Source organism: Gracilinanus agilis, chromosome 1 (assembly GCF_016433145.1).
Source record: "Gracilinanus agilis isolate LMUSP501 chromosome 1, AgileGrace, whole genome shotgun sequence".
Taxonomy (NCBI): domain Eukaryota; kingdom Metazoa; phylum Chordata; class Mammalia; order Didelphimorphia; family Didelphidae; genus Gracilinanus; species Gracilinanus agilis.
This window is the reverse complement of record NC_058130.1, coordinates 633073735-633145823: the sequence shown is the minus strand read 5'-3', so window position 1 is coordinate 633145823 and position 72089 is coordinate 633073735. Positions and strand designations below refer to the sequence as shown.

Here is a 72089-nt window from a genome sequence, read left to right as displayed (position 1 = left end):
GTAAATAAACTGCCTAACCCAATGCTGACGTAGGTCTGATTTAATTACGGAATCAACTTGAATTGTTGATTCCTGGCAGCCACACTTTAAATACATATCTATAAAATACCTAAATTTCCCTCTTACAAACGTTCTCTCTACCACACCACCCAGCTGCCCTGAACATTCCCCCTAACAAGGATTTAAAAATGTTATTTCTCTCTGATGGCAGCAGTCATTTTGGGTGTCATCTCTTCCTCCCACATCAGGGGCTCCCATCGGGATCCAGTGCCTTCTGATAGCATCCGAAGCAATAGCCACTCCCTGTGTTCTCTGACCTGGCACATGTGCCAATAGCCTAGGAACTGTCTCAGCTACCTTCCTCGTAGGGGCCTGGGACTTCTCTCCTGATTCCCAACCAGCATTCTTTCTACTAAGTCATTCTATTTTTTTTAAATCTTGCCTTCTGTCTTAGAATCAGCTCTAAGTCAGAAGAGCAGTAAGGGCTCGGCCAGTGATGGCGAACCTTTTAGAGGTGGTGTGCCAGGCCCTGCCCCCACCTCACAGCCCCCAGACTTAGTGCTGTGCACCTCCCCCCACTGAGTGTCAGGCACACCCTGCCCCCCCCTTCACCCCACACAGGGGAAGGAAGAAACACTCCCACTGGGCTCCTGGGCAGAAGATCAGGTGAAGTGAGGAATGTCCTAAGCAAGTGTGGCGAGGGGAAGGGGAGCAGCCCCAGCACTCTGCTCCCCTCCAGCTCTGCCCCCATTGACTGCTGGGCAGAGGGGCGGGGGATGTGAATGGAGAGGGGGAGGGGAGCAGCTCCAACTGAGTGCCTCTGCCTTTCTAGTAACAAACTCTAGAGGGGAGGACACTCACATACCCACAAAGAACACTCTGTGCCACCTTTGGTACCTGTGCCATTAGATTGTCATCACTGGGCTAGGCAATGAGGTTTAAGTGACTTGCCCAGGGCCCCAGAGCTAAGAAATGTCTGATACCACATTTGAACCCAGGACCTCCTGCCTCCAGACGTGGCTCTCTATCCACTGAGTCACCTGGCTGCCCATAAGTTACTCTTCTTTGATCTCCAATTTAGGAATCTGTAAAATTTAAGCCATACAACTTTTTTTTCCCCATTGTAGGGAGCTGTTAAGTAAAAATAACACTTTTAGTGGGTCCAAAAGAGCACTTGAGGCTAAAACAGGTGGATGTGGAGGGAGAGAGAAGCAGAAAAAAGCAGACCTGGTTTTTCCCTCAGAGGAGGGACAGGCCAGCCCTCACCCCTAAAGGGCCTGAGGGAAAAAATGGATTCAGGAGAAAGTTAATGTCATGAGGCATGCCTAGGGGTAGGCTGGACCAGAAGAATTCTACAAGATTCAATGTGGTTCGAAGAAGTACCAAAATGTCAGCACCCATGGCAAAGCCCCCTTCACTACACAAAAGTCACAGCCCCTTAGAAAATGGAAAGGATATTGGTATTTCCCAGCTCATAGAGGAAGCGAGGAAAGCAGCAGCGAGGAAAGCATCTTAAAGTGCTTTGTCAAGGAGCATCAGCATTATCTTAACCTCTCACTCCTTCTGGGTTATAACAGGCCAAGGCTCTCAGGTCATTGAAAAACAAGTAATAAAAATAACCAAGCAGCATTTTGTAGCAAAAGAGCTATAAAAACACTTAAGGAACCCAAGGCCTCTTTAGAGAGGGGACTGTGGAGAGGCAGACCTGAAGCATTCCTGGCTGGCAGGAAGCCAGTATTCCATAACAAAGGGAGCAATAAGTTTATCCGGGAAATTGTACTGCCAAGTCATGCCACCCTCTTGGGGCCTTCCAAAGCAGGGGAGGGGCAACCACAGAGGACCGAAGTCACACTTCAGCCACCAATTGCAACCTGCCTCTTCCCCAGCCTAGACAAAGGGCCTATTGTTAATGTTACCTGCAAGTTAAACCACTCCAGCATTTGGCGTCTCAGCAAGCCTTGGACCCACCAGAATCCCAAGTTTTAATCTTTTTGGTGGCAGTGCTTCTCTCCTCCCCTATCCCAGCGACACCTGGCATTTCCTGGCCACCCACTCTATGCCTGGGCCTTCTACCTTTCACCCTCCAACAGTCCTGTGAGTCACAGGCCAAGAAAAGATGTCTTGGAAACCCCAGGGTCTTGCTCGTTCTGTGATAAGTCAAATAAAGATGTTAAGACTTGCTCCAAGGGTTAAATAAACAAGAAATGTTTTTTGTCGAGGAACAGTGAGTTAGGAAAACAGAGTAAGCTACTATTGACCACTCTTCCCCTCCACCGCACCAAAAAAAAATTGTAGCTCTAGTTACAATCTGTATATTGGTCAGTATTTTGGATCATAAAATATATTGTTTTGTATTATAATCACCTTGTTAACATGGAAAAAAAAAAGCACTGGAATGGGACTTAAGAGACCTGGGTTCTAAATCTGGATTTACTCCTAATTTACTCTGTGGGTTTGGGCAAGTTTCTCCAGGCCTCAGTTTCCTCATCTATAGATGAAGAGGACTGGATTAGATGACTTCCAAGTAAGAGTCTATAATTCTCTACCCCTAGTGGTCAATCCATCAATAAACATCTGGGGATGTAAAGATATAAAGGAAAGTTTGCCCTCATTTCTCCTGCCCTCAAGGAGCTCATGTTCTATCAGAATCCTATCTCGTCTTACTCTGTCCCACAGCCAGAATTGTCCGAAGGAAGGAAGGAAGGAAGGAAGGAAGGAAGGAAGGAAGGAAGGAAGGAAGGAAGGAAAGAAGGGGAGAGGGAGTGAGGTATGGAAAGAGAAAGACACAATGCTTTATAACTCCTTCAGAGAAGTAACTGAGACAGAATAGGAGCTTAAAAATCGCTTGGCAAGTGAATGAATGAGTTTTTAAAAATTAATCACTAATTTTGATGTCAGAGGTCCTACATTTCAATCTTGCCTTTACTGTTTATTCCCTATGTGACCTTTCTTTCTCTGGACCTCATTTTCATCACCCANACAGAGAAACAGAGAGAAAAAGAGGGAAGGAGAAAGGGAGGGAGGAAGGAAGGAAGGAGGGAGGGAGGGAGGGAAGAGAGGAAAGAAGGAGGGAGGGAGGAAACCCAGTGCTTTACCCATTGCACCATCTAGTTGGATGTCTTCCCCTATCACCATGCTTAGAATTCTCCATCCTCTGTCCCTCCTCCACCTCTACTACTTGGAATCCCTTATTTCCTTTAATATTCCATTTAAGCAACACCTACTGAAGCCTTTCCAGATCCCCTAAGCTGCTGCTCTCTTCCCACCCATAAAATTTACCTTATTTATTTGGCATATATTTGTGTATGTGCCCACCTCCCCATCAAAATATAAGCTCTTGAGGGCAAGGACTGTCTCATTTTTAACAATGTATCCATAGCACTTAGCACAGTGTCTAGCATATGTTGTGTTTATAAATGCTCACTGATTGATTCCTTCCCCAAACCACAACTACTAAGAATTTAAATTATCCTTTTGTGATTTCTTTTGCCCTCTCATATACATATTCATTTGGATTTCACCTGTACAAAAATCGTGGAAGAGGCCTTGAGTAGAGATGAAAAAGAGGACAAACAAGGACCTTTGGTCTGCCCCCAAATGGTACTGTATAAAACCTTTCACCTAGATGGGAACAAGAACCGAACTGAATTAACCAAAAATCCCCCAGAATTATTTGCATGAGTTATAAGGCGTGGATCCTTAGAGCCTCTCAAGTTTTGGCAAGCTTTGAATGTGGCATTGTGTGGTTGGTCAACTAGTGGAACGGAAGGAGCCCTGAGTTAAAAGACAGAAGACCTGGGTTTCCTCCAACTGAGGTTTGCCACTTACTCTGTGGGTGACCTCATGCAAGTCATTTCAACTTGCCAAGCTTTCCTTTTCCTCATCTGTAAAATGGGGCCATTAGGACTTGGCTTGGCTACACTGACAGGATTGTCGAGAGGATTAAATGTGACACTATGGTGAAAATTGTTTGGAAATTATAAGCTGCTATAGAAATATAATTTCCCTACTGAATACTATTCACAGGTCATGGCTCTCCCTCACTGCCATTTACTTTCCAACTACTAGGCCAAAAAGAGTCTAAAAGTCTAAGTTTCTTCTAAGAATTCCCAAACCCTGAGCACTCTCACTTATCTCTCACCTCCCACTCCCACCTACAGGGGCATTATACAGAGTATTCAAATGGGGAGTCACAGAAGATTTCACAACAATGACATATTATCTTTACCCAGCATTCTGATGGCAAAGGTTCTTCTGGAAGCCACAGGAAGGCTTTGTATAGATTTAATTCAATTCAGTATTAAGTATCTACTAGGAACAGGGTGGGAATGATGCAGCAAAGATCCTGCCTCAGTTACAGTAATTGATCAGGCAATATTGGCTGTGTGACCTTGAGCAAGTCACCCTCCGAGGGTCTCAGTGATGGGGGTTTCAATCACATGATGTCTGAAGTCTCTTGCAGACCAAGAGCCTATGATCATAGGACAAAATGTGACAGGGACCAAGAAGGCCAGGCAAGTGATATGAAAAGTCTGAGAAGGAAGAATGTCCTTTCATCTGTGCCAGGACTTCATGGATGAGGAAATAGCTAAGCTGGGTTTGGAAGGAAGGAAGGAAAAGAAGTCCATTCTAACGATGAGGTGTGTGGCAAAGGCCCTGAGGTTGGGGGCTGAGGGGTGGATAGGTAAAGAATAGATAAGCCCCTACAGCATGTTATTGATTTGCTAGGGCTGTGATGGTCAACCTGTGGCACCCGTGCCAGAGGAGGCACTCAGAGCCCTCTCTGTGGGCACATTCACCATCACCCCAGCACAGAGTTTGCCTGAATTCATTACTAGAATGCCAGAGGGATGCAGGGTCAGGCTGCCCCCCTCTCACTTGCCTAAGGACATTTCTCACACCGCCCGCCCCTTTAGAAGGTTCTCCATCACTGTGCTAGGTCATCTTCCCCAGTGGAACTATGCTGGTTAAATGGACAAAACCAATAAAGCAGCCAGCTTGGGTACTGGCTTTTTCAGTGCTTTCTGCAAAGGAAAGCCTATTCAAACAACTGAACATATATATGTGATGGACCAGTTGCAGGAGGCATGACCTCTCATTCTCCCAGTTCTAACCCAGGAATCACCTACAGTGTAGAGAGGTTTGCCCATCAATCCAGGTATGCACAAAGCAAACAATTCACCAAAAGGGGGAGAACTAAAATCTAAGAACCACAGTCCTGGTTACTGATAAAAGGAATTTCCATGCAGGGAGTTCCATATGTGGAAAGTTCATATTAATCTGAACCCCTTTTTGGCACCCTAAACCAATCATTGGATTTTAAAGGGAAAAAAAGTTAGATCTTAAGGTTGAAGCCAAGAACTTGCTTCTCCTTCTTCTCCCCTTGCTAAAGTCATTAGAGATACGTTCTTTGTTTTTCTGTAAGCAAGCCTCCAGTGGAGAAGCAATTAAACGAGTTAGGCAGAGCCTGGGGAAGAGTGCCCATGTGGCTGAGAGGCCATTCTAAATGTGCATGGTGGTGGCGGTGCTGACTTCTAGAAGACCCACCTCTTGTCCAGACTGAGATCAGAGTCCTCCAGTCAAAGAGGCTTGGGAAAAGAAGATCATGAAGGGCATAAATTGTCAAAAGGGAGAGGAAACTGGGTTTTTTCCTTAGAATCTCTACCTGAGGAGGTATACAGTCTGACTCAGGGCTGGCACAACCGGCTTGGAAAGAAGGGAAGACAGCGGCTGGCCACACGTGGCTGGTGCTTTTTATTTCTCTGCCACTTATTATTTAGCAAATAATTATAAATTATGGTCTCCAGAGAATTTTAATGATACATATACTAATTAAATAACAGATCTTATAAAAAAAAATACTTTCTTAGCAGGAAGGTTAATCTCCCCTGCTTCCAGGCACAGATTCCACTATCAGAACAATTGAACGTGAACTAATAAAAGAGGTTATACTCCTTACTCTACTGAATCCCTAAAGTTTAGCATCACCAACAACATGTAAGCAAGAAAACTGCTGATTTCATTCCTGACCTCTCTGCCATCTTTTTAAATTGCTCAGAAGAAATCAATGGGATGCATAGATTCTATCCATTTAAGTCTATGCTGCCCTCCAATTGCTCTATCATTGTTCAGCCTTTGTCTCCAGAGGACTAATGGCACCTCTGGGTGATATCTTAACTTGCCTGCGAATTGGATTCAAGTGAGGCAGAGTTGCACCAAGTTATCAGCCTCATTTTCTCTTCCAGGCATCCAAGTCCAGTGGCCAGACTAAAGTCAGTACGACTGGTGATGGCTCAGGATGTGGGATGACTTTGGCATTTTCCATTTCCAACCCAGCTATAAGTGTTCCACTTTACCTGATTCAATTCCTTTTGTGGATGTTGGAATTATTCTCATCCAGCCATTCTGCCAGAGGAAGTCTTCACTTACTTGGGGTAGGCATTGCCCCTAACTCACCAACAAGTCCCTTTGGTTACTCTCAACATGGTTTAGCCTATTTGCTGAGATGGTTTACTGGGGAATGCATGCTTCTTGGAGCAACAGGTGAGAGACAGGGGGGACAGGTAGAAACCAAAGATGGATGGGAAGCCCTAAAAAGAGCTGGGAAAATCCTCATCTCAGAGGTGTTAGTCCTCCTTGAACAGCTATAGAACTCAATTAAGAGAGTTTTAAAACACTAGTTTAAAAGCTGGGTTTTTAAACTGTTTTTTCTTTTAAATTTTACCTGAGAACATAGAATCCCAGAAAGTTAGAACGGCAAAGGACCTTTTAGATGATCTCATCCAATTCCTTCATTTTGTAGAGGAGGAAACTTAAGGGGCAGAAAGATGAAAGATCTTGTCAGTCTTTCTAACTAATGAGTGTCCTCATTTTAACTCTGTTGGGAGAGTTTATAAGGGAAAAGGGAAAAGGAGCCAAGAAAACTGAAAACTTACAAGGGTTACCCTAGAAAAGTTTATAACTAACTGGTCCCTGGAACTTGACCTAAAAAAAGAACAGTCATGCCTTACTTAGCCCAGAACAGAGAAAGCATAGTGTGTCATGGTGAAAAGCATACTTCCTTTAGAGTCGGGATCCCTGGGTTCAAATACTGGCTCTGCCCCTTGTTGGCTGCGTGGCCCACTTATTCTCTATTGGTCTCAGTGTTTTCCCCAGTAAAATGAGGGAGCTGGGCCAGATGATATCTAAGATTTCTTTCAGCTTTTAATCTAAGATCCTATGATATTCTGAAACAATCATGATTGTTCTCCTCAGGTTTTTTAAAGGACTGTCTTGAGAAAGAGGAATTGGACTTACTCTGTTTTCCCCTGCTAAACACTGAGAATACAAAGAAAGACAAAAAATATGGAGCTTACAATCTAATGAAGAGGCAACAAGCAAACAAATATATGAAAAGCTATCTCCATGAAATAATTAATAGAGGAAGGCACTAGAAAGAGGGGTTGAGGAAGGTTTCCAGTAAAATACAGGATTTTAGTTGGGAATTAAAGGAAGCCAGGGAAATAAGTAGTTGGGATGGAGGAGGAATGACGTTCCAGGTGTGAGGAACAGGCAAGAGAAAATGCCAGGAGCCAAGAGAGATGGGGTCTCTTATTCATGGACTACTGGTATTCCATGGAATATTCATGGCAAGGAGGCCAGTGTCACTGGATCAAAGTGTAAGGTGGCAGGGAGTAAGGTGAAGAAGCCTGGAAAGGTAGGAAGTGGTTTCATTATGAAGGGCTCTGAATGCCAAACGTAGCATTTTCTGTATGATCCCCAAAGTGATAGGGAGCCACTGGAATTTATTTAGTATGAGGGGGTTTGGAGGAAGGACAGTGACATGGATGGTCCTGAGCTTTAGGAAATAACTAATAACCACTGGTTATTGCTTAAAATCTTTGTGGAGATTAGCTGAGAATATAAAAAAGCAACAAATTCTAGTTTTTAAAAAGTAAAATCGAGTTCAGTTTCTTTTTAGCTGAGGAATAAAATCAAGGTATAATATGTATTCTTCTTATTCTAGAATTCCCACAGATTACTGCATTCACTTTAGGGGTAATAGACAGGTTAAAGTCCCATAAAACATGTTTCACTAACAAGACCTGGGAGGAAGTATAAGTCAAAAAGCAAAATATTTAAATAGAGAATATAGTAAGCAATTGGAAAAAGTCAAGTAATCCAATCCTTTTTATCTTTCCATGTGTCTAAAAATTAGCATAATATCCTAAAGACTCAAACACTGATGAGAAAGGATGGAGGGCATTCTCTTGAAGCAAACTGCAGGGAAACTCAAACAAGAAAGGGTTAAGTTTTAGGGCTATCTGCAGCTGCACTGTGACTAGAAAACTTCTCCTGCCAGATGATTCTGCTTCACTGCTACTCACTTTTGTCTCCCACAGTTCCCTCACCACTGGTTCTCTGTCTCATACCTCTTCCTGTTGAGCCTCAAAGGCTTGTAACTCAGGTCACCACTCATTTCAGCCATGTCCTGAAGTTCCATCATCCTGCTGCTATTGCTGCTGCTTCTCTCTGTAGCATTTATCCACAGAAACTCTACCATCTGGGGCTGCCATTTGTTAAGGGGAAATTCTGAGAAGAAAATAAGGTGCCACTCTGCATTTCTGCTCTGTCATCTTTTCTTCTCAGAATTTCCCCTTAACACATTGAGGCTTTAGGGAAATGGTATGGCTTTTTCAGAGTAAAATTGACCAGACCAATATGCCTTAGGGCTAGTGAACCCACTCTGCTCTGATTTGTTCATCAAACTCATAGGCTGACATTAAGCTTGGTCATTTGGGCAGCTTTAAGACTTTATTAGCTTGGGGCAGTTGGGTAGCTCAGTGGATTGAGAGCCAGGCCTAGAGATGGGAGGTCCTAGGTTCAAATCTGACCTCAGACACTTCCCAGCTATGTGACCCTGGGCAAGTCACTTGACCCCCATTGCCCACTCTTACCATTCTTCCACCAAGGAGCCAATACATAGCAGCTAAGGGTTTTAAAAAAAAAAAGACTTTATTGGTTTGCTGATCCTAATAGATAATCCCTCAGCACTTTCTCCTAGCTGTTAGGATAACTGAATTCCATCTACCTCTTTCCCATATCAGGGTGGGAGCAATGTTCCTCCCAAATAGTTACCAACATTCACAGAGTCTTTCTGAAACAGAAGATAAACACTTGTACCCATTTCCATTTGACTTTCCAACTCCTATCAGTGCCCTGTTGGAGAAGCAGCATGTACTATGAAGAGCAATGGATTTTGAAGACACAAATTACCTTGAAAAATCTCTCTTAGCCTCAGTTTTCTTATCTGTAAGATGAAGGAATGGGACTACATCAAAAGAGTCAAACACTCAGCCACCTGCTTATACTGGGTAGGGTTCTTAATAGATTAAGAGGCAATTGGAAAATATTTAACAAAATAAATAAAAATAAAATACAACAGCTAATATTATGTGACTTTCTAAGTCAATATATGGCACAGAGAGATTCTTATATATGGTTTAATGGCCCCAGTTCTACTTGACCTTGACACCATTGGACAAGATGACCTCTAAGGCCGCTCATGACTCTAGAGCTATGAACCACTGCTAAGCTCAGTAAATTGCCTTGGAGTTCCAATGAGCTCCAAAAAGGCACTAATAACATTCAAAGAGAAGGGGCAAAAACTGGTGGCCTTTGCCAATATTCTGGCTATCTTGATAATTTCTCTTAAATAACTGGCAACTGAATGTTCATGATTGGTTTGTGCCCACATGATCAAAAATTATATTACCTCAATTAATTTACTGATTTAGTGCCATGTCAATCAAACTACCTAGCTGTTACTTTTTATAGAACTAGACAGAAGCATAACAAAATGTACCCAGAAGATTCAAGAATCTCACTTTAAATAATTGGTTCCCAACACTCAAGTCTTTTGTTCGTCTTCTTTGCTTTCCTATCCTCCCACTCCTCATTCAGAGGACCCAGAGCAAGGGTTGTGCATGCCTGGTGTAAAGAGGTACAATGCTGCAGCCCGGATAGCGAAAACACTGATGGAGACAGGAGGCAGACGTCTTGCTCAAACCATCTCAGTTCCTGTTTTTCCTCCTACTTTGAATAGCAATGGATTTTAAAGACACAAATTACCTTGAAAAATGTCTCTTATCCTCAGTTTTCTTATCTGCAAGATGAAGGAATGGGACTACATCAAAAGAGTCAAACACTCAGCCATCTGCTTATACTGAACCACACTCCAAAGTCCAAACATGGCAGACTGATGAGCCTGAACAGGTTGGGGAGCCAAAGCATCGTTGATCAGGAGGTCTTAAAATCTTTGATAACTCAGAGGCAGCTGGGTAGCGAAGTGGATAGAGACAGGGCTGGAGTCTAGAAGTCATGGCTTCAAATCTAGCCTCCAATAATTCCTCACCGTGCGCCCCTGGGTGAGTCATTTAACCCTAATAGCCCCTTGTGTTTCTGCCTCAGAGTTGTTTCTGAGACCAAAGCTAAAGATTAAAAAAAGTATAAAAATAAATAAAATTGATCTTTGGCAACTCTGAAACAGGCTCTCCTGAGTATAGACTTGCCCAGGAGGAGATCCCTTCACACACATTCTTTATTCAGTAGTTCAAGAATTTTTTGGTTTCATCCAGAGAAAGAACTATGGGAACAGAAACACAGAAGAAAAACATGATCAATCACGTAGTTCAATGGGGATATGATTGGGGATTTGGACTTTAAATGATCATTCTATTGCAAATATTAATAATATGGAAATAAATTTTGAACAATGATACATGTAAAATCCAGTAGAACTGCTTGTCAACTCTGGGAGAGGGGTAAGGAAGAGAGGAGGGAAAGATCATGAAAGTAATTCCCATGTAATGAAGGGAAAATATTTTAAATAAATAAACATATAAAATGTTTTAAGTTTTTTCAGAGAATTTGTTGGTTTGAGATTTCCAGGCACAATTGAGGAAGCAGAGACATACATTCCAGACAGACATTGATATTAAAAGACAGTCATTTTGAAAGAGGAAGCATCTTTGAAGAATGGAACCACCATCAGAGAAGAGACACAGCAATGGCCTCAAGAGAGCTAGTCCTAGCATGTAAGGGTCAATCTACTGAATGACGTGTCCCTCTCTGGGCAAGATGTACACCTATAGGTTTTAAGTGAGATTCTCAGAGTTGCACTAGAAAATAATCACCTGATGGAAAGACAAAAGTATATCAACATATACTTATAGAGGGACTCTCTTTGGATCAAAGTCATCCTTTTCCCCAAGGAAAGTATTGTGGGAATCTTAGATGACTCCTATGACCTACTCACTCACTGAAGAATTTGCCCACCTCTGACCTAGAAAGGAGGAATACATTGATGGAATGTTCTAGTAGAAAAACATGCATACTGGTTCAGGGTCTGATGAAGCCAAAAATGTGTGCAATGCTTAGAAATCCAATTTGGTGATGGGAAGACTCCAAAGGAAGGATATGCTATCTTCACTCATTTTTCTTCTTCTTCTTCTTTTTTTTAAATAAAATCCTTACCTTCCATCTCAAAGTCAATACTGTGTTTTGTTCCCAAGGCAGAATAATACTAAAGGCTAGGCAATGGAGATTAAGCAATTTGTTCAGGGTCACACAACTAGGAAATGTTTGAGGCCAGATTTGAACACAGAATCTCCCATCTCTAGTTCTAGTTCTCAATCCACCTAACTGCTTCCTTTCACGCATTTTTTTCTTTAGAGAGAAGAAAAGCCTGCTGAGATTTTCCTCCTCCTCCTGTGTGACTCTGAGCAAGTCACTTAACCCCCATTGCCTAGCCCTTACCACTCTTCTGCCTTAGAATCAATATACATAGTAGGAGGAGGAGGAGGAGGAGGAGGAGGAGGAGGAGGAGGAGGAGGAGGAGGAGGAGGAGGAGGAGGAGGAGGAGGAGAAATAGAAACATAAACATGTTTCGGGAAATGGCCAATGGGTGGATATTTTTCCTGATTCTATGTATTTGTTAAAAGTTTTCTTCTGAGAGGAGACAAGGGGGAAGAAAGGGGAATGGCATGGAAGGGAGCTGAAAAGGAGCAGGGAAAAAAAAGCTTAGTAAATAAAGAAATGAAATTCTACTTAGGAAAAAATAAAAGAAAAAAGTCAAGTTCCATTATACCCCAAGGGTTAGACCAAACCTAGACCCCAGAAGACTTCCTCTAGCCCACATTTAAATTAGCCTGTGAGCCAAACCTTTGCCAGCATGCTTGAATCAGCTAGTAGGCTAGGCCACAAAAGTTAAGAGAAAAGTGGTTTTGATAATCCTACAAAAGAACATATAATTTGTCTAAGTACATAAGCAGACAATCACTCAGGGATAGGCATCAGCATGAGCTAAGAGTCCAATTCTAGGCCTTGCAGCACCACTAAGGAAGGGAAAGATGCTCACCACGGACATTATAGGACTCTTCAATTTCTTCATCAAGAATTTAAAATCACAGAATGTTATTTCTGAAAACTAAAGAAATTAAAACAGTCACGTTACTGTGGGACCATTTTTCTGCAAAATGACATTTAGCAGTAGATACCAAAGATGAATAAGTTTGGAATAGTATCATGAATCAGGAACATCGAGATTTCATATTTGTATATGTATTTTGTGGATAGATATATAGATACACATGTAGATACACAGATATATATCTATGTGTCTGTGTGTGCATTCATGTACAGATATGTGCAGACACAGGTGTTGTATCCATGAAATGTTTTTTTATTAAATTTGTGAAAGGACCAATTGGCACTCTCTCAATCCACACTAATCAAAAATCATCCATGCCTTAGCAGATAACTTCACAAGCTAATAAAGCCAAAAATAATTTCATTGTCATTTTACTAGCTCTGCTGCTTACTGCCTGTATGACCTTGAACAAGTCACTTAACCCTTCTAGGCCTCAGTTTTTCCACTGGTTAAATAAGGGAGTAAAACATAGGGGTCTTTAAGCTCTTTTACAACTACAAATAGTATGATTTCTTATGAACTTATGATTCTATGAGCCCCCTGGTAAGGAATTTCTCTCAACTCGGACTGATTTAGACAATAAAGTCTATCACAAAACCTACACCTGAAGCCTTTCTACCCTGGTAGGCCCTGCTAGAGTTTGCACTGGATGGAAGGAAGGAAGGAAGGAAGGAAGGAAGGAAGGAAGGAAGGAAGGAAGGAAGGAAGGAAGGAAGGAAGGAAGGAAGGAACCAAGACAATCCTCAAGGACTCATAATGAAAAACTCAATCTGCCTCTAAAGAAAGAACTGATTATCTGAATGCATTCTATGAGACAATGTGTTTCACTTTATTTCTTCACTTTACTTTTAATTGAGTTCTCTTTTATAAAATGACTAATATGGAAAGATGTTTTACATTATTACAGATATAAAATTTATATAAGATTGATTGCTGTCTCAGAAAAGGGGAGGGTAAGAATTTGACTCAAACATAAAAACAAGGCTAAAAAAAGTGTTTTTTCATATAATTGAGGAAAAATAAAATATTAATTTAAAAAAAGAAATAAAAATTTCAAAAGAAAAGAAAGATTGCAAATTTGTTACAAGGATTTTGTTTGCCTTTTTTTCTCCAATGGGGATAGAGGAGGTAGGAGGGAAAAAGGGACAGTTTTAAGGCTGCCCCACTACAAAAAAAAAAAAAAAGACTCTCAAAGCATTTTTTAAATGTCCAGAAGAAAAGAGAAAAGGAATTTATATACTTAATAGAAATTTACAGTTTTGTAGACAGTCTTTTTCTGTTTAACTTTGTGCATGGAAATGCTCATTTTATTTAGTGTTAAATTCAAAATAAAATGGTTTTTAATTTAAAAAAAAAATTAGGACCTTGAGCAGGATCCTTCACTTTTCTAAACCTCATATTCCACATCTATAAAGAATAATAACAATAATATTCACACTACCTACTTCAGTAAGGCTTTGTAAGTCTCAATATAATAAGCACTTAGTAAGTCTAAAGCACTGTGTGTGTAGGAGGAATCAGCATCACTAGTGATATTAGTATACAAAAAAGGTGTTAAATCAACTTTTCCTACCAACCTTTAGTTCTTGTGCTCTTCAGCAAATAATGACATAATTGAGAAGGCAGACATAGGTGCCATGGGGGGTTTTTGGTGACATTTTAAAATCCACCCTAGCAGACTTAACAAGTCAGAAGACTTATGAAGTCCTGGACCAAAAAGCCCCCGGCCTGCGTCACACGTTCGCCTCTCCTCCTCCTTTAACTACGTCAGAATTTAAATCCGGGGGGCAGCTGGGTAGCTCAGTGGATTGAGAGCCAGGCCTAGAGACGGGAGGTCCTAAGTTCAAATCCGGCCTCAGACACTTCCCGGCTGTGTGACCCTGGGCAAGTCACTTGACCCCCATTGCCTACCCTTACCACTCTTCTGCCTTGGAGCCAATACACAGTACTGACTCCAAGCCAAAAGGTAAGGGTTTAAAAAAAAAAAAAAAAAAGAATTTAAATCCGTCTCTCCCTCATCAAACTCACAGGCCCACATTTTCATGCCTAATTTTAAAAACTTGAGCCTACAGACTTGGTGAGGGGTCACCAGTCCTGGAGGCAACGTATTCCAGGAAACATAACTGGCGCTTCCTCGCCAACGCTGCCACCCCCCCAATTAGAGGGTGTTTTCTGGAAGAACGAAGAGAGTTCTGTCCAGGGAGCCAAGAGTTATTCATTCACAACTCCCACCACTGAACTTTGGACTCTGGGTTTGTTGTTTGTCTGGAGGTTCCGCCAGGCCTTTGTTGGGACCCCTGTTTTTCCAGCACATAGGCCGGCATTCCTGAAGCTCGTTTTGTCTCTGCAATTGTTTTTCCAGATGCTAGGCTAGGCCTATGTTTTCCTGTTTTAGAGACTCAGAATGGTTTCAAGTACAATGCATGAATGACTTGTGTGTGTCTACCTCCAGAGAAAGAACTGGTAAGCAGAAATAAGCAGGACACCGTTTTAGGTGGATGTGTATCTTTTTATCAAATGATGCCTTCTCTAATGGGGTGAGGGAAGGGACAGGGGGGGTTACCTAGGAATTTTAATGTAACAAATCAATCAATAAATAAAATGCATGAGAAAGGAGCATGTCAGCGTGGTGTGAAGTAGTAATTGTTGTTGTTATAATTCAGTGTGAGCCCATGGACCATACTATCCATAGGGTTTTTGTGACAGGGTTATTGGAGTGGTTTTGTCATTTCCTTCTTCATCTCATTTTACAAATGAGGAAACTGAGGCAAACAGGGTTAAGTGACTTTCCTAGGGTCATATATAAATGGAGATTTTGAATCTTGGACTTCATCCCCCAGAAGTCCCTTAGTATTTCCCCAAATTCCCTTTAATCTTTCCTGCGCCTCCACGTTTGTGTGGTCACATTATTGTTTTATAAGTTCTGTAGCTCCTTCCTTTCTTTTGCTCTTGCAATTGGGCTAAATAGATAGGCCTCTTACTTTAATTATCATTAACAAACTTTTTAAATATAATACTTGGAATATTGGATGTTAATTTTAAAATCCACAGTCACATAGCTAATAAATGAGATCATATTTGAACACAAGTCTTCCTGACTCCTGGCCCAGCACTCCATCAACAAGCATCAAGTGCCTTTGTGCCAGGTACTGCAGTAGGCACTAGGGATATAAAGATGAAAATCACGATATAGTACTGGCTCATGAAAGCAGAAAGCCCTGGACCCACTCTCATTGTGTGAAGCCGGAACTACGACTAAATTATCCATACTGGTATACACAATAGATTATCCCCATTTGTAGTCTAAAAATCAGTCTGGATTCCATATTGAAGGAAGGGCATTGACAGGAAAAGGGCACTTGTCTAGTGGAAGGTGAGTAAGCTGGTGAATAGTTTCAGAATCATTTCATCCTTGGATCAATGGAAGGAACTAGGAATATTTTCTTTAGAGAAGAGAAAAAATACTTAGGGAAAGACACAATAGCTTTCTTCAAATATTTGAAAAATTGTCCTATGAGAGATGATGGCGTGGTGAGTAGAGTGCTGAATTCTGGGTTCACACTAGTACTCTAGTAAGTCCTAGCAGGGTGGTCATGGAAAAATCAACTAATCTCTCTGAGACTCAGTTTCCTCACTTGTGAAGTAAAGATGCTAATGTTGAAGAGAGTTTATCAGGGGACCCCAATGGCTTAAATTCTTCAGCATCATTTGATGAAATTACAGGATGGTGGGGACAGGTCACAAAGATAATAAAGTGTTAAGATTTTTCCCAGTTCAGATTTGGAAATGCATTTGCACCTTGAAAAGACAACAAAACTGGCAGGGATCCTTTCACAGGCTGTAAAGGAAGTTTGAAGATATGCTTCTTTAGAAGATGTGAAGAAATTTCTCAATCCAACTTGAAAGAATTATATAGTGGCTTCATTAACTGGTCTGAGTGAATATTAACTATGCTCCTGAGAACCTTTAAAAAGTAACCTAGCCAGATCTAGAATATCAAAGGAAATGTGTAATGAAAAAAAGTAGAGATGAAAGAAATTGCATTTTGAGACCTCCAACTATAGCATAAAAAGCAGCAATCATAAGAACTATTTGATATTGATTTTAAAATAGAGAAGTAGATTCATGGAACCAACTAAAGAAAGGCCAGTCAAAAAAATTGGAACTTAATAGCAATGCCTGATTAACTTAAAATCAAATTACTTAAGAAAGATTCCCTATTTGATTAAAAAAATATTAGGAAAACTACAAGGTAGTTTGGTAGATACTAGGCTTAGACTAACATTTTAGACAATATTCCAAAAGAAATTCAAAATGCACATCTGGCCTTAATAGTAAAGATCATACCACGAGAGAGAGAGAGAGAGACAGAGAGAGACAGAGAAAGACAGAGAGAGACAGAGAGACAGAGAGACAGAGAGAGAAGATAAACAGATCATTTGCCTATCATAGTTATAGGTAGGAGATATATTCTTAACCAAACAAGGTTTGGTATATCAAGTACCAAAAGATAAAAGCATTGTTTGTAAAAGCTCTGTAAGCTTAAAAATCAATATACAATATCTCCAAGTATTATATTTTACAAGATTTATTAATAATAAAAAGCTAGAGTAAAGAGGGAACTCACCCAGCCACAGCTGTGAGAGAAGAGAGGGAGAGGGTGGGCTTGCAGCAAACTTATTTATAACATGTAAGGACGCTATGTGGACAAAGGGAAAAGGATTCTGGGAGATGAAGTCCAAGAGTTCAAGATTTCTAATTACACCACTCTCTGCGAGAGAGCAGCACGATGAGAAATTTAAAGCCAAGTATGCTGGCCGCTGCTACAATCAGCTCCCTGTGATGGTGTGGAAGAAATCAGCTCAAAAGTGGCAGCTATGGAAGAAGAGCCCGACTCCTGAAAGGGAATCATTATTTATAATTTCTCTTCCTTTGAGAATTGGGGGAGAGAAGCCAAAGGGAGAAGAGGGATGGCAAATCACAGATGCACACCATGATCTTCTGATCACTGATCATGGGAAATGGCATCCGACGTGCCCTGTGGAAGATGTCCCACCCAAGAGGCAGCAGACCCCGAAAGGTGGTTATGGAGTCAGGCTGCCAAGTTAGGGAGTCTGGGGCTCGGAGTAGGGGTTTTGTCTGGGAAGTGGCAGGGCTCAGAGATAAGACTGCAGGAAAATAGAACCAGTGAGAATCAGGGCCAAGGGGGCCGGGGCAATAACTGTACCAGCAGAGACAACACTGCCTGTGAGTGTGAGCATTTCTCAAAAAGGCTACAGGGAAAGGGGACCTACAGTGCCAGAGTAAAAGGGACATATGTTCCTTTATCAATGTGCCTATGTTGTATGTCTTCATTTTCCACTGATGTGTATTTTTTAAAAAAAAAAAAAACTCTTCTCCTCTTTCTTAGACTCTATACTGAGTATCAGTTGTAAGGCAGAAGAGCGGTAAGAGCTAGGCAATGGGGGTTAAGTGACTTGCCCAGGGTCACACAGCTAGGTAGTGTCTGAGGCCAGATTTGAACACAAGACCTCTTGTCCCTAGACCTGGCCCTCAATCCATTGAACCACCTAATAGCCCCTTGTTTGATATCTTTTAATGATTTCTTTCAGGTATGGGTTGGCTAGGTTAGGCCAAGGTAATTTCCATTTCCCAAACTTGTTCTATGCCTGGATTCTGCCTACTGTTTTACCATGCAAGGAATGAAAGAATACATCCACTGGAGACATTTCTGGGATAAGGAACAAAGGAAAAATCCTTAGAAACTAGAGGGTTGGTTTGTTTTTTTAATCTTGCTATCTAAAAAACCAAATTGTCCACCACACACACACAAAAAAAACAGATTATAAAATGGTGAAATAGCAGAGTAGTTGAAATCACTATTAAAAAGCTATACTAATGTGATTTAACTGCCATTATTTGCTAAAAAGGAGAGTTCCAATGAGAGGTGAGGACAAGAGAGGAGAAGATGGTCACTAAGAGGAGACAATTTTTTTTAAGGACAAATATTTTAAAAGAAACAAATAAGGCTTTTTCTTCTAACACTTCTTTTTTAAGACAAGCAAAGCCATCTTTTCCATAGAATTACCAAACTGTTGAACAAGGACAGGTTGGACAGCATTCCCTGGTCAATGCTCAGTAGACAAATTAAAACTTCTACCAACATTGTGAAATATATCATCTAAACTTCAAGTAACTGCTAAAAAAAGAAAACTTTATTTGTGTGTGTAATCTTAGAAGCAATTTCTTATTCTTTGGGGAAGAGTAGAGTAAATTTAACAAGTTCCCAGTAGTCTTTTGGCTTTCTCAGTTTCAAACTATAAATTCAATCCCAGAAAGCACTCTGCTTTCAAAGTTCAGTTGTCCTGGAAAGAAATAAGCCTTTGCAAATACCTACATCCTTTAAGTACAAAAATACTAATTCTCTGTTGTGTTTTGTTGCCAAACACAACAATGTAATAGCACTATAAATCCATCCTTCAAAACTTTTTCTTTATTAGAGTAGGACAGAACACAAAGATTTTAAATTAGAGAGAGCCTTATTTAAGGGGAATCTAGCTAGGTGATGCAGTGGACAGAATGCTGGGCTTGGAGTCAGGAAGATTCTTCTTTCTGAGTTCAAATCTGGCCTCGGACACTTACTGGTTGTGTGATTTTAGGCAAATCACTTAACCTTGTTTGCCTCACTTGTTTCCTCATTTTCCTCAGTCATAGAATAAACTAGAGGACGTGGCAAATCACTCTAGTATGTTTGCCGAGATAATCCCAAATGGGGTCATAAAGAGTCAGACATGACTCAACTAAACAAAAGTTCTAGTTAAGTCACTTTTTTGGTTGACAATCCAACTACCATGATTTTTGAATTGCCTTAATGCTTTTAAGTCTATTTTATAAAATGATCTCATGATAAAAATAAATCTGTCTTCAGTTGTTATGAACTAGAACTATGTGCAAATTCGTTAATTAGAGGAAACATACAATCCTACAGTCAACTACAACTCTTTGTTTAAACTGAGAAATTAATTTAATTTTGCCTTCTAGCAAGAGATAACATATTTGAAGTCTGCCATTTCTTGGCAGAGCCTAGAGCCTAGTCTCTTGCACAGATCTCAAAGAAAGAAATTGGTTGTCATACATAAGCTAACAAATGACTATGTTTTGAAACAAAACAGAACCATGATTAATATAGTTACGAATAGCTGTTCTACCTTAGGACATTTGCTCACATTTCTATTTTAAAAGTTTTAATATCTATATATACATAAAACATTTCCCCAAATTGTAAAACATTGAAGCTAAGTGTAATCCTTTCTGCCAAGAGAGTAATAAAAAACAACAGCATCAACTATGAAAATTATCATTCTAGAAACACAATAAAAGATGAGTCTGTTGAAAGCTATATTTCCCAGTATCATCAAGTTACAATCTACATTGGTTAAAAAGAAGTCTGCTCAAGAAAAAAAACATATGATTTATCACTTGTTTATATGAATATAGGATGTGGGGTTTTGGTTTTTAGAAGATTATTACAAAAATGAATAATATGGAAATAGGTTTTGAGTGATACATGTATAATCCAATGGAATTGCTTGTTGGCTCCAGAAGGGGGGAGGGAAAGGGAGAGAGAAAGAACATGAATTATGTGAACGTAGGAAAATACTTAAAAATAAATAATTTTTAAAAATCTTTTCAGTTGAATTACCAAAAATCAGGTACTCCATCAAATTGGGTAACATGACAGAAAAGGAAAAATGATCAGTGCTAGAGGGAATATGGAAAAATAGGAACCCTATCAGTGGAGGAGTGAATGGATCCAACCATTATGGGACTATCAAACTGTGCATCTGCCTTGACTTGATATCACTCCTGGGCCTCTACCCCAAAGAGATCAAAGAAGACTCATTTAGAAAAATATTGAGAACAGCTCTCTGGGGATGCCCATCCACTGGGGAATGAATGGCTAATTGACTTGTGGCATATAACTGTGATGGAATGCTCCTGTGCTCTTAAGAAATGATGAAGAGGATAGCTTCAGAAAAACCTGGGAAGACTGATATGAACTCATATAAAATGAAGTGAGAAACAGTAACAGCAATAGTTCATAATTACCATCTGAAAAAGACTTTGTTACTCTGATTAGTACACTGATTCACAACAATTCCACAGGACCAATAATGAAAAATGCTATCCACCTCCAGATAAGAGAACTAATGATAAGGGCAGACTGAAGAATTTTTTTCTTTATGTTTTTCTTGCTTTTTCTTCCCTCACAAGAAGGCTCCTGTAGAAAGATATTATGTATTCTGTAGAAGCTACCTTACTACTTCAGAATAACCATTTTCTTTTAAGTCCCCTCTATAAGATGAGAGGAGCTCAATTCTAATGGATGGATCCTAAATTAAAACTTTCAAGAACGATAAATACATAATTCTTAGGAAAGACATTAACACACAAAACACCAAAGACAAAATGCAAAGCGACGCTAGGTGATAAAACACTTCAGAGTACAATCTTATCTTAGCTTTGGATTATACTTTGGAATAAGCTAATTGTTTTGGCGGAGTACAGGTAGCAATCCAGCTGACCTCTCCCAACATTCCCCTCCAAACTACTTTAAAATAACTTCTCAAATCAAATTTTGGAGTAGTTGAGCCAACAAAAGGTCAGATAGTTTTCTATCCTCTGGTCAGAAAGAGAGATCTAGGACACTGAGGATTGGGCCAACATGTAGTGCCACACACAGCAGCAACAGCAACAGCTGGCTGATCTCGCAGCCCGGAGATGGTAAATCTGCTCAGAACTGCTCAGACTGCTCAGAAAGAGGATAGGGGAGTCTTTGCAAGCGCTTTGCAGTGGAGAGTTGATTAGTCCATACTCAGTTTGAGTTGTACTATGGCAGAGGAGCATTAGTGCTTTGTTGATGCAAAAGGGCAGGTAATCTGGTCATAGATCCAGGACTAAAAGGGGCTCTAACAATGGGGGATCTAGGGGAGAAGGGAGGGGCCCTTCTGGAACCAGGAGGGCAATGACCATACCTCTTCTTAAGTCACTGAGAAGCACAGAAAACTTGCAAGACCCCCAGAACGAGCTCTGAAAAGAGCAGCACAAAAAAAGCCTAAAGCTTGGGCACAGTGGCTCCCCAGCCCTAGGTGAGCAGAATCCAACTTTAACATAAAGTTCAAAGTAAAGTAATAGGCTGAAAAAAATGAGTACAAAAAAAAAAGAACTTGACCATAAAAAGCTACTATAGTGGCAGGTAAAAAAAAGATATAAAGGAGAGGGAGACAGTTGATAAGACCCAGAGTGGATAGTGGTAGTTTCCACTTAGAGATCTCCCTGAATACTCAGCCTTGACCTTCAGGTATTCTAACCTTCAGCTAGTGAGAGTGAAGCAGAATCACTTTCTTTCACTGAGCTAATTGCACAAATACCTTGGAAACAACTGATTTATAAAATCCGTTATCTCTTTTATTATAAGAGGGGATACAAACTGAGGATAAGAACAAGGGGTCCTTAACTCTAAGGGATCTAGCTATTCACCTAACAACCCTCTATGTCCCTCGCAAGAGGGAGACTTTGGGTCTTCCAGTTAACTTATCAGCTTCCTATTTCTGTCTACGTGTTCCCCAAAAGCTGACTAAGCTATCTATTTATGACCTGCAGTAGTTAATCTGATTTAGTTCAGAAGCTATCTCCAAAACCCTTTATGATTGCTCTCAAATGGCTAAGACCACCCGAAGGGTCTGACCCCTAAAGTAAAACCTCAAAGCCTATCTGACAGGATTTTTTGGACAAAAACCTTCTGGAAAGCACAGCAGGTATGATCAGATCCTTTTCTAGATAGTCCCAGTCAAATAAAAGTACCTCCAAAGATGATTTAAGGGTTTCTCCTTCTCCACAGTCAGGTTGAGGTAGCTAAGCTCCAACAAGTCACCTTTCCTCCTCCTTTCCATACAGGAAGAGAGCAACCTCCTCTTACAGGAAGTCACTCACTCCAGCAGTTGTCACTTCCAAAGTGTTCCTCCTCTGCCTTCTGCCTGCTAAAATCCTTTCTCTTGAGTTCCTAGCACGTGCCTTAAAGTCAGCCTTCCACTTCTCTTAAATCTTATCCTATCTCTATCCTTTTCCCATTACACAGGGAAGATCAAGACATAAACTTAGAAGATGACAATAGGAAAACAAATACAAGCAAAGTTTCAAAGAAAATGCTAATTGGACTCAAGGCCACCAAGAATTCCTGGAAGGCTTAAGAAAGCAATAAGAATGGTAGAAGAAAAATTGGGAAAAGAAATGAATGATGCAAGAAAATTATGAAAAGAACATTAACAGCTTGATAAAAAAAGCATCAAAAAAAATACTGAAGAAAATAACACCTTATAAACCAGAAGCCAGGAGCAGCTGGGTAGCTTGGTGGATTGAGTCAGGCCTAGAGATGGAAGGGGTCCTGGATTCAAATCTGGCCTACTTCTTTGATGTGTGACCCTGGGCAAGTCACTTGACCCCACTGCCTATCCCTTATCACTCTTCTTCCTTGGAACCAATACACAGTATTAATTCTAAGCCAGACGTAAAAGTTTAAAAAGAAAACAACAACAAACAGAAGTGACTTAATGGTAAGAGAGGAACAAAAATACACTGAAGAAAAAAACTTCTGAAAAAGGAGAATTGACCACATGGAAAAAAGAGGTACAAAAGTTCAGTGAAGAAAATAATTTCTTAAAAATTAGAATTAAGCAAATGGAAGTTAATGACTCCACTAGACTTTAAGAAACAACAAAACAGAGGGCAGCTGGGCAGCTGAGTGTATTGAAAGCCAGGCCTAGAGATTGGAGGTCCTAGGTTCAAATCTGACCTCAGACACTTCCAAGCTGTGTCACCCTGGGCAAGTCACTTGACCCCCATTGCCTACCCTTACCACTCTTCTGCCTTGGAGTCAATACACATATTGATTCCAAGATGGAAGGTAAGGGTTTAAAAAAAAAAAAAGAAACAACAAAAAAAAGTCAAGCATATAAAAAAATAGAAGAAAATTTGTCATATTTCATTGGGAAAACAATTGACCTGGAAAATAGGTCAAGAAGAAATAATTTAAGACCACCTGAAAACCATGATCAAAAAAAGAACCTATACATCATAGTTCAAGAAACTATAAAGGAAAACTTCCCCAATAACAGACCCAGAAGACAAAATAAAAATTAAAAGTTTCCACCAATCATCTCCTGAGATTCTAGGATGAAAATTCCCAGAAAAAAATATAGTCAAATTCCACAGCTCCCAAGTCAAGAAAATATTGCAAGCAGCCAGAAATAATTCAAACATCATCAAGTCTCATAGTCTGGATCACATAAGATTTAGCAATTTCCACATTAAAGGAGCAGAAGGCTTGGAATAAATTCCAGAAGGCAAAGAAGACAGGATCACCAATCAAGAACAACTCACCCAGCAAAACTGGGTATAATCCTTTAAGGAAAAAAACAGAAATTTAATGAATTGAGGATTTTCATGCATTCCTCATGAAAAAATCAGAGATGAACAGAAAAATTTGATATTCAAACACAAGATTTAAGAGAAGCATAAAAAGGTAAACAAAAAAGAATAACTATAAAGGACTCAATAAGGTTAAACTGGAGAAGATTTAACTTGTAACTCCTAAGAACTTTATCATTTTTAGAGCAGTTCAAAGTCTGCATAGACAGAGGGCATGTGTATGAGTTGATTTTATTAGTATGAAATCAAAAGGGGGGTGGGGCAGCTGGGTAACTCAGTGGATTGAGAGCCAGGCCTAGAGACAGGAGGTCCTAGGTTCAAATCTGGCCTCAAACACTTCCCAGCTGTGTGACTCTGGGCAAGTCACTTGACCCCCATTGCCCACCCTTACCACTCTTCCACCAAGGAGCCAATACACAGAAGTTAAGGGTTAAAAAAATAAAAAAGGGGGGGTAAGAAAGAGGGATGTACTGGGAGAAGGGGTAAGGGAGGGGTAAAATAAGGAAAAGTTTTGTCAACTAAAGGAGGCATCTAAGAAAGAATTTTTATAATGGAGAAATGGGAAGAGGGGTGGCAGGCAACACCTGAAACTCATTTCCATTGTAATTGGTTCATAAAAAATATATATATGCATACTCAGTCGAGTACAGAAATCTAAGTTATCCAGTTAAGGAAATAAAGGAGAAGGGAATAAGAAACACAGAGAAATAGGACAAATGGGAAGTTAGATTAGGGGAGGCAGTGGTCAGAAGCAAAACAGACTTCTGAGGAAGGACAGGATAAAAAGGATAAAAACAGGAAAAGGACAGATGGAAAACTATAAGTGTAAATGGGATGAGCTCAGCAGAACACACAATCCAACAATATGTTATTTGTAAGAGACACACTTGAAACAGATACAAAATAAAGTTGAGAGGCTGGAATTAAATTAATATTTTAGCTGAAGTTAAAAAGATGGACACCTGGCACATCTAGGTGGATCAACAGCCAGACCTAGTGATAAAACCTCCTGGGTTCAAATTTGGCCTCAGACACTTCCTAGCTGTGTGACCTTGAGCAAGTCACTTAACCCCAACTGACTAGCTCTTACCACTCTTCTTCTTTGGAACCAATACTTAATATTGATTCTAAAACACAAGGTAAGAGTTAAAAAAAGATAGGTAGCAATCGAGATCTCAAAGGAAAAGCAAAAAGAGACATAATTAAAGATTTTAAAAAGAAAGTTATATTTTGCTAAAAGGTACTATAGACAATGAAATAACAGGAAAATTTTACATTAAGGCCAAAATAAGGGCCTCATTTTTCAAATATATAAGGAACCGAGTCAAATGTATAAAAATGAGCAGCATTCCCCATGTCAGAGAATATGAACAGGTAGTTTTCAGAAGAAATAAAAGCTACCAAGTCATATGAAAAAATGTTCCAAATCATTGATTAGAGGAAGAGTAAATTAAAACAACTCTGAGGTTACCACCTCACACCTATCTGAAATGCCAAATATGAGAGTGAAGTAGCAAACTGGTTCAACTATTCTGAAGAACAATCTGGAACCATATCCAAAGGTCTAGAAAGCTATGCATACTCTTTGACCCACTAATACCACTACTAAGTGTACTCCAGAGAGATCAATGAAAAAGGAAAAGGACTTATATGTGCAACTCTTTGTGGTGACAAAGAATTAAAAATTGATGGGATGCTCATAAATTGGGGAATGTTTGAACAAACTGTAGCATATTATAGTAAATTGTGATGGAGTACTACTGTGTTATAAGAAAAAAAAGGCAAAGTTTCAGAAAAAAACATGGCAAGACCTCTATGAACTAATGCAAAACAAAGTGAGAAAAAACCAGATCACTGTGCACAGTAATAATAATGTTGCAAAGATGATCAAATGTGAAAGATTTTTTACTCTGATCAATAGTGATCCAATAAAATTGCAAAAAAAAGGATGAAAAAATACTATCCATCTCCAGGGAGAAAACTGATGAACTTTTGAGTGCAAAGTGAAGTATAATTTTCTTACTTTATTTTTAAAGTGATTTTTTATGGCTAATATGGAAATCTTTTGCATGATTTCACATGTATAACTGATTTCACTTAGCTTGCCTTCTCAATGATTAGGGGAAGGATAGGAGGGAAGTAGAGAATTTGGGATTCAAAATTTAAAAAGAAAATGGTTTAAATAATTTTTTTCTTTAAAGAATACAGTGGATAGAGTGCTGCACGTGGAATTAGAGAGTCCCAAGTTCAAAATCATCCTCTGCCACTTACTAGCTATGTGTGCCTGAGCAAGATATTTAATCCTGTTTGCCTCAAAATAAATAAAAATGCAAAAAAAAAAAGTTAAAATGCAAAAAAAAGTCTCTGATATTTCTCAGAAGAAAATCAAATTTTACTTTTTTCTTGATACTTTTTACTCTCCTCTTTTCCCTTGCAACCTGAAGTTATATATTTCTATTCAACTTTTAAACTTTCAGACTTAAAATGAGAAGCTATCACTTTAAAGAGTAACATCAAATTAACTCTTCTGAATTTGGTATTATCTTAAAGGAAGTAGCAATAAATTCTGGCTATAATTTCTGTTTGTGTTTAAAGATAAAACACACTTTCATCCATACAATGAAACTGAAAAAGCCTTGCCTTTATTTTCATATACTTCACAAATTAACTTTTAGAGATTGTGGGTATCTCTAAAAATATCATTTTTTCCCTGAAAAAATAGAAACATACACTCCTGCTTCGACCAACATCATTTCATAATAACTTCCTTTTTTACCAGTTGAATAAGCCCATTTTAAAGACAAAAATGACTGACATGTTCTATCCTCATGATAATGCTGCTTTCATTGTTTTAATGGAACATGCTATTTCCCCTAAGTTTTGTTGTGGCTTTCTTCCCTACTCAGAACCAAAAATGTTAGGTGAACTATACCTGGTATTTGGATGAAACAATACACAGAAGTTAAGGGTTTAAACAACAACAACAACAACAAAAAAAAAAAGTGAAATGTTTTTGGGAAGGAAAAAAACCTCTAAAAATGGGTATTAGACCAAAATAACCAATGTGTATAGTGCTTAACCAAAATAGATTTGTGTGATAAATCATTAATCTCATCCCTGTAGAACAGATTAGGAAAAGTGTTATCCCATCTTTTTGCTGGAGAAATGTGTAACAATGGGTGTGGTATGTCACCAATGGCATTAGACCTACTTGTGTCAATTGATTTTGCTTAACTATTTTTCTTCATTAAAAGAGAAGGCTTAGCTGATTGCAAAATGGGAGACGGGTGGAATAAAATATTAGGAAATGACTGCAATATGAAAACAGAAGCCAGCAGTAAAGCTTTTAAAAAATAAATCAAACTCAGTGAATTGAGAGCCAGGCCTAGAGATGGGAGGTCCTAGGTTCAAATCTGGCCTCAGACACTTCCAAGCTGTGTGACCCTGGGCAAGTCACTTGACCCCCATTGCCTACCCTTACCACTCTTCTGCCTTGGAGCCAATACACAGTATTGACTCCAAGACGGAAGGTAAGGGTTTAAAACTAAAGAAACAAACAAACAAAAACAAACAAATAAATAAGACTGCAATGGACAAGGCCTTCAAAAATAAAACATTTACAATGCAATATAAGTTTACAAAATCAATGTAGCATCCCTTTAAACTTTAATAAGGCATTATAAATATGAAACTATAAATATACAGAAGTTATTTCTCAAACTGATTTAAGATAGCAAAATTGTCTTTCCCTCGTCCTTACGTCCTTACCAAAGCTAAGTGCCTCTCCCTATATTTTAATAGTGTAAGGGTTTGGGAAAAGGGTTTTTTTCTGGTAGAATATATTAAAAGGTGGTCTCCAGAGGATTGAACAATTATCAATCCTCAATTAAGAATAATCTCAAGTCAAAATTGACTTTATGGAAGTTTATTTACAATTGAGAAGAGGTAGAAGAAATAAGGAAATAAGACTAACACAGTAGGTAAATTACTACGATCCTCTAATTGATCCAGGTAGATCTAATTAACCCTCAGCCTAGTCAGAGGGCCAGAGGCCCAAACTTAAAAAGAGTCTCTATTTAAGGGAAGTTCCTTAAGAGAGTTCAGGAAGATTCAGTTTTTAAACTCACCACATGGACTTCTAAAGAAGATATTGAGAGCAGTCTCACCAAGGTTTGTGTTCCAGCCAGCACTCCTCCACGAACCAGGAAAGTTCGAAGACTCCGAGGAGCTCCTTCACCAGCAGCCTTCACCAGAAGACCTTCTCCTTTTAAAGGGGTCTCTTATGCATCACTTCCTGTGCCTCCTCCCTAATTTGTGTGTCCATTCACAATAGACCCTTCTCATAGGACTGCCTAGGGGGACAGTCAGTTGATTCTGATTCTTCACCCACTCTAGCACACGTGGGTTACAAACCTCCCAAAATTGGAAGTGCTCTCACCTTTGATGATTAAATCTAAAGATGGGCCTGTAGACTTAATCTAATTATCACAATAGGTCGGTACAGCACAAAGTTATGGATTGGGGGGGGGGGGTTTGGGGAAGTTTTTTCCTCAGTTGTTTTTCTCATGTTAAAAAAAAAAAAAGCCTTCTCTAGGTACATGGAGTACATAGAATAGGAAGGATCTGAGTTCAAAGCTTATCTCAGACCCTTCTAGCTGGGTGACCCTAGGCAAGTCATTCAACCTCAAATGCCTCTTCTGCCTTGGAGCTGACACTCAGTATCAACTCTAAGGTGTTTTTAAAAAAAGGAGGGGGGCCCTTCCTTAGATTTAAACATTTATCTAAACATTCTTTCTTTGGGGTACCCAAATTCCCAGTCCTACTTGGTGTGGAGTCCAAAGAACATCACGCCTCACTAAGGTCACCCCCAAAACTCCCCATCCCACCTTCCTCCAGTGTTCTCTTCCCATCTGACAGTGTAAACTCCTGGAAAGCAGGATCTTTTTATTTCTATCCCGAGTGTTTGGCCTGGTACATACTAGGCACTTAATGTTTATTTAATTGAATAATCAACTAGCATTTTTTATGTCTACTATGTGCCAGATATTGTTCTAAGTGTTAGGGCAACAAAGAGAGATAAAAACAGGCCCTCCAACTCGAGGAGCTCACAGTTCAACAGAGGAGATAACATCCAAATGCTGATGTGCAAATAAGACACCTACAAGATGAAGCTCAGGAAAGGTTTCTTGCAGGGACTTTAGCAGAGATGTGAAGGAAGGGAAGTTTGGAGGAAATGATGGAGAGTTCCCAGCATGTGAGACAGTCAATAAAAACCCTCAGTCAGAAAATTATCTGTTTCAACACATTTGAAGTTGGGAGATGGGAATGTCCTCTTCAGGAAACAACAAACCTTTAGAGATAGAGTGCCGGGCCCCACCCCCAGGCCACATGCCATGCCCCTTCCCCACAACCGAGTACCAGGCGTGCCCTGCCCACCCCCTTACCAACACAGGGGAGGGAGAAAGTGCTCCCATTGGGCTGCTGGGCAGAGGGGTGGGGGATGTGAAAAAACATCATCAGGCAGGAGAGTAGCTCCACCTGAAGCCCTCTGTCTTTCTAGTAGCAAACACTGGGGGGGCCAGCACATGACACATGTCCATAGAGAGCACTCTGTGTGCCATCTTTGGCACCCATGCCATAAAAGTTTGCCATCACTGTTATAGAGGAATAGTGTGTAAGGCTGGAAAGGCAGAAGAGGCCAGTTTACAAAGAGCTTTAAAAGCCAAACAGAGAATTTTATATTTTATTCTGGAAGCAACAGAGCTCCTAGAGTTCACTGAATAGAAGAGTGATAGGGTCAGATTTGCATTTAGGAAAATCGATTTAATGTGGAGACCAATCCACAGGGTGCTGCAATATACCAGGTATGAGGTAATAAAGACCAGCACAAATGTGTTGCTGTATCAGGAGAAAAGAGGTCCAAAAGATGTTTCACAGAAACAGTTTGACAACTGAAGCATCATAAAATATAAAAAATTTGAAAGACTCATTTAACTTAAGTGTTAACTCAAAAGGGATCTCCAGAATAAAACACAGTCCTCTACCTGGCATTTACACTCTTCATAGATGGACCCCTTTGTATTCTTATTTGTCTATTTTATCATGCGAGTTAAGGGCAGGGAGTTTGTGCCTTAACATAGTGACTGGCACATAGTAAAAACTTAATAAATTCTTGGTGACTGATGTAGCCTTTCAGATAGCAAGTTTAGTAGTGAACTTTTAGTTCCTTTCTAGTAGTGGAGGTGAGTCTATATGGATCTATATGAACATTTGTCCAAATGTTTTCTCTCATGATCAGTCGCATGTATTTGTGGCATGAAAGATATAGTTTCTGACGATGGAGCAGATGAAAGCTAATTGATCCACTCGGGGATCAAATCTATGACCTTGGTTGGGCTCATAAGCAAAATTAATGTAACCATTCAGTCAAGATGTCCTAAAGTTCATTAGTATTATGGTTATTTCATAACCATATGAGGTCATCCTCAGGGGCATGCTCATTTCTATTCATCAATTCCATTCCCACTGAAAATATAACTGTTTTATGCTTTTTAAAAAATATATCCCTCACAATACCCAAGGGTTTTGTTACAATAAAATTGCTTTTTATCATGACAAATTTCAAATCTCTCAATGTGAATTTCTGCAGCTAACCTATTGGAGAAATATTTAATTCTGATCCTTCTATTAGTTAAACTAGTTAACCCCCAGTATCTCTTCTAGTTCTAAATCCATGATTCTATAAATCTAAGAAATGAGGACAAAGAATTACTAAAACACTGATTAAAAGCTACATCATATATTTGAGCACAAAAACTAGTAAGTCTGACAGAAAACAGATTACAAGTATTGAGCCCTTTCAAAAAATTTAAGTTACACAAACACAGTTCACACCCATTATGAAAAGTTCAAAATAATGGGAATAAGTATTCTTATTCAATGTATACATCAACAAGCAATTGTAATATTAACCTGTAACATTACCTTATCACAAATTTTATATAGGGCCCCGATGGCTTTAAGTTTCTATATATTAGGTACTTTCCACTTAAATCATATTTTCCCCCTCCATAGAAAATTGTTTGTATTTTTCCTCCAACTACAATTGCCAGCAATTTGGTTATAGCTTCAAGGATCTGTGCAGCACAGTACAAATGTAATTTATGGGGAAAGTTCATAAAAAATGAGATATCTCTGTTTTACTTTACAACTCAATTTCCAAAAAGTGCAGAAAAAGGCATTTAAGGGAAAAGCATAGCATCTCAGAAGACATTTTTAAAAGAAGGAAGAAAACAAGAAAGTAAATTATATTCAATTATGTATTTGTACTAGAAGAAAAAATATCAGGATCACATTCTATAAAACAGTAACTGAGGATGTTTAATTATAAAAATATATAATCAATAGGTTAAAAATGAAAATGCTTTCTTAGAACACTTCCACTTGTCTCCTAAAACAGGTTAGTTTCCTATGTACCAGGATATGAACAAAACAACTATCTCAGTTCTCAGGTTTTATCATACTTCTCAGGCAATTATATCAATATAAGTATGAAGCATCAAGGGTGTCTGTGTGTGTGTGTGGATATACACACATATATATATATAAATACAGACACCCAAATACATATTTGAAATATACAAGCACATGAGGATAGCACATGTCAGTCATGTACATATATACCTGAAGGTATCTGTATGCACCCTTGCTGGCTTTTGCTTCATACTACAAACAGGTAAGATAGATCTAATCATCTCTGGAGTTAAAAAAATTAAAACAAAATCAATCAAAATAGTGCTTCAATCTAATATTAAGACACTGTAACAATTCTCAGTTACATAAATTAATGAATCAAGTCTCTCATGATATCTGCACCATGTATTCAAATTTTAAGACAAAACAAAAGAGCCCAGAATTATAGTCAATACATTTCAAATTGATTATTTTTATACACAAAAAACCACTATAGTTATCTTCTCCAGCATATGAACAGGAAAACTAGTGCAATACACATACAGCTTTATTTAATAAATATACTTTTGACCTAATGGTTACTTCAGAGTTTGCCAACAGTGCAGAAATGTTCACGTCTCAAAAATAACCTACATTGAGCAAAGCTCACAATTTTGAAAGATCATTTGCCACACTCTTATTTTCATGGATTTCAAAAAAGACATAAGAAACAAATTAAACATACTATCATTTTACAAAAATAGAAATATTTGGGGGGATTTTATAAAACTTTACAAAACCTAGCATACTAATAATTATAAGCTCAAGTTTTATTTTATCCTGAGCTAAGACCTCTGAAGATACAAATCTGTTCAAATTTAAGTATGTTAAAGACATTTTCTGCACTGATTATTTATGCAAATGATTTAATTACAACTTTTCAGGCCCAGGTTTCTTTTCCATTTTTTAACTTTTCATTCATTTATTACTGAACATTGGAGAGACTGCTTATTTTTGAGGGGATGGCAAATTTTCACTTTCACTTCAATTTTTAAAGCCATTAAATTTACATTTTGAAATAATTCTTATTAAAATTAGAGATCAACATAGTATTGAAAAGGTTCAAAATAAACTTGATAAGCTGGAAATTCTTAAACATGACAGCCTTATTAATAAAAAATTCTGGCTTGTCAAATACAATTTGGTGCCTATAAAAATGTAAGAATATAATCACTCTTATTTTATAGGAAAAACATGCCCACGTGGAAATGACCACCTCTAAATTCATAGCCATGGTTAGAAAAACATCATACCCTTTCATAAGCACTAATTTTATCATTTTTTATCTCAAATAGCACCAATGGGTTTTTCTCTTATCTATAATTGAAAAGAAGAGAACATAGGGGCTTATTTATCCTGTAACTATGCTATCAGTATAAGGCACTACATGGCATACAAAAGCAAAAGCAAAATAAGGTCATGCCAAATAAATGACACCTATTTTTATTAGGGGCCTTAATCACTATACATTATGGTTAGAAAAACTACTAATTTTGTGTAAATAACTTACTAATTCAAAAGTACATTCAGTTTTCCATAATTTTATGATCCTTTAATTTTCTTTTATACCAAAATACAGAACTGGTGAAAATACCAATGTCGCATATTATCTATTAAATAAAAAAGCTCTAACTGAATTTTTCCAACCTTATATGAAAAGGATAGTCTAGAAAAACTCAAGTATAAGAAGGTGGAAAATTATGTGATACATTTGCAATAGTTTATCCCTGCAGAAGAGTGAAACTACTCTATAGGATATATGAGGCACATAGGTTGGAAGTTTCTCAGGTAAATTTATGGCTAGAATGAAATTTTTGGAGGCCACAATAATAAATTTCCCCCAAAGCAAATATCTCTGATCACACTCAATTCTGTTTCTGAAAATACTTTTATATCTTTAGTCACTACTATCTTCATCATCTTCATCATCAGATACATTATTCAAAGACTTAGGTGACTGGCTGTAAGAGTCTGATCTAGTAGGCTGACATGTAGCCAAGTCCCCAGTAGAAAGCAGATCAAAGCAGAAATCACAAATCCTCACAGGCTTGGAAGATTGGCTAGGTAGAAGAAATCGTTTTTCAGAGCAGGGCCCACAAACAACAAAGCCACATTTGCGGCAGTGGTGGCGACGATTAACAGGGGTAAATTTTGCTTTCTGACAACGCATACACACAGTCGCCTCAGAATCAGGTACCCAAACGGCAGCATGTTCATTACTGGGAGTCTTCCCACTTTTGGACAGTAAATCTGTAACGCATTTATTTATGTGATTCATCCATTCTGATTTTTCAGTAGCCGTGGCAGCATAAACAGCAAATGATTTAGTTGGTGTCTTGATAAGCCATCCATTCCGTAGATCCCCCTCATCCTTTATGGAATCAATAGTGACATTTTCCAGGGGAATTATATGCTGTTTATTATATTTTTTCTTCTGAATGACAATATTGCCATAGACAAGAATATCATTAAATAGGAAAAACTGCCTTGCTTTTGGCTTCTTTCTACACAATTTAGTCAATACTCCTTCTCCAATAAGAACTCGTCCAGGAATAGTCAAAGGTTGTCCAGCTGCTCCAAAACAGTTTTCCACTATACTTATACGTCTAGTATTTGCTTCACTATTTGCCAGACGATCCACCATCTTCTGCTAGTAGTCTAAAAAAAAGAAAGAAAAGAAAAATAGTTGGCATAAAGGAGAAAAAAGTTCACAGAAGCTAGGAATATAACTTAACCTGAAACTGAATACGCTGAATGACAGTTTTTATAAAATGATCAACTATTCCAAAATTCCCAGTAGAACAGTAAATAAGAACACCAAGACAATCCTCTAATGACCCCCAAAATGCTGTTTATCTATTATCAAAGGATATATAGGTTCTGACCATATCACACTCTCTTTACTGTACGAACTTGTACCCAAATAGTACAAGGTATGACATCAAATAATGAGGTTGGCTTAACAAGCCAAGCACAAAAAGCTTCATAATTTCAATGCCATACATACTCTCATAAAACTAATTGCCAAGCAATAAAGAGCTGCCTATTTGGCTAGGATCTGCAAGAAGTTACTCTTTTTTCTAATTTATCATGAGAAGAAAAGAGATTTGAGGAGCTGCTTGAAGGATGTTAATTACCAAGCTTAATGTTATTACCATTGAGATTACAGATTTATAGAAGAGGTTAATTTAGTCATCTCTAAAATGAGGACATACTATTTATACAACTGACCTGATGGTGCTGTAGTGAAGAAAGCACTGTAAACCAGAAAGTGTCATATGTCATTACAACTCTGCATAACCACAGAAGAGAATACACAACTATTCACAGATTGGTATTTTCTACCAACACCAGAGCAATCTTTGCACTTTAAAAACTTCAGACACATACAAACTCTAAAAGGATTGAAAGAACTGGCAAAAATGAAAACTCATTTTAAACAATAGATATCCATTAAAAAGTCTTATTACTCTAATGCTTCACCATATTATAGAGAGGAACCTGGGTTCTGGAAGGTTATGCAACAAGTTGCATCTTCTGGAAAGCAAATACCTAAACAAACATTATCTAGCTTAATTTGGAGAGATTCATGAATAAGATAGTCACAACTTAAAGGACTTTTCAGATACGGCAATTTTTGAAGACCATCAACCTAAGAGGTTGTGATATGTTAAAGTAGAAGAACTGTCTATAATAAAATCATTAAATATTTAGAAATAAAACTAAGGCAGCTGGGTGGCTCAGTGGAGTGCAAATTAGACCTAGAGATGGGAGGTTCTGGGTTCAAATTTGACCTCAGACACTTCTTAGTTATGTGTCCCTGGGCAAGTCACCTAACCACAATTGCCTGGCCATTACTGTTCTTCTGTCTTGGAACCAATACACAGTAGGTGACAGAAGGCAAGGGTTTAAAAAAAAAAAAAAGAAAGAAAGAAAGAAAACTAATAGTCTTGCACAATTACACAATTTAAACATTAGGGAACTTGACAAAGCAAACAATACAGAGCACAGAATTACCAAATTCTGAGCTATCTACTTTACAATAAGTTCTGAAATTCTGCAAGTCAGTCTCAAGATTCTCTATAAGATCTCTCATGTCACTCTGTTGCTTATGTCCTGAGTCTATATGAGTTGAAGCAAAATAGAACATAAGAGCTGGAATGGACTCACTCTTTTCAAGCAGAACCTGGAGAACACTGTACACAATAACAACAATATTGTATGTACGATGATCAACTGTGAAAACTGCACTATTCTCTGCAATACAATGATCTGGGACAATTCTGAAAGACTTATGACAGGGAATGCTGTCCATTTCCAGAGAAAGAATTGAGTCAGATGGATGCAGAAAGCATACTATCTTCCACATCAGTGTAGTTATGGTTTTATTTTGGAGTTTTGGCTTTGTAAAAGTGTGCTCTTAAAACAATGGCCAATAGGGAAGTGTGTTTTTGCATGATAATACATGTATGGTCCAGATCAAATTGCTTGCCATCTCCATGTCTGGGGAAACAAGGGAGGGAAGGAGATGGTTTGGATCTTATAATTTTGGAAAACATATGTTGAAAATTATTATTACATGTAACTTGGAAAACAAAATATCTTTGGGGAAAAAAGATGTAGCAAATATTCAGCTGCAATTTAAATTATCCAACCTAAGGGATATCCAAATATATGGGAAATTAGTCAGAGATAGCAAAGATTGTACTCTTATGAAATCTTAATTATCTAAGCCTGGTCTTTTCTTCAGACCTGTTGGGACAACATTATTCTTAAAAGAAAATCAATGGGATCATCTAGAGGTATAGATTTTTCTCAGTAAGCTAACCTCAAAATATAACCATTGAGTTTGGGAATGACTGTACCAACAATGACTGAGGTCCTTTCTAATCCTATGAGTATTTGATTAACCCATGAGGTTCCTAAATCAGATTTTGGGATTTGCAGCAAGCAATCTGGCATTACTATGTCCAAGATAGTACAAGTTGTAACTCTTTAAGAATTATGTTGTTTTGAAAATTTTTTATTACTATAGAGACAATATGTGCTCAAACTTAGCATTTATATGAACACAATTACAAAACACTTTTTACACAACTGAAGACAAATCTAAACACCAAGAAATGGGGGCAGCTGGGTGGCTCAGTGGATTGAGAGCCCCATCTAGAGATGGGAAGTCCTAGGTTCAAATCTGGCCTCAGACACTTCCTAGCTGTGTGACTCTGGGCAAGTCACTTACCCCACTGCCTAGCCCTTATCACTCTTCTGCCTTGGAACCAATACACAGTATTGACTCCAAGATGGAAGGTAAGAGTTTAATTTTTTAAAATAAAAAATAAACAAAATAAACATCAAGAAATATTCATTGTTCATGGGCAGGCAGGCTAAGCCAAAATAAAACTGACAATTCTGTCTAAATTATTTATTCAGTGCCATACTAATCCAACTACCAAAAATTCTTTTTTAAGACTAGAAAAAAACAATAACAATATTTATCTGGAAGAATAAAAGGTTAAAAATAACACAGTTTAATTAAAAAAAAATGTGAAGGAGGTAGGTCTACCAGTACCAGATTTCCAACTATATGATAAAGCAGCAAACCTCAAAACAATCTGATACTGGCAAAGAAATAGAGCGGTAGATCAAATGGAATAGATCAGGTACACAACACTCAGTGGTAAACCAGAGAATAAACCCAGAGATCCAAGTTTTGGAATAAGAGCTTACCATTTGATAAAAATAGCTTGGAAAACTATGAAGCAGTTTAGAAGAAACTAGGCATAGAACAATATCTCATACCATAAGCCAAGGGAAAGTCAAAATGTATAAATGATTTAGCATAAGCAAATTAGAGAGCAGAGGAAAATATACATGTCATATCTACGGATAAAGAAAGGAGTTTATGACCAAAGAGATTGAGAGGATCACATAAAGCAAAATAATTTTAATTAAGTAAATTAAAAGGTTTTTGCACAAACAAAATTAATGCAGCTAAAATTAGAAGAAAAACAGAAAATGGGGAGGGTAGATAGCAAATGTCTCTTTGAAAGGCCTCATTTATCAAATATAAAGAACTAAGTCAAATGCTCTAAATTACTATTGATTAGAAAAATGTACATTAAAACAACTCTAAGGGGGCAGCTGGGTAGCTCAGTGGATTGAGAGCCAGGCCTAGAGACAGGAGGTCCTAGGTTCAAATCCGGCCTCAGACACTTCCCAGCTGTGTGACCCTGGGCAAGTCACTTGACCCCCATTGCCTACCCTTACCAATCTTCCACCTATAAGTCAATACACAGAAGTTAAGGGTTTAAAATAAAAACAAAAAAAAACTCTAAGGTATCACCTCATACCTATCATATTAGCTAATATGGCAGAAAAGGAAAAGGACAAATGGAGGGGATGTTGGAAAATTGGGATATTAATGCACTGTTGGAGTTGTGAATGATCAAATCATTCTGGAAAGCAGTTTAGAACTGAACCCAAAAAAAAGTGTACATCCTTTGAGCTACCAATACCACTACTATGCCTATATCTCAAAGAGATCAAAGAAAAGGAAAATGTTTAAAATATATATTTATATCAGCTCTTTTTGTGGCAACAAAGAATTAGAAATAGAGAAGATGTCTATCAACAGGAATGGCTGAACAAGTTGTAGTATATGATTATATTGGAATATTGCGTTAGAAGAAATGACAAGCAAAATGGTCTCAGAAAAATCTGAGAATACTTATGTGAACTCATGCAATGTAAGCAAAATCAGAAGAACATTATACACAGTAAATATATTGTGATCCATTGCAAGTGACATTTACTTCTCAGCAATACAAAGATCCAAGACAAGACTCATGAAAAAAAAATTTTTTTAATGTTATCCAGGGGGCAGCTGGGTGGCTCAGTGGATTGAGAGCTAGGCTTAGAGATGGGAGGTCCTAGGTTCAAATCTGGCCTCAGATACTTCCCAGCTGTGTGACCCTGGGAAAGTCACTTGACCCTCATTGCCTAGCCCTTACCACTCTTCTGCCTTAGAAGCAATACATAGTATTGATTCTAAGATGGAAGGTAAGAGCTTAAAAAAAAATGCTATCCACCTTCAGGGAATGATCTTGAAGGAGTTCAGACACAATGAGTATTCAAAAGCTGATTCCAATGAGCAAGAAGTTCTTGGGTCAGTCTTAATAATTCACATGATTGATTTATACTGAATCCTTCTATGAGAAATTGGTTTGGGGTTAAAATTATCTGGCTAAGGAATTGAACTTCTATTAACCTTTGACATCATGCAGTGAGAATGGCGACAGCCAGACTGCAAAGTTCCTAAAGATCAGAAAAATTTATCTCTCTTATCAATTAGAAATCCTGAATCAGGAAGAAAATCTGATAGAGATCAGAGACAGTTCCAAGAAGTTCCAGAGGTATTTTCAATCACCTTCCTAGATGCTTTTGAGAAAGAACTTGTAAGCCTACATTAAAAACATTGGCTGTACTGTTGTTTTGCGAATTGACTGAGCTCTCTTTGATTCATTTACATTTAAATAATCCTGTGGGTCACTGGTATATATATATATATATATATATATATATATATATATATATTTTGAATCAGGTTGGCTTTTCACTGATTCCTGTGTGCCCATGCATGCGTATTATGTGCATGTGTGTGTCTGTGGTCTGTCTGTCTGTCTGTCTCTCTCTCTGCAACTTTAATTTTAATTAAGTTTTTCACCCATCACTTTCCAGTCCCCAGCTTCCCTTCTAGGTCAGTAGAATCCACACATGACTTGTTATGTATGGCTGGACCCCATCAGGTCTGATAAAGACTGAGTACAGATTGAAGGTGAATTTTTTCATTTTTAAATTTTTTCTTGGGGTTTGGTTTTTTGTGAGTTGTTTGGTTTTTTTGGCAACGTGGCTGACACAGAAATGTTTAGTATGATTTCAAATGTATAGTTTATATCACATTTCTTGCCNCTGGTGTATATATATATATATATATATATATATATATATATATATATATATTTTGAATCAGGTTGGCTTTTCACTGATTCCTGTGTGCCCATGCATGCGTATTATGTGCATGTGTGTGTCTGTGGTCTGTCTGTCTGTCTGTCTCTCTCTCTGCAACTTTAATTTTAATTAAGTTTTTCACCCATCACTTTCCAGTCCCCAGCTTCCCTTCTAGGTCAGTAGAATCCACACATGACTTGTTATGTATGGCTGGACCCCATCAGGTCTGATAAAGACTGAGTACAGATTGAAGGTGAATTTTTTCATTTTTAAATTTTTTCTTGGGGTTTGGTTTTTTGTGAGTTGTTTGGTTTTTTTGGCAACGTGGCTGACACAGAAATGTTTAGTATGATTTCAAATGTATAGTTTTTATCACATTTCTTGCCTTCTCAATGTGATGAGGAAAGTGAGAGAGAATTCAGAACTCAAAAAATGTTTTAAAGAATATTAAAAATAAAATAATTTAAAAAAATTTTTCTAAATTAAAGATAGTTACTCTTTATTAACTAGAGATGATAACCACTGCTAATGTTAAATGCTTTATCTTTTTGTAGTGGCCTGTTGTTCAGTCTTTTGCAGTCCTGTCATGACCCCACTTAGTGTTTTCTTGACAAAAACAATGGAATGATTTGCCTCTTCCTTCTCCAGGTCATTTTACAGATGAGGAAACTGAAGCAAATCAGGTTAACTGACTGTCCAGGGTCACATAGCTAGTATTTGAGGCTGCATTTTTACTCAGGTCTTCCTGACTCTAGGCCCAATGCTCTATCCACTGTACCACCTAGCCTAACCATTGATAGGGGAATGGCTCAACACAGGTTATGTTACGTAAGCATATTATTGCTTTGAACCAGCAATACCTTAAAGGGGTCTATGTACCCAAAGAGTTGGAAAAAAAAGGATCAAAAGTACCAAAAATCATCAAACGGGGAAGGGCTAAATATATTACGACATGAATATGAAGAAATGGTGATATGGACAATTTCAGAAAAACCTGGAAAGAGTTGTATGAACTGCAGAAAACAAGTTACAAAATAATATTGTAAAGACAACTTTTTGAATGACTTTTTAAAACTCTGATCAATATAATGAGCAACCATAATTTCATAATTTCAGAGAGTTCATGATGAAACATGCTACTCAACTTCATGTGATATGGGCTAAGGGTGCAAATGGGAATTTTTTTGGTCATAGAAAATGAAGGAACTTGTTTTGCTTCACTAAGCATATTTGTTACTTTAGATAATTTACTGCAAAAATATCAGATTGGCAGCAGATTTTTTTAATTTGAAAATCATTGTGTTATGGTGCCCAGAATCAATACATACTGGTTTACACATCACCCATGAAATGCTTGCTTTCAACTAGTGAAAATATAAATATTTTAAATTATTAGCAAGTCTAAATTCTAATTTATCCATTTTTTGCTTTTTATAAATTTTAAGTTTATAATGAGAATACTACATACATATTATGCTCATCAAAACTGAAAGTGGACTTAAGAGTCTTGATAAGAGAACTGAAGCTGAGCTACTGATCCTCTTCTTAAATATTCTGTCACTGGCAGACTAACATCCCAATGGCTATCAAAGTATGCCACTTATACCACATACCTCAGCTTTCAACCATCCTCCCTGGACATCTTCTAGACCTTGTTCTGTGGGACTTAAACCATTACATTTTAGAGCTCCTGCCCTGAAGCAGAGATGTCCTAATTGATGAGTCAGTAAATACAAACTCAAACTTAGGTCACTACTATATCTAGCTGTCCCCAGACAACGAAACCAGAAAGTCATCCTGTTGTGAAAAGGTGTATCTGTGCCTCTAGTTCAAGGAACTGTTAACACTACCAGAGCTTCTATAGAGAGTATGCCAAATGGATTCCCTATGGCTCAACTCAGCATCTCTGTGACTTCCCAAACCTATATACTCTTTCCTGGCCACCACTCCCATCTATGCTTTGTCTCAGCCTATTAGTGTATAAGCTTCCTGAGATCAAGGATCATCTCACTTCTGCATTTGTATGCCTAGTTTTTACATGGGGTTTAACACAACTTAGTAAGCATTAATGAACATTTTCCATTGATTGATTCATTTATCAAAATAAGAAATATCCAAAAAGATCCTGGGTCTTAAGAGGAAGAAAGAAGTAAGGAAAGTGATACCTCCCCCTACTTTTCCCTAACACACATAATTTTTTCTTGTACTCAACTTTTTCTTTCGGGTGCTTATATCAGTAACAAACTTCATAACAAAACTCCACTTCAAAAAAATATGGCTATTCACATGAGTTGTAATGCAATTTTAGTACCTAAACTGAGTATTAGTATATTTAAATAAACATGATAACATAAATAGGATCTAAGTCTGCACCTAGAAGTTTACCACAGTGGCCTTCTAGGATAATCCATTCATTTTACAGATGAGGAAACTGAGGTCCAAGAAAGGTAAGAAATTGATTAAGGTTACACAGTAATAAGCATCAGAGGTAGGACTTGAATCCAAGTCCTCTGACTCTAGAATGAGTGCTCTTTCCACAGTACCTATTTAGCAAACCAACCAAATTAAAGTACCATGTTGAACAAGTAGGAACCTAATTCCACATTAGATAAAAACAAAGTAGAAAAAGGTAAAGCCTAAAAAATACAAAAAGTAGCAGTCATTTCCAAGATAATATATTGGAAGGACATTTTCCCTTATCACATAAGATAATAAAAGAATGAAACCTATATGAGTTATTAAATTTTACTTAGGCTTACCCAGAAAATTAAATAATAGGAATGAAAGAAAACTGATTATCACAGAATCAAATCTGGAAAAAGCTTCTGGATGTTTTCTTTAGTATTTCCAAACCATTAGTGCATATCATATAGCCGTTTGTACTATTTGAAGTTAATTTTTTCCAGTCTAAAAAGACTTTGCTCCAGTGTGTAGCTTGATTCTTACTAGTTCAACTGCTTTTCCTATCCTGTTCCAAACTTAAATTAGTCTTTATGTATGTTTTAGAAGCACAATCTCTTTAAAAATATTTGAAAAAACAATTTTAAAATTTTTGTCTTTGAGGGACTTATATTTTATATTTAATAGGTACATAAGATGTAAAATCACAGCTCTTAAAACAGTATCTTGGATAATCCCTCACTCTTCAAACAAAATGTATAATTTGAGGAAAGAGGGAAATGGACAAGCCAAAGGTGACAATTAACAATCAGATTTTCTCACCTTGAATATATCTCACTCAGTTAAGTACTCTGGTGCAGTAAGCTGAACTGCTACTTGGGTTCTGAAATGATGTTAGGAATCAATGCCCTAAAGCAGTTTATTGAGTTTTTCCCTATTGCTATTCTGTCTTTGAAAGCTTATAAGTACACCTGGTTTCTAAAATGTTAAGTTGTCTCTTAAATTTGCTAAATCGTGGCTGGAAAATATTGACAAGTCACCTTTAACAAGCTAAATAAAAATGCTAACAATCATTCCTCATAACTGCTACTTTCTCAATTGTACATATATGTGTACATTCAACTCAGTGTTCTTACATTCCCTCTACTCTCTAACATATCCACATGCTCAACACATTCACAGAGAATTTCAGTTGTAAGAGATATCAAAAGAAATCTACCCAAATAAAAATTACCACTACTATGCCCACCCCCACTATCATAATTACCTTCTTGAACTTTATTTCTTCCTATATAAGGGAGTAGGACTAGATCAGTGATGGCGAACCTTTTAGAGATGGAGTGCCAGACCCCACCCTTATGCCCCTTCTAAGAGACTAAGTGCCATGCCCCTTCCCCCCCACTGAGTGCCCAGCATGCCCTATCCCCCCTTTATCCGACACAGGGGAGGAAGAAAGTACTCCCATTGGGCTGCTGGACAGAGGGGCAAGTAAAATGAAAAAAATGTCATCAGGTCCGGTGGAAAGAAGAGGAGCAGCTCCACCCAAGTCCCTCTGCCTTTCTAGTAATTAACCGGGGGAGGGGGGCAGTGGGGAGGACATGGCCATATGCCCACAAAGAGGGCTCTGTGTGCCATCTTTGCCACTTGTGCCACAGGTTCACCATCATTGGACTAGATGGTCACTCAAGTCCATGCTAATTATTAATCTATATAACCTCCAACTCTTAAATTTTATTATCTTTGAGTAGATCCTTTCTACTCTTAAGCTCATTTAATTTCCATTTCAACTAATAAACTAATACTATTTCATTTATCTTAAATTCACCTAACTGGCAATCCTGTAACTATTCAGGACAAGAAACTAGAAGCAAGCAATCAAGAATGGGTTACTAAGTATCCCAAAGAGATATCAATTCTGCTCAAAAGAAAACACTTTAGATATCACCCAGAAGTTTTTTGCTGTCAATATACAGAATAATTCTAACAAGTTTTATAATCTAATATCATGGTTCATAAAGAAGCAGCAAACTGGAGGATAGGGAAGAATCAGACATGACGGAAACAATTGAATGGCAAATACTTTCCTGCACACTAGAGTCTAAACAATTAGCAGTCTTCATCTATTTGGTATTTTGGTTAGGCCAAATTTAATTATAAATCTCTTATTTAGGGGATTCTGCAATGTTCCACTGCTTAAAAAAAACCAACACAATATCATTTGCAAATAGGAACATATAAAGCGTTTACTACTTAAAGAAAATCCCTCTTCACATGTATACTCTGTGCTGGACACCCTCCATGGAAGAGACAAACACATTTAGGAAACATATGTCTCAAGATCTTGTGCTTTATACCTTGCATAAGAATAACCAGAAGATCAACTAAATTTCTTTTTTGCAAAATTTTTCAAAGAATCTTGAAGGATTTTTAACATAAACAGAGGAGACACCTTGCTAGAAAAGAGTCTGAAGATACAGCTTTATAACAAATAATTTTTTCCCCTCTGAATCAGTTTCACATCCATGGCTCATTCTTACATTGCTGATATATAAAACAGATCCAAGCAGAGAATGAAAGAATTTTATATAAACATAGAATATTATTCTCTTTTTGAAACATGAGCCCAAGATAATGTCAAGAGCATTTGATTTTTAAAAATATGGCATCTTTGCCTGCCCTTTGATCCAGCCATACCATTGTTGGGTTTGTACCCCAAAGAGATCATAGATAAACAGACTTGTATGAAAATATTTATAGCTGCGCTTTTTGTGGTGGCAAAAAACTGGAAAAGGAGAGTATGTCCTTCAATTGGGGAATGGCTGAACAAAGTGTGGTATATGCTGGTGATGGAATACTATTGTCTTCAAAGGAATAATAAACTGGAGAAGTTCCAGGTGAACTGGAAAGACCTCCAGGAATTGATGCAGAGCGAAAGGAGCAGAGCTAGAAGAACACTGTACACAGAGACTGATATACTATGGTAAAATCGAATGTAATGGACTTCTGTACCAGCAGCACTGCAATGATACAGGACAGCTCTGAGGGATTTATGGAAAAGAACGCTACCCACATTCAGAGGAAGGACTGCAGGAGAGGAAACACAGAAGAAAAACAACTGCTTGAACACATGGGTTGAGGCGGACATGATTGGGGATGTAGACTCGAAACTACCACACCAATGCAGCTATCAACAATTTGGAAATAGGTCTTGATCAATGACACATGATAAAACCAGTGGAAATGTGCATCAGCATGGGGGGTGGGGGGATGCAGGGGGCGAAGGGGAAAGTAGGAGCATGAATCATGTAACCATGTTAAAAATGAATATTAATAAATGTTAAAAAAAAATATGGCATCTTTCAGGGAGATAATGAGTCCCTACTATTTTTGTCTCTGCTTAAACCCACTATGATCTCTAAATAGAATTGAGTATGGCTTCCAAGTTAAATAGAGTACTGTACCAAAAAAAAAATCTTACTAATCACTTGGTATCTGTGGATAAAATAAAATGATATGGCTCTACCCAAAAAAAAAAAAAAAAAAGTGCTTTCTCCATCTCATAGACTCTTTCTCCAATGATATTAAAATGCCATTTGGACTTGATAAGTATAAGATTTTTAATGTACACCAAAGGCAGATTAAAGACAAAGACTTCAAAGCTTAAATCCAAAGATTAAATTTATCTGTTTGGTTTGTCTATGGAAAAGTACACAACACCTATAATGGCCCCTAGCTTCTTTCTAAAAATGAATCAATGGATGAATGGCAGTACTTGGTCTTCTCCAGAGAAGACAGTAAGTACAAAGCTAACAAGAAAGTTGTGAATATATTACATCAAGAGATTTACTGGTTTTCTGAAATAAAAACTCAATGGATAGAACACATTTAAAGCAAAAAAATATCTATGCAATATTACTCAACATAAACTTTCAGAACTATAAAATGAGGCATAAAAGATTTTTTTAAGTATTCTAATAAAAGCTCATGTAATATTAACAAAATATAGTGCTTATCAATCACCCAAAGGCAAAGATAGAAATATTAATAGTGAAGAAGATTGATGGGCATTCTAAGAACACATAAGCAGACTGAAAACTTTCAGAAATACTTTTGGAAAAAGAAGAAAACTTCAATAATCAATGGTAAAGAGGCAGCTAGGTGGCTCAGTGGATAAAAAGCCAGACTTGAAGACTAGAGGTCCTGAGTTCAAATCTGGCCTCATATACTTTCTAGCTGTATGACCCATTGATCCATAAAAATTTAAGAACAATATTTTTAATAGATGTAAATATGCCAAATATTAAATGATCAAGCTAAACATAAGGAAAAGTTTCCAAAATACTTATCAGACTGAAGAAATTAAAATCAGATACAAACAAGATAAGGTACAGATATCATACAAATGGTCCTATCTGCTACTATAGTTGACACAAAGATGCTTTCAAGTGAGCTTAAAAAAATTAGCTTATGTCAATGTTATCATTTAGTTACAAAAAGCAGTTATGCTTTCCACCTGTGTAATAAGTCAGCAAAAAAAAAAATTAAATATAGCTAGACAGACTTGTCCTAAGGATATTTCTAACTGAACTCCATCAAAAAAAAGGAAACAAGATGAATACAAACAGCTGAAACATATAACAATTTTTAAATATCATTTATTCTACTAAATCAAATGCTTTTTCTAATCAAATAAGTATGATGGGATCTTATATTTTCTGCATCTTTGTCAACTATGTGATTGATTGTAAAGCTGTTATCTGCTATAGAAAGGTATTTGTGAAAGCCTGTTTCCTTCTCATACTTTAGGATGCCCTTGATACACACACAGACTACTCACCTTAAGAATTTAAGATGGAAAAATTTATATTTTATCCATTGCTTTTTTAACAGAACAGTCTGATTTTTTTCCCTGAGTATTCAGTATCTTCTTCCTCTTCTAAATTTTGAGATTCAATGCTTAAATGTCTACAAAACTGTTTCCTCCAACACAGATGTCACTTGTATGTATTTGGTCTAGTCCCATGGTGGTGAACCTATGACACTCAGAGCCCTCTCTGTGGGCATAGGTGCCGTTGCCCCAGCACAAATTGCCAAAGTCCAATTGCCAAAGTTTGTTACTAGAAAGCCAGAGGGATGTGTAGCTGGGCTGCTCCCCTCCCCATCTCCATGAGTGCTTAAGGACATTTCTCACATTTCTCGCCTCCCTAAAAGGTGCCTGGGGGCAGCTGGATAGCTCAGTCTGACCTCAGACACTTCCTAGCTGTGTGACCCTGGGCAAGTCACTTGGCCCCCATTGCCTACCCTTACCACTTTCTGCCTTGGAGCCAATATACAGTATTGACTCCAAGACAGAAGGCACTTAAATGAATAAACAAACAAACAAACAAACAAATAAATGGAATAAAATAAAAGGTGCCTCATCACTGGTCTAATCTAATTACTCTCCATATGTCCTATAAGCATCCTTTTAAATTATTTTTTTTCTGAATTTACTATCTAATGAATATTTCCATACACAAAGTAGAACAGAAAGAATTTGGACATAAAATGACATCTTTATCATGTTATATATATATAAATAATTCAACAAGCTACTTTCAAAGCTATTCTATTTTTCTGTTTTTCCTTCAGTCCTTCTTTTTGTACATTTTTTAAATGTTTCAATGTCCTTTTTTTAAGGGGAAACAACAATCTAATCACTAATCACTCTTCCCAACCAATCTCCCCAAATAATTTAAAAAGGGAATGAAAACAAAACCATTGTCACAAATATTCCTAATTGAAAGAAATAAATTTCTACATTATCCTGGGGTTCCCCATGCTCCTCCTTTTTAAATGTTTGTTTAAAAGCCCACACAATTATCCTAGGTACAAATCTCTATATAAGAATAAATATCTTGATACAAAATTGACCAGATTCAACCACTTAATCAACAAAACTTACCAAGCACTCATTAAAGAAGTACTGATAAGAATGCCACTTTGTTGGAGATATAAATTTAAACTGTGATCCTCTTGAGCTTAGAATGTTTTGTGCCTTTCTTTGTAATCCCTGGCACTTAAGCAAAATTGTCTGGCACATAGAAGACATTTAATAAATGGACCAAATTATTTCCTTTTCGAAGTTCTTTCCAACTCAATTATATGATCTACCATGTCAGTAAATTTTATTAATATAAGAATAACTACTGAGAGGCAGTGAGAAATAAATGGAAAGGGTAGCCAATTATAATCCAAAGCTATAGGTTCTGGCCCCAACACTATCACTAACTTACCTCCCATATGACATTCCTCAAGTCTCTTATCCTCTCTGCACCTCAAACTCTTCCCCTGCATATTAAGCTACTACACTAAAATACCTTTAAGGTCTTTTTCAGTTTTCAAGTCTTGTGGCCCATCAATTTATTTTAAGCCTATACTAATTTGTAGTTGCATTAACAATACTATACCAAAACCTGAAAGAAACATTTAAAAAGAAAGAGGAACAAGATGAAGGGTGGGGGAGAAGATTTATATACCCCTTAGGGTAAATTTACTATTTTGAGGCAGACTGCTTCCTCTTTTCTTTAGACAAGTCAACTAATAAAGGATGAAAAGCCATTTTACAAATTACATTTTTCTTTTGGTATAATAGCTAATAAAGTTTAGCTCTAGGGTTAACAATACTACAATGAATGAAATCAAAAGAGCAAACTTTTTCTTAGAGCAGTCATATCCTTTATTTAATAACCAGGACTCTGAAAAATCATTTGTTTTGAAGGTTTTAAACCTTCTAAAGCTCTGGATAACCGTATATGAACCTACATAAACCTGCCTTGCTGCCGACATACCTGCCTATTCCTTATAACAGAAGAACAGGAATTCATCAAGTTATCTCAAAGGTATTCCCAAAATAAGGACTAGTCTTTCAAATTAATTACAAGGGTTTGGATTTATCAAATGCCAACAATACAAAGAAGTGCCTTTAAAAAATAGCTCTTAGAGGCAGTAAGGTGGCTCAATGGACTGAAAAGTCAGGCCTAGAAAAGGGAGGTCCTGGGTTCAAATATCACCTGAGACACTTCTTAGCTCGGTGACCTTAGACAAGTGACTTAATCCCTGTGTCTAGCCCTTACCCTCTCTCTTTTGCCTTGGAACCACATATTATTAATTCTGAGAGAAAGGTAAGAGTGTTTTTAAATAGCTTTTTAATATATAATGTGACCTTTTGAAATACACATTTGAGTTGGTATTGTTTAAAATCATTTTTAGTTCATTTTAATTAAAAAATTGTTCAAATTAACTTGTTTGTGGAGATCATTACAAATCTCATTTTTATTGCTCAAATATAATTCAAGTTAACAAAGTGCAATCTACCAAACTTAAGGGGGAAAAAAAGAGTCCCTTGCTCACCTATTGAAAAGACTGAACTTATTACATTTAAAGTCCTAAAGTGAGAACAATATAAATTGTGAGACATACTCTACAACTGGAGACTATCACGTGAAAGATGATTACTAAATCATAATGAATGAAAATTTTTAAAATGCCAAAACACACAAAGAAAACAAGACTAGAACATCCACCCATTATGATTACATAGGTAATTTTTTTCTGGGGGCTTGGCTGTTTCATTATTATTGGGAACCCCTACAGAAGAAATTCACTCTACCAGGGAGGGAGAACTAGATATAGCACAAGTGGACAGAGCACTGGGCCTAAAGTCAGGAAGGTCTGAGATCAAAGCCAGCCTTAGGCACTAGTTGTGTGGCCCTGAGCAAATCATTTAACCTCTTTTTGCCCTCAGTTTCCTCATTTGTAAAATGAAGATAATATTAGCTCCTACTTACTGTTATAGGAAATTAGATTAGCAGAGTGAAGGTGATTGACAGGAAAAAAAAGGTTCCAGAACTTTGAGTGGATGGCTGGCAAAGTGTCAGTTACTCCCTGAACTTCCCTTGTATGGGGAGAGCTGGATTTTCTCTGTGTATCCTGCTTTGGGTGAAAATAACAACTATCAAGAGATCCGTGACTGGAGTTTGGTTGAGTTTTAGGTGAAACACTCAGTGGTGGACACTGGTATCAAAATCCTTACTCCATCTCCAAAATTGGATTATACTGGCAGTAACAACTGGATTCCTGTGGACCTGCTTTGAGGACACGTATGTGAGACCCCACCCAATTCAACTGGACCTGTTCACCTTCCAGTTTCCTTCATTTTAATATCTAAATAGGAACTCTGGTTAGGTTTGATTTAGGCAGCAATGGGATTTTTAGTATGTTAGTGTAGTGTCACCCTTTTGGACCTTGAGGGGAGGGAATCCAAGTTGTAAATAAGATAGTTCATCCCACACTCCCTTCCCTTCCTGTCCCAGTTTGTTAATAAGCCTTGTTATATTACCTACCAAACTCTCCTTGACAATCCTTACCCAGATCTGGTGACTTGGCACATTACCAACAGTTAAGAACCCACTGTGTTACCCCAGCTAGATACCCTGGTGATACTTCATTTACCATCATTTATACCTATTCTACCCAATCCCTTATATTTATTTTTTTCATTACCAAGATTGCTTTGAGGAGCAAATGAAATAAAAAGCTTAGCAGAGGACCTAGCACTATATAAATGTTAATTACTATTAGCTATAACCAGTATAGGAAACTAACTATTCTGCAACTAAAAAGTTCAGTGACTTGCTCAAAAATCACACAATAGGTGCCATAGTTAAAGGCCTATTTGTACATTCTCTAATAAACTATAATTGTTAGTGTTATCAACATTAAGAAATTTAATACCAACAATACATTACACTTTGTCTCTGTGTCTGAGCTTCCTTCATACATGAAATGAGGGGACTGAATTGAATGACCTCTATGTTTCATCTTATTTCTAAAATTCTATAACTCTATGAAATAATTTTCACCTGTCTTTCTCCTCACCCTTCCCTTCTCAACTCTGAGCCTCTCACCCTTCCTATCAAGATCCTTCAAGTTCCATTTCAAGTGCTCTATCTCTACAACAAGTGTCCACATATTTTATTTGCTCCTCATAGCAACACTGTTCTTCATTACCTTATTTGAAGTTTTCTTGGCAAAGGTACTGTAGTCGTTTGCCATTTCCTTCTCCAGCTCTTCTTACAGATAAGGAAACTGAGGCAAACAGAGTTAAATTATTTGCCCAGGGGGGGCAGCTGGGTAGCTCAGTGGATTGAGAGCCAGGCCTAGAGACAGGAGGTCCTAGGTTCAAATCCGGCCTCAGACACTTCCCAGCTGTGTGACCCTGGGCAAGTCACTTGACCCCCATTGCCTACCCTTACCAATCTTCCACCTATAAGTCAATACACAGAAGTTAAGGGTTTAAAATTTTAAAAAAAAAAAATTATTTGCCCAGGGTCATACAACCATTAAGTGTCTAAGATTTGAACTCAGGAAGATGAGACTGAATGAATTCCGGACCAATGTTCTACCTGCTATACTACCTAACCTGCCCTAGTTTCTATTACTATCCCCATTTTAAAGATGAGGAAAATTGATTCTGAGAGGCCAAAGTGTCTTGCTGAGAGGGTCACAGATGTGTAAGTAAATGTGGGATTTGAACGTAAATCTTTTTTTTCCCCCTGATCATCACCTTGGCGAGAAATGTCTTTTTTAAATCAGATTTCCTAACACTTAATATGTCCTTAGCAAAATCTAATTTTATTACATTTATCTGTGTATACATATAATCATCTCAACTGGCACCTGAACTCCTTGAGGGCTGGTATAAAATCTTAACATCTCCCCACACATACCTAGCATACATAGCATGTTTCACATGGAACCTGATTAATAATGATCTAATGAAAGAAGGACATTTATACTAATAACTAATGCAACACAAGACTTTGAGAAATACAAAATGCTAACTGTGCAGGACTTAGCAGAGAGAGAGATTACTGTCATATGGGCTATCCCAGCAGGCCTAGCACAGTACATATAGTAAATGACACTTGGCTTCATTGCTGTTCCTCAAACAAGATGCTTCATTTTCACTGGTTGTCTCCCACTGAATTTCTTTCCCTCCTAATCTCTGCCTCCATGTCTTCCTTTAGTCCCAGCTAAAATCCCAACTCCAATTTATCCACAACATAAGTTGTATATACTTGTTTGCATGTTAACTTCACATTGGACTTTGAGCTCTATGAAAGCAAAAAAATTGTCTTTTGCCTTTTTTTGTGTCCAGAGCTTTGCACATACAAGGCATTTAATTTAGTATTTATTGACTAAATTTAGTGCTGGATGTGAAATGAGAAAGATCTACATCCAAATTCCATTTTTTTTTTAATTTTAAACCCTTAACTTCTGTGTATTGACTTATAGGTGGAAGAGTGGTAAGGGTAGGCAATGGGGGTCAAGTGACTTGCCCAGGGTCACACAGCTGGGAAGTGTCTGAGGCCGGATTTGAACCTAGGACCTCCTGTCTCTAGGCCTGGCTCTCAATCCACTGAGCTACCCAGCTGCCCCGCCAAATTCCATTTTTTACTGTATCTATCCTCTGTGACCAAGTCTCAGAACCTGTTTTCCTATCCTTAAAAGTGGGATGGCAGTAGAAACTAACAATGCTGTCATGAGGATCAAATCCCAATCATCATTATTAACCCTCTGCAATGCTGGTTGCTCTTTCTACTCTTATTATAAAATTACTGACATTTATATATCATTTTACCTACACTGCTTCATTTGGACCTCCCACCAACTCTATGAAATGAAACACTACAGGTATGATTTTACAGACCAGACCAGGACACTGAAGTCCAAAAAGGTTAAGTGACTTGTCCAGGGTCACACAGATATCAAAAGTGTCAGAATCTGAATCTGGAAAATTCTCATTCCAATTCTTTTCATTAGGTCATCTATTCTATTCATTAGGTCATCATCATTATTTTTTTATGTAAGAGAAACATCCAGATTCTGTTGACTTGAAAGATATTGCTAATAAAAATTTAAAACTGTGCTTTTGCAACTGCAAGCACACATGTAGACATTGCCCTCTGGATCATTACTTGGAACTAGCCTTATAAAGCAAAATGAAATTTATGCCTGGAGCCAAATTTGGCCCAAAGATCATTTGCTTCACCACTCACAGGCTACACTAAACACAAAGTCAGATATCAATTCGACATTTACATATCTGCTTCAGATTACCAGTGATCTGTGTTATGACAAAGGATTACTCATAACCAGAAAAGGCCTATCATCTACTCCCTGAGAAATGTTTGCAATATTTATTTTATTCCAACGTGCTATTCCTTCTACCACCTATATACAGGTCGTCATTCCTCAGTAGCAAGATTTAGAAACATGTAGTCACATATAATTAAAACCAACTTTTAATACTCAGTAGTAAATTCTTAAAGTGCCCTTTTGAAAAATAAAATAACAAAGTGTATATCTTGAGTGGGCTCTGACTTTAAAAGTCTTTAAACTCTCTTGTGAAATCACTACTCCCCCAAAGCAAACATCATGTTGTTTTGCCAACCTGAGAGCAAATGTAAATGTAGATTCATTCATTTTATGTCAGAAATTCAAATTTATTATTATTATTATTTCTCTAGATTTTGGGTTTAGGGATAAGTCCCAAGTAAATCAAATTCTTTTCCATTTTAAATGATATTTTTACCAACTGAATTCTTCTTACTGCCTTCAAGGAATTTATAAATAAGTAGTATGGGGAGGATACAATATCCATACAGAAAAGTAAATACAAGATAATCTGAAGAATAGAGTAACAACTGGAAGCACAAGGAAAAGTTTTACATAAGAATTAAACTTGAAATAAACCTTATGGGAAGTTAAAACCCTTAAGAGACTGAGGTAAAGAGGGAGTACACTAAAATATAAGCAGCAGGAAGTTGTGTAGGAAATAATAAGGGATATAGAATGGAGTATAGGAACAGAAAATAGATCCATTTGGCTAAAGGACTGTGAAGGGGAGTTATATATGAAATGAAATTGTAGTGGGTAGACTAAAGCCAGATTGTAAAAAGTTCTAAATGCCAATCTGTAGAATTATCATAGAAGCTATAGGAGGTCAATGAAGATTTTTGAGCAAAAGAGTGATAGTCATCATATACTATATCAAACAAAACACAAAGTCAGATATATACCTGTGCTTTAAAATGATCTTGGTAATTGTTTTTTAAGCTGATAGAAATCCTCCATTTGGCATTCTTAAGACCTTCATAACTTGCCTTCCCGAACCTTTCATCTCCCAGCATTCTGAGATCCAGTTAACACTGTCCTCTTTGCTGTTTCTTGAACAAAATGCTACTATTCTCAGTTTTAGGCATTTTCTCTGGCTATCTTCCATAAATGAATGGAATGCTCTCCCTCTTCATCTCCAACTCCTAGGTTCCTTCAAGTCCCAGGTAAAATCCCATCTTCTTACCTAAAAAGTATTTCCCCAAACCCTCTAATTCTAGCACCTTCCCACTGTTGAATTCATCTTGTAACTTGGTATACAGTTATTTGCACGTTGTTTTCTCCATTAGACTGAGCTCCTTGAGAGAAAGAACTATGTTTTGCCTTTCTTTGTATTGTGAAGTGTGAATCAACTTTTATCTTATCAATCAGCAATTTTTAATTTAATCAGTCAAAAACTTAAACACCCCTTACTTAACACTAATTAAGAGAGTTCACAAGTCACTTACTAAAGTGGGTGACAACTCCAGAGGCCACTGCCCCACCCCTTGGGCAGTACTAGGGGTATTTAAAGACTGCAATTGATTCCTGTAAAGTGGAGGAAGGGACAGGAAGTGACATGAAAAAAGAACTATAAAAAGTCCTGAACTTCCTATCCAGGGGACCTTCAGCTTAGATCTTCTACTTGAACTTTGGCTCTTGGACTGCTTCTTGGAGGACTGCTCCTGGAACTTCTCCTTTGGACTTTGGTGTTGGAGAACTTCACCTTGGGACTTGGCCTTCAGTCTTCTCCTTTGGAGTTTGTCTTGGGTGGGTGAGTAGCTGGCCTTCCTTTCCTGGCTTCTGGAGAGATTGGTTCCAGAGATTCCTGTTTTGGGTTTGGAGGAAGTTGCATTGGTAGAACTCTAGCTGAAGATATCACTGGACATGGGGAAGCCCCTGCAGGGCTGAGTCTCACTTACCAGAGAAAGGCTAGTAGGTTTGTCTCTTTAACTACCTTTTTCCATTTTCACTCCTTCTACCTCTTTGTAAATAAAACTACTAAAAGTAAGTTATAATATCTTTAAATCAGTGACCACAATATTACAATAGAATTCTCGTATTTAACATAAAACCTAAATTTAATTTCTGAAAGAATACTGAAAGTATCCCTCACATTTAGCACAGTGCCTACAGGAGGAGCTTAATGTTTATTGACTGGCTGATATATAATTAAATTCTATGATCAGTAAATATTCGGTCTAATTCTGTCTGCTGAGGGGAGAGGGGGTGTGTGCAGAGGCAATGACCTCATTTATACTCCTAGCATTCTATGATCATGGGACGGCTAGGTGGCTCCTAGGAGCCAGACCTGGAGATGGGAAGTCCTGGGTTCAGTTCTGATCTCAGACATCTCCTAGCTGTGTGACCCCTACGCAAGTCATTTTACCCCCGTTACCTAGCCCTTACCATTCATTCTTCGGCCTTGGAACCAATACTTAGTATCAATTCTAAAACAGAAGCAAAGGGTTTTTTTATTTTAAAAATTATCCTTATTCTACTGGCCCCCCTGCAGTTTTTCCAGGCCTTCCTTCTGCTACCATCATATTGCAACAACTTCAACTTTAAAGATTACTCTCAGAAACATGGAAGAAAAAATATATGATTTATCACTTGTTTATATGGCTATAGGATTGGGGGTTTTAGTTTTTTTTAATTTCTCTATTACAAAAATGAATATGGAAATAGGTATTGAGTGATAATACATGTATAACCCAGTGGACTTACTTGTCAGCTCTGGGAGTGGGGAGGGAAAAAAGGAGAGAGAGAACATGAATCATGTAACCATAGAAAAATACTTTACAATAAATTAAATTTTAAAAAATAATAACAAAGATTACTTTCTCTCATCCTGTCAAGATTCCTACTATTATCATCTACCCCTCCCTCCAAAAAAGAGTTGACAATTGTATTCCTCTCCACTCCATCTCCTGATTCAGTCAAGTCCCCTAGAATACCAGTTCAAACTCATCTCCCATGATCTGTATTTCATTCTATTTCAGCTATCCATAGAGGTGATAATGCCTTCACTCCAAATTATTTGCTTTCCATGATCACAAACTATGAAATTCCTCCGAGGTAGAAGGTAAGAATTTAAAAAAAAAGACACTCCATCTCTCAGTTCTTGGCATTTTCTTTGGCTGTTCCCCATCTCTGGAATGTTCCCTTCTCATCTCTGCCTCCTGGCTTCCCTGAAGTCATAGATAAAATTCCACCTATAAAAAGCTTTTCCCAATCCCTCCAATTCTAGTATCTTCCCTCTGTTGATTACTTCCTATTTATATTGTATATAGCTTTTTTATACATAGTTGTATGTTGTCTCTCCTATTAGACTGTGAGGTCCTAGAGGTAAGAGACTGTCTTTTGACTTTCTTTGTATATCCAACACTTAACACAGTTCCTGAAACATAGAAGGTATTTAATAAAAGCTTATTAATGGTTGATAGTTTACTTGTGTACCAGCACTATAATGAACACTTAGAACACAAAGATAAAAACAAAACCATCCCTGCCATCAAAGAACTTACATTGGGGGAGGGGAGGGGGGGAAGGAATAAATGTACACAGAAAAGTAAATACAAAAAATAATTTGAGGGAGAAGTAGTACTAATAGAGGAATCAGAACAGATTTCCTAAAGGAGGTGACTAGAGCTGAACTATGAAGAAAATAGATAATAAAAGATAAAAATGATGTATCAAGCATACAGAATAGCCAGAACAAAAGCATGGTGACACAGAACTTTAATGCCATGTATGGGGAAACAGCAAGTATGCAGAGTACATGAAGGAAAGCAATGAGCAATAAGCCTACAAAGGTAAAGTAGGACCAAATTGTGAAGGATTTTAAAAATAAACAAAGATTTTTATTTCTTCCTGGAGGCAAAAGAGAAGCACTGGAATTTCCTGAGTAGGGAAAGAGAGACATAGAGCTGTGCTTTAGGAAGATCAATTTAACAGGTGTTTGGAGGATAGAATGAAGAAGGGAAAGAGTGGAAGTAGGGAAACTAAATAGGAGTCACTGCAATAGTGTGGTAGTCATGAGTGGAAAAGGGTTCAGATGTGGATGGGATATATATTACGGAGATAGAAAAACACCTACCACTATCCTTCGTAGCCTTATTCAGAATTGCTCAAACAGCAACCACAATACTAATATACCTCTCATCAGTACTCATTCTGCCTCTGACTGGAAAACTTTCAAAGGAGGAAAATGTACTACTTTCCTGGCACTCATGGTACAAAGGAAAAGCAAAAGATTTGGAAGAGGGCATCAGTTTAAAATCATCTGCTATTATTGTTTCTGTGATCTTGGACAAGACACAACTTCTCTGGACCTAAGTTCCTTATCTACAAAATGATTTGGGCTAGATGGAATTTAAGGCCTCTTTTTTCTGACATCAAGCCTAAATTTTCCTCTTTGCAACTTCTACCCATTGCTCCTAGTTCTGACCTCTACCAAAGAAAGCAAGTGTAATCCCTGGGGATCCACATGACAATCCTTCAACTATAGGAAAAATTATTATGACTTCCAAAGTTTTCTCTTCTCCATAAATTGCTGTCTCTAGTTATAGATGAACTGAAGGATCAGCATCCAGGCAAGAATGTTTCCCTGTGCCACATCATTAAATCTAGTCCCCTTAAGGTCAGAATATTTATGATATTCAAACTGCACAAGCATCACTCTTGTCCCTTCTACAATGACCTGTAATTTAGCTTGCTTTTTCATTAAGAATTATTTCAATGGATTTATATAACCTATCATTGTAACCTGTCCTACTTTGGTAACTATATTTTTAGTTATTCTATCATTGAATAGAATGCCAGAATCCATTACTTTGCATTGTTGAAGACTGTAACTTTACACACCTTCCAAAACATTTCTTCTGTTTAGCTTGCAATACAATTGTATTCCTTCCAGCTCATCATACAAAACAAGTGCTTTAGTGAAATATCTACTATCTTTCACATACGTAAACATCTAAAATATTAATTCATCCAACCAGCATTTTCACTAAGTATATACTACATACTACTGTTGTAGGTATTGAGTAAGGGTGAGAGTGAACTGTGCCATACATGCCTCTCTGTTGTCTCTGCCACCTAGGACAGGGAGCCTTTTTCTCTAGTAGCCCAAGAGGGTATACCCCTGAGATTTGAGAAGCAACCACTTGTGATTAAGCCTTAGTATCAAAGGCTCCGAACAAGTACTTCAGAGGTACAGAGGAACTTGTCTCCACGTTGGCAACATTTTGTTAGGTTTACTATTTCCTAGGTATGTTATTATGAAACAAAGTTGGGAAGGGGTCATCTTGGTGAGGGATGTCTATATATAATGATTATATTATGTAGATCAACTACATACTTCCCTTTTGTTATTGGTAGAGAGTTGAATTCAAGTAACTGCACCCTCCTCCATATCTATAAAACTTCTACAAATATTTAAGCAACTTAAGTATGTAACACTGAGTCACCAAATAATCCAAAGAAATTCAAAGTCAGTCTTTTGAAGTTTCCAAATAGACTGCAGAGTACCTCCATGCAATTAAAATGACCTCAGGAGAATCAAACTGTATTACCTGAGTTCATGACACAGAATTAAGGACACAGCATACAGATAAAATATTCCTCCTAGGCTTAAGGTGTTTAGGAATAATAAGCAATCCAAAATAGACATTTAGGAAGAAATTTCAAGTCAGGAAAGACTTCCTGGGAAGATAGATTTTTCAGTAAGGCTATGAAGGACTGAAATAATATGGCAAAAAATGGAAGAACATTCCATAGGATGAAAAGTCTATAAAACCCTAGAGCAGGGATGTTTCCAGTTTTTTCAACAGTGGACCACATGATGAGAAAACTATGTATACATACAATGTTACAACTATAAATACAAATATTCATTTCCAATAATAGTAAAGAGACAGCAAGGCAGAGAGAACAAAGACCCAGCCTTGAAGCAGGAATATTTCAATATAATTCAGCTTCTGGTGGCCTGGGCAAACTATTTACTAACTTTGTGGCCCGGGCAAGCCATTTCACCTCTCAATTGCCCAAGGAAACTCAATCCTACTCTTATGTTGCAAAGAAGGTTACTACTTGACTTCATAGAGGACACTTTCTCACCCAGGAATACACTATACCAATGAAATCAAAAGTCCAGTCTAGTCACCAATCATAATAATAGTGAATTACTGCCTCTTATCTATATAAAAATACAAATTTATAGCACTATTACAAGAGCAGTCGAGAGTTCAATCCTATTCATTAAAGTGTACCATTAAAGGCCTAGTGTCAGACATTATCCAGTTGTTTTTTCAAAATGATGTGAATATTGGTATTTAATAGATAATAACTATTCTTGGGAACTGTTCATTGTATTTAGTGAGGATACATCACAATTCCAACTATATCACTTATGGTTCTCTTCAGCTTTGATTTCATGAAAAAAATGGATGGACCCAAATGCTATCAGGACTTAATCTAGAAATGCTATGTCAGCATGCCCTACTAACATACTAATTCATGTAATTAGAATTTATAAAAAGTTCTCAACCATTTTATATGGATCACCCTTCAGGATCCAACTGTCTACCTTTGATCTTTCAGCTAGAATCTAGGAAAAAGGTTTGAATTTAAAGAAGGAGCTCTATACTTGGAGGCTGATTTTTAAGACTAGAGAAGAGCACATAAATTATGAAGAACTATTAGATGTATTTAATATACAGTGACAAGAGCGTAAAAAGTCAACTGCTTCATTCCACAAGTTTCTTACATGACTACTCTAAAATATTAAGATTCAGTTAAAACTAATAAAAAAAAGAGTAAATAATTTTATTCTCATTACTCAGGTGAACCGCAACATATCGCTGATCAAAAAGATGCTTTGAAAAAAATTATTCAGTACACTAGGCTATGTAGAAAAATAGAAATAAAATGGTTCTGACGTTAGAATACCTAGATTCAAATTTTGTCTTCTATTTTTGTGTTTCTGGGCAAACTGTACCTCCCCGGGTCAGTTTCTTCACTGTAAAATGAGGAGGTTGGAGCAGACCCAGGTGGCCTCTTCACATACCTTCCAGGTCTCTGTCTATGATCAATTGTTTCTAAAGGATTAATTCTGAGTATTCTTAAAGCTTTAAATGCATTATCCTATTTAAATATCCTATTTTAGTTTTTAAACAAGATGGTTATTGATATCACCAAATATTATGTTTAATATGTGTAATGTTTAATGTAGTTCAAACTCCATCATCAGAACTTGAGCAAAAAAAAATTGTTTGGTGTTTCATAATGCTAAATAACCTCAACTCCCTATTAGCTACCAGAGGTCACAAAAGAAATATACCGAACTAGGAATCTAGTACACACGAAGATCTCAGAAACTAGTGAAAAATTAACTGTAACTGTTTAGTTCATTTCACCTTATTTCTAGGACAACAGTCTAATAATAAGCACGTTAATTTTTTTGGCCTAAATCTCTTTAAGCAATCTTCTTCAACTGTATAAGAAAAAAAAGTCAACTACCAGAAAGGGGAAAAAAAGCCAACTAACATTTTAATGTAACTTGCAATGTAGCATACAGGTAAGGTCTCTGGTAAATCGCATTCTGTACACTCTTTTCTATACCCAAATATACCCAAAGCCTGAGAGGAACGTTAGACACAGCAACAGATAATAAGACAGAGAGCCTGCTTAAATAACATCCTAGGTTTTAAAAGCCTCCGAAGAAATAATGTCCAAGGAACAATTGTTCGCATCTGAGAAAATCCGGGGACGCAGACAAACCGCATAAGACAAGGTCCTTCACTGAGGCAGCACCCACCCTTGTAGTGGATTCCCCTCGTCCTGGGCACACTTCGGGGACCCAAAGCTACGGCAGTGATGTTGCTGCCATTTCTTTCTCTAACCGACTGAGATTGTTCCTTGTCCCCAGCTCCCCGGGATACCCGACCGCTGGGCCAGGGACTTGATCCCGGGTCGCGCGCCGGGCCTCCGGCAGTCCTGGGCCGAGCAAGGGGCGGCACGGAAACATCAGCGACTGCTTTGACCCCAGCCCCTGGCCCCTGAGAGGGCAGGGATCCAGCGCGTCCAACCTGAGGCGGGAGGGGACAGCCGGGCGCCCCGTTTTTCCCCAGACCCCAACATGGCGTCGACCGCCGCCGCCGCCACTGCCGCCGCCACCGCCCGGGAGGGGGAGGATGACGACTCCTCGCGCCGGAGGAAGCGCTTGGAAAGTTTTCCCTTCGGAGCTGTGGCATAGTACCTACCCGGCCAGACGCCCGGCAGCAATCCGCGAGGATGGAGAGCTTCTCGGTGGCAGGGGATGAGAAGCCGCCGGCGGCAGGCGGCGTCCCCGCTCGCCGCCCTCCCCCGGGGGCTGCACAAGCCCCTCCCCGAGGGTGCAAGGGGCCGCCACAGAGGAGGAGGCGCCGCCGCCACTGATGCTACCGCTACTGCCGCCCGGGTCTAGCACGAAGCCGATCCCGATTCGGACCCGCCGAGCCGGGAGCGCGGCAGGCGGCCGTACGTATGCAGGTGACTCCCAACTGCCGCTCCAGAGACTCCTCCGCCCCCTCCGCCAACACCAACACCTCCTCCTCCTCTAGTCAACTGCGGACTCAACCGCCCCCTCCGCGGCGGCGCGTGCGCGACCTCTTGCGCGCGCACGGACCCAACTGCACACCCACCCAGCCTCTGAGGCGCGCGGAAGGCGGAGCCATCCGTGTAGAACACGCCCACTCTAGGGTCTGGAAAGGGTGGGGTTGGACAACACTAGGAAGGGAGGATACCGACGCCATTTTGGGCAGGGCTTGAGAACTTCGTTCTATTCTGCCCATCTTCCTGACCTGGGAGGTGTCAGAGTCCTTCATTATCACTTCCACCCTTTTCTGGAAGAACCTGATTAACTTTTAACGAAGTCAGATGGAATGAAAGAAAGCCTAGTACCACACTTCATATGTAGAATGTAAAAAGGATGGAAGCCCAATTGGTAGAATGCCACCCCGCTCCTTTGTGCTGAAGAGTGCCTGGCACATTGCAGGCACTTAGCTGAGCAGCGCTGCACTTGGACTCAGGCGGACTTGAAATCAAATCCTGCCTCTGTCATTTACTAGCTGTGTAATTCTGGGCACTTAACTCTACCCCAATTTCCTCATCTGAAAAAAAAAAACCCTGAAAATAATAGCTCCTACCTTCCAAGGTTGATGGGAGGACAAAATGAGGCATTAAAAGTGTTATATAAATGATAGCTATTCGTAGTATAAATATTTTTTGAATTGGGGAGAAAAGAAAGCCTGAGCTCGAGGTAATGTGCTGGGGCCGGGGCTGGGGGGACTGAGGAGGAAGGGGTGAGTGCCTGGCACAGAGTAGATGCTTTATCAATGTTTACTGGTTGACTGGTGTTGGAAGAACCAAGTTATATTTCTATAACCTGAGTGCAAGCCTTAACCTGAACTCTTGCTTCTGGCACTAGGGCTTGCCAAGTCCTTTTCAGGGCTGCTTGCCTGCCTTTGGTGCCCACCTGCCATCCAATCTCACCTGTAGGCACAGTAAGCCACGCGGTAAATCCATCCTAGCTAATGGGCTAAACCTAGCTAGAAAGCTTCCCAGGAAGATGAGGAGTGAAGCAAGGATGCCCATTATCACCACTACCATTCACTAGTGACCAGAACTTCTAGGTATAACAACAGAAGACATTAAAGGAATTAGAATAGGCAATGAGGAAATAAGTTATCACTTTTTGCAGATCATACAAAGGTACACTCAAATGGACCAAACCAGGTTGAGGGTAACCAACAAGCCACTAAGCTGTGGGTGAATTAGATGCACCGTCTATGCCAAGAATGTAAGGACTTCCCCCAGCACAATGGGTAGATGAGAACAACTTGTTTCCATTGCCATAAGCAGGCACTGTGGAGCCCTTGGAACTTGGTCATCCACTGGATTCAGGGTCATCACCAGGAACCTTGGCTTTTGTCTTGCCTAGACTTAGATGACTGGAAGAGAGAGGGAGGCCGATGACTTTGTGTAACTCTGCCTTATTTAAACCCAACTTATGGGGGCAGCTGGGTAGCTCAGTGGATTAAGAGCCAGGCCTAGAGACGGGAGGTCCTAGGTTCAAATCTGACCTCAGACACTTCCCAGTTGTGTGACCCTGGGCAAGTCACTTGACCCCCATTGCCTAGCCCTTACCACTCTTCTGCCTTGGAGCCAATACACAGTATTGACTCCAAAAAGGAAAGTAAGGCTTATTATAAACAAACAAATAAGTCCAACATATATACAAGTCAAGATATCATCCCTATGATATCATTCATCCTCTTTGAAAATGAAGGACAAATAACAACAATCTGAGTTCTAAGACAAAGGTGTCAGACAGTCCTTAGTGCTGTCCCAAAACAGATTAATATGTAATTAGAAACTATTTCACAGGTAAAAGTTGAACATACATATTAGGAGCAGCTGGGTAGATCAGTGGATTGAGAACCAGGCCTAGAAACTATTGGTTCTGAATTCAAATCCAGCCTCAAATACTTCCTAGCTGTCTGACCCTGGGCAAGTCACTTAACCCCGCCCTTACTCTCTCCTGCCTTGGAACAGTATTGATTCTAAGACAAAAGGTAAAGGTTTTTTTTTTTTTTAAGTACATATACATATTAGAATATACAATTGGATCATATAATAGAACTACACATTAATAAGAATTAATGGTTTTCTAAGCCAACATGCAGCAACAGATTCTTATGTACAGGCTGATGGGATGGCCCCATTTCTATTTAAGTTGGATACCACTGCTTTGAGACCCTTCCAGGTCCAGACTTTCTCAATAAATGAAAAATGTTGGCCAGCAAAAAGAAAGGAGGGGCAGCTGGGTAGCTCAGTGGATTGAGAGCCAGGCTGAGAGACTGGAGGTCCTAGGTTCAAATCCGGCCTCAGACACTTCCCAGCTGTGTGACCCTGGGCAAGTCATGTGTAAATAGAATTAGCTCGAGCCCATTAATAGTCAAAAATCTACTCAACCTAGGCATGCTAATGATGTCACCCTAACCTCCCTTAGTGCGGAGGGGAGCCGAGTTACCCACACGTGACAATAAGTAACAAATCAAGAATAAGGGACTGCCCTTTGGGCAGTCCAAATCAATGTAGAGACTGCCATTTGTCCATTTGAATTAGAGGTGGACCACAGGAAGTGATGAAAGACACTATCTCTTTAAGTAAGTTAGTGAACTTCCTGTGGGGGCAGTTGCTAACTCGAACTGGGAGCAGAAGCATCTCCTGAGACCACAGAACGCTTACACTCTATATTGTCACGTGGGTAAGTTAGGCTGACTTCCTTAGCCTAGCTGGGCCAATTCTAAACTCTGCCTATCTGGCTGTTGGGCCTTGTGGCTTACAGCTTCATTTATTTAGCCCCTTAACCTTCTCTCTCAGTCCAGGCCAAGCCTCTCCTTTTCTCTTTATTCCTACTTTTTACCTACCTGATTGTAAATAAACTCTTCAACCCGATGCTGACTTGGGTCTGACTTAATTACGAAATCAACCTGAATTGTTGATTCCTGGCGGCCACACATTTTAATATATATCTATAAATACTTAAATTTTTCTTCTTACAGTCACTTGACCCCCATTGCCTACCCTTACCACTCTTCCACCTATAAGTCAATACACAGAAGTTAAGGGTTTAAAAAATAAAAAAAGAAATAAAAAATAAAAAAAGAAAGGAATCTATTGACAACTAAAAAGGTCAAGGTAGGCTTATGATTGCAGAACTTGTTGGTATTTCTTTTCCCCACATTAATGGAAAACCCAATATTAAAAGCTGGCCCTTTTAGGCCTTTCCCATTTATTGCTTCAGTGAAATAACAAAACCTAAAATTATAGAGTATTTAGAAATAACATGGTACAGTGGGAAGTGCTGAATGTAGAAGAGAAAAAACCTGAGTTTAAATTCAGGCTCTTCTACTTTCCTGTATGGCCTTAAGTAAGCTATTTAATTTAGACCTCAGTTTCTTTTAATTATAAAATGAAGGGATTAGAGAAAAATTCCAGCACTACATTTAAATAATTGGCTTATGCCCCAACCTTGGACTTCACTTGTATAGGGAAATGATTTCTTCTTCCAATCAATGCATATAATTTTGTTCAGTAACATAAGTAACATAAGCTTGCCCAGAGTCACACAGCAACTAATATGTCTCAAGAGTTGGGTTTGAACCCAGTTCTTCTTCCAATATGATATCCATTCAGGACACAGCCACACTGCTTCTAAGTGTTTTATCAACATTATAAAATATTTTCTGACACCATAGAACCTCAACTTTTCCCTACCTGAAAAGTATAATTCCATTTATAATATTCATTGTTAAATCTGGCCAGTGACTTGATTCACTCAACAAGCCTTAAGTAATAGATTCCTTGGAGTAAACACCAAAGAAGTACATAAAAGTACCTCAAGGAATTTACAATTGAGTCAAAAGAGACTAAAATATACACAATTAACTTATTCATGCAATAGCATTTATTAATCTACTATGTGCCAGGCTTTGTGCTAACCTCTGGGTATATAAGGACAAAAACCTTACTCTGAAAGAAATTATATTTTCTTAAAGGAAACAAGCACTCAGAAAAGTAAATACAAAATTCGCTGCGTTGTTGATGATCACCATAGGATTTTGTCTCCAGGCCAAAGAAGTTTCCCTGGAAGTTCCCTCCACCTGTGTACTACTACTCACATTGGAAGCATCCTCCTCCCGGTGACCTCATCTGCTAATTGGATGGTTCCTTCCAGTACCTCCAATTTATTTTATTTTATTTTTTTAATTTTTATTTTGAAAACAACTACTTGAACACATGGGCTGATGGGGACATTATTGGGGATGAAGACACTAAACGATAACTCTAGTCCAACTATCAATAATATGGAATTAGGTCTTAATCAATGATACATGTAAAACCCAGTGGAATCCCCTCGGCCAAGGGGAGTTGGGGGATTGGGGGAGAGGGAAAGAACATGAAACATGCAACTACGGGAAAATATTCAAAATAAAATAGGATGGTCATTTTTATTATGTTAGCTGATCCTACCCATGAGCACTCAATGTTTTTCCAATTGTTTAGATGTAGTTTTAATTGTGTGGAAAAGGTTTCTTAGTTGTGTTCATATAATTCCTGTGTTTGTCTTGGCAGATAGATTCCTAAGTATTTTATATTGTTTAGGGTGATTTTAAATGGAATTTCTCTTTCTAACTCTTGCTGCTGCGATGTGTTGGAGATATATAGAAATGCTGATGATTTATATGCTTTAATTTTGTATCCTGCAACTTTGCTGAAATTATTGATTATTTCCTCTAGCTTTTTAGTTGATTCTTTAGGATTTTTTTTAAGTAGACCATCATATCATCTGCAAAGAGTGATAGCTTAGTCTCCTCACTGCCTATTTTAATACCTTCAATTTCTTTTTCTTCTCTAATTGCAACTGCTAGTGTTTCTAGTACAATGTTGAATAACAGAGGCAGCACCTACAATTTGAAGAAGAAACCCAGACCAAAAATGTCTTCATTCTCTCTCAAGTCTGTACTACTGACACATATCCATTGGACTTTCTCTACCGCACCCACAGGTACTGTCTTCTTTCTTCTCCCTTTCAGTTCCCTCTTCTATGTTGTCTTCCTCCTTTAGAATGTAACCTTCTTATACTTTACAAAGAACGACTGTTAATAATAGCTATTCTCAGCAATACAATGATCCAAAACCATCCCAAAGGACTCATGATTTAAAAATGCCATCTACTTCCAGAGAAAAAAGAACTGTATGAAACCAGACCAAACCAAACCAAACTTTTTTCCTTTAATTTTTTTTCTATTTGAGTTTCCTTCCACAAGTTTTACATGATTGCACGTATAAATATTTCATATGATGGCACATGTAAAATCTAAATGCGATTGATTACCATCTCAGTAGAGGTGGGGGGATTGAGGGGAGGAAGGGAGGGAGAGAATTCAAGACTCAATAGAATTTGAAAAAATGTTGGAAAGTTTTTACATACAATTGGGGGAATAAGTTAAATTAAAAATAAAAGAATGTAAGCTTCTTGAGGATTAGGGACTCTGCTTTTATTTGCATTCCCATCACTCAATGAAGTGCCAGGAATACAGTAACCACTTAATAAATAAATGTTTGTTGATTGACTGACAAAAGTAAATACAAAGCAATTAGTAGGGATCAGAATAGTCTCCTATAGAAGGGGGCACACGTTGAGCCTTTGAAGAAGCTAAGGATTCCAAGAGATAGAGATGAAAGTGTAGTTCAGGGCAAGAATAAAAGTACTCAGGATATAATGAATAGGTCACTTTGGTTGGAATATAAAATATAGGAAGGGAGTAATGTAAAGGAAGAGGTAAACTGGAGCCAGAATGTGAAGGATTTTTAAATGCCAAACAGAGGGGTTTTTGTTTTTGTTTTTTAATCCTAGATCTAAGAGAGAACTGGGAATGTTTCTTGAACACTGGAGTGAAGCCATCAGACCTCTGCTTTCAGAATATCCATTTGACAGCTTTGTGGCTAATGGGTTAGTAAAGAGGAGAAACTGAAAGCAAGAAGGCCAGTTAGGAGGCTATTGAAATAGTCCATGGAACCAGAGTTAAATAAGTGGAAGTGGAGATACATACAAGATATTATGAAGGTAGAATTAACAGGACATGATGATCACAATAATAATAATAGATAATATTTATATAGAGCTTGCTATGTGTCGGGCACTATGCTACACGCTTTACAATTATTATCTTGTTTGATCTTCACATTATCCCCATTTTACAGATGAGGAATCTGGGACAAATAGCAGTTATTTACCAGACATCACATAACTAGTAAATATCCAAGGTCAAATTTGAACTCAATCCTTCCTAACTCCAGGATGGGCCACACTGTGTAAATGGAATTAGCTCTAGCCCATTCATAGTCAAACTCTACTTACCCTAGGCATAGAGATGATGTCATCCCCACCTCCCTCAGTGGGGAGGGGGATGAGTTACCCACACGTGACAATAAGTGACAAATCAAGAACAAGGGACGGCCCTTTGGGCAGTCCAAAATCAGTACAGAGGCTGCCATTTGTCCACTTGAATTAGAGGTGGACCCCCAAGGAGTGACAAAAGACACTGTCTCTTTAAGTTTGTTGGTTACTTGTGTGTGTGGGAGGGGGGGAGGGGGGAAGGCAGTTCCCGTCTTGAACTGGGTGCTAAAGAATCTTGGCTGAGACCTCAGGCTGCTCCTACTCTGAATGGTCACGTGGGTAAGTTAGGCTGACTACCTTGGCGTTTCCAAACTCTGCCTTAAGTAGTAGGCTTATAGCCTCTCTGATTGCTAAGGTCTTGTGGCTTGTAGCCTAGTTTATTTAGCCTTTTAACTCTCTCTCCGGCCAGGCCTCTCCAGGTCTGGACTATCCTCTCCCTCTCTCTATTTCCCTACCTTTTACCTTCCTAGTTGTAAATAAACTACCTTAAACTGGATTCTGACTTGGGTCTATTTAATTATGGAATCAATCTGAATTGTTGATTCCTGGCGGCCACACTTTAAATATAAATCTATAAAATACCTAAAATCTCCCTCTTACAACACTATGGGTTAAAAGATAGAAACTGAAAATCAAAGGTGATCCCAAGGTTTTGAACTTGATTGTTGTCCTTCATACTTGAGGAAAACTGAAGTGATATTAATTTTTTAAGCCCTTTCTCTTTGTCTTAGAATCAAAAAGTATTGGTTCCCAGGCAAAAGAGCAGAAAGGTCTAGGCAATTGGGGTTAAGTGACTTGCCCAGGATCACACAGCTAGAAAGTATTAAGACCATATCTGAACCCAGAATCTCCCATCTCCAGGCCTGACTCTATCCACTGAGCCACCCAGCTGCCTCATAGATGTTGCTTTTGATTCATGCATAAATTGTGTTTAATGGAGGAAGAAATTGTCTGACCAATCTCTAGGAGCTCCACACCTCCTTCAGTCACTTTCATGGCTACTGGAACAAATTGCACTCATTCACCCATTCTGCTAAGAGAAGTCTTCACATGCCAGTAGACACTCACCTAACTATCAAGTTTGAAGCCTGTCAGTTCCTCTCAACCTAGTTTAACCCACCCGCCAAGATGTTTTGCTAGGATGTGACCATTGTACATGCTACAGCTTCTTGGAGGCACAGACAAGAGCTCGGTAGCAGGTGGACACCAAAATAGGATAAGCAGCCCTGAAAAGGGCTCGAAAAGCCCTCATACCAGAGGTACCTGGTAATTGGAAAGATAGTAGAATCATAAAAAAGAAATAAGGAAGTTAGGGAGAGAGGTGGCTGTGGGGAGAATAATGAGTTTTCTTTTGGATGTGTAGAGTTTGAGACTCAATTCAATAATGTGCTAAGCACTGGAGATACAAATAAGAAAAAACAGTTTTTACCCTCAGAGGGCTTACAATCTAATGGGGAAAGACAACACATGAAAGGAAGCTGGAAAGGGAGGTAGTGATCCACCATGGGACAGAATATTCCTGGAATTCAAGCCAAACAGAGTTACTGATGGAAAAATGGAGAAGGAGTTAGAAAGTTTAGATCCCAGCTTTGAGAGGAATTTAGTGCTCTACCCTTCAGCCCTTTGGTCAGAGGGGAGGGCAGCCTGAAGGAACTGAGAATCAGTAGATCAGCCCAATGATGAGATTTCAGATTATCAGTTTATCCTGGGTAGAGCATGATGTTCCTGGAGTTCCAACCCAGCAAACCTGCTGATGGAAAGTGGAGAGGTTGCCTTCAGTAAACCTTCAGGACATCCAATTAGAATTATAGGGATAGAGATGGATGAGGCCTGGTTGATTTGCTTACAATCCAATTGTTAGCCCTAGATGAGGGAGGAGGAAAAAGAAAAATCACAGACTATTAGAGGTAGAAGGGAATTTAGAGATTATCTAATCCAACCAAGATTGTATAGTAGCTGAACTGGGAAGTGAGTTCTAGAATCCCTTGACTTTTGATCTAATGCACTTCCCATTCTACTATGCTGCTTATTAATGCTTAGTGATCTACAATGTACACACACTATTATTGTTTGTCATTCCTTTTCAAAGAGGGCCAATGACATCCCAGGTGATATTTTTTGACTTGAGCATAAAGTGAGCCATAGTTGCATAAAGCTATCATATCAGTCTTACTCTCCCAGAGTCATTGAAGTCCAATAGCAAGACAAAAATCAAGATGTTGGTGATGGCTCAGGATGCAGGGGATGACTTGGCTTCTTTTAATGGCTTTTCATGTCCAAGTTCTAAGTGCTCCACAGTGCCTGCTTTAGCCACCTTCATGGCCATTGGAACAAATTGTTCTCATTTACCCATTACATTGGGGGAAGTCTTCACATGCTTGAAGTAGACATCCCTCCCTGGCTCATCTCAACCTGTTTTAACCCATCTGCCAAGATGGCTTACCTGGGTATGGCCACCATGCATACTATGGCTTCTTGGAGCCACAGGTGGTGAATTGGGTGATAGGTAGACACAAAAGATAGGAGAGCCACCCTAAAAAGGGTTCAACCAGCCCTCAAATTAGAGGTGTTAGTCCTCCCTGAACACTCCATGCACCCCAGTGTAAGGAGAATAGTGTATATACCCCTTTAGTGTAAGTACACTAAAGGAACTTTAATGATATCTTGGTATAAGTTTTATTGTAATATAATCAGCCCCTAATTTTATAAAGCCATATTTTTATATTTAATCTCTGTCTCAAGGCCTATTTTTATGGGGCCCTTTCCTTATTGGTGGAGAAGAAGACATTGCCCTACATGAGAGACTGGGCAGAGTCGGTGAGAACTAAGAAAGCTTTAGCCTTCCCCAGTCCCTCCTAAGACTCTCTCATCTTCTTTGAGCATTGAGAGAAAATATGGAAGAGGCTAACTCCACTTCAGGCTGCTAAAGGAAAGACTCTAAAAAGTCATGAGTGAAGCTGGCAATCTCTATCATGTCCAGAGATTTCTCCTTGGATGAGGTCTAGGACACTCTCTTTTAGTTATGATGAGTTTTCTCATTCCCAATGGGAGAACTCCATCACACTGTATTGTCTGGTATATTTATTATTGTTCCATCATTTTTCAGTCATGTTCAACTCTTCATGACCCTATTTGGGTAATGAAGATACTACAATGGCTTGCCATTTCCTTTTCAAGATCATTTTACCAATGAGAAAACTGAGGCAAACAGGGTGAAGTGATTTGCCATTGGTCACATAACTTGTAAGTGTCTGAGGCCAAACTGAAATTCAGGAAGATGAGTCTTCCTGACTCCCAGCCTAGAGTCAGGAACTCTATCAACTGTGCCACCTAGCTTCCCCATCTGGTATATATTCTTCTAGAAATATCTTCTCTGTTTATTGTTTTGTTATGATTTGAATAAATAAGTTTCTTAGCTATTTGCTTGCTATATGTGTCATTATGGAGCTGGTATTTAGTAGGAAAGAAGTTAAGTCTTGGATATAGAACTTGGGGTCCCCTTTCTCCCTAAAACTAACAAAATGACCAGAGGTTAGCTCAAACCTGATCATATCCCCTAGATGAGCAATATTTGAGGAAGCAAATAAATATAATTCTAGCCTACTATGTTTTTTCTCTGAGGAACCTTAGCCCTAGCCTTCTGCTTATCCTCTTGGCTTATCTCTCTCTCGGAGAAGGGTCAAGGAGAAGAGGTTATTGGTATCTATTCTGCCTCCCTTCAAATCACTCAAGGACATCCCTCTTGATATACATAGGCTTCTTTCTAAAAATAGGCCCCCACCTCCTGTCTTCATATATATTGGGTTTTCTGAAATGTATGACAAATCTAAGATAACAAATTGTATATAGTAAGTCAGTGCTGAAAAATGTAGAATCATATAGTCAGAAAAGACTTCTTTGAGAAGCTATTTAAACCAGGCCCTAAAAGACAATAAAAATGGACTGGAGATAAGAGAAATGGGTGGTAAAAAAAAAAGTGATAGGTATTCTAGATGAGCAAATGAC

The 72089-nt window shown here is 38.4% G+C and overlaps 1 protein-coding gene across 1 annotated transcript; it reads right to left on the bottom strand.

The window, feature by feature from the left end:
• Positions 1 to 30735: 30735 nt before the first annotated feature.
• On the bottom strand, positions 30736 to 61587 carry PLEKHF2 (pleckstrin homology and FYVE domain containing 2). The gene is made up of 2 exons (XM_044658207.1): positions 61339 to 61587; positions 30736 to 34126 (listed from the first exon to the last, which is right to left on the bottom strand). Exon 2 carries the CDS (start codon positions 34110 to 34112, stop codon positions 33366 to 33368), a length of 747 nt encoding a protein of 248 aa, XP_044514142.1. The 5' UTR covers positions 34113 to 34126; positions 61339 to 61587; the 3' UTR covers positions 30736 to 33365.
• Positions 61588 to 72089: the final 10502 nt, after the last annotated feature.

Bases quoted from the DNA above. Each gene is read 5' to 3' on its own strand.
- PLEKHF2 (XM_044658207.1), bottom strand. From the start codon at position 34,112: ATGGTGGATCGTCTGGCAAATAGTGAAGCAAATACTAGACGTATAAGT.